This window comes from Balaenoptera acutorostrata, chromosome 5, assembly GCF_949987535.1.
Source record: "Balaenoptera acutorostrata chromosome 5, mBalAcu1.1, whole genome shotgun sequence".
In the NCBI taxonomy this organism is placed as follows: domain Eukaryota; kingdom Metazoa; phylum Chordata; class Mammalia; order Artiodactyla; family Balaenopteridae; genus Balaenoptera; species Balaenoptera acutorostrata.
The window spans coordinates 55,311,636-55,383,724 of record NC_080068.1 but is presented as its reverse complement, the minus strand read 5'-3'; the positions used below and the strand labels follow the sequence as shown (position 1 = coordinate 55,383,724).

Here is a 72,089-nt window from a genome sequence, read left to right as displayed (position 1 = left end):
AGCATAAAATAGATAAGTTCTACATAAATAAAATAATGCAAAGATAAACATTGAGAAGTTCTTTCAAGAATAAATATTTTGATAAAAACATTAATATTAAGCTAAGCATGCCAAATTTATTTTTTTATTCTAGACAATATTAAAAGGACCTTATTACTCTGGATGGTTTTCAAAAATCCAGTTTAGTGACTCAGCTTAAAAAATTTCTGCATCTCAGACTGTTCAGGATCCAATCTGTTTCAGGAAGATGTTAAGTCTTGGTAAGGTATTCTTGAGCAACAACTATGTTTGAAAACATGAATGCTATAATCACTATCAACGAAATATTCTATATTTTCAAACTACTTTATAGAAGAGCTTTAAACTCTATCATTTTTGTTACTAAGGTTAGGAAGACAAGAGTGTACAGTTAATGGAAACATCGCCAGGACACATGCAAAGAACTATGTTTTATGTGTCTGTTTGTTTTAACCCTGGTATCCAAATCTCTCCAACCCAGGCCAGTGTAAGAAAGGCAAAGCAGAAAAAGCAGTTCAATTTTGAACAGATCTAACCAGAAAAACTTTATGTAGAATAATTTCTCTAGAATCAGCATTGCTTATAGTTGATAATCCACACTTTAGCCTCAAAACTTTCCCTACCAACCTTCTCCACTGGCTGCTTCCTATCCAAATATATTATAACAGCATTAGTTCAAGACTGACGTACAGAACCCATACGTGTTCTCACCTCCAATACTGCTTACACAACCAATCCATCATCATAGTCTCGTCATACTTTTAAATGTATAGTTTAAGTTTGATGAGTTTGATTTACATATACACATGTGCATACATATACATATATATGTGTATACTTTGTAACCATCACCCCTATCAAGATGCAGAACATTTCCACCACTCCACCTTCCTTCTCTTTTCTGGTCAATCTAGTCTCCCCATTCTCATGCCAAGCTACCACTTTCAAAAATAAAATTTATATCACCATGTATTAATTTTGCTTGTTCTGGAACTTTATATAAATTAAATCATACACTATGTATTCTTTGTTTGTTTGTTTTGTTTTGTATGTTCAAATTGGTTTTTTTTTTAGTATAGTTTTTAGCACTTGTTATCATCGGTGGGTTTGTTTTTTTGGTTTGGTTTCTCTCTCCTTTCTTTTTTTTTAATTAAAAAAAATTTTTTTATTACTTTATACACTTTGTATTCTTTTGTGGCAGCTTCTTTCACTCAGTATAATGCTTTTGTGATTCATTCACATTACTGCTTAAATTGTATGTTACATTATATGAATATACTACAGTTTATTTATTCTCCTATTGAAGAACATTTGGGTTGGGTTGTCCTTATTTACCATTAGGAATAACGATGCTATGAACATTCTTGGACAAGTCCTTTTGTAAACATATGTTTTCATTTCTCTTGAGTAAATACCACAAAGTGGATATAAATCATAGGGTAAGTTTATTATAAGTAACTGCTAAGTAGTTTCCAGTGTGGCTGTAACATTTTATACTCTGGTCAGCAATGTGTCACAATTCTAGTTCCTGCACCTTCTGGCCAACATTTAGAATTGTATTTTTAAATCATTTCCATGTGTTCCTCTTCTATCAAACATCCCTTCAAAATTAACCTTCACAAAGTTTGACCTCCAACCTCTCTTCTCTCTCTCAGAAACCACTGCATGAACATTTCTATTGTTGTGACTTTCATAAACATATATAATTTATCCCTGACTCCTAAATCTGTTCCTCAACCTAATATATTAAATAGTTCAGTCTATATCTACTCTATTACATATTTTGTAGCTTTAATTTGCATTTGCCTGATGACTAATAATATGTTGTTTTCCTATGCTTACTGACAATTAGTATATCTTTATTTTTGAATCAATTTTTCAATCATATTCTTATGATTGATTTGTAAGAGCTTTTTATGTATTCTGGATCACATACTTGGCCCAATAAATGTTATTGTGAATACTTTTTCCAGTCTGTAGCTTGTCTTTTCATTCATTTCTTAGCATGGTTTTTGAGGATTGGAATTTTTTTTTTTTTTTTTTTGGCGCAGTTAAATTTGTCAGTTTTTTGAAGGTTAGTGTCTCGTGTCCTAATAAAGAAGTCTTCACCTACCCCAAAGTAATGACTATATTCTCCTATGTTTTCTTACAGAATTTTTAATGGTTTAGCTTTTACATTTAAATCTGTAGCCATTGATTTTTGTATAGAGTGTGAAGATAGGGGTCAAGGATAATTCTTTCCATAAAGATACCTAATCATTCCAGGATAATTTGTTTAAAAGGTTATACTTTCCTTACTGACTTGCCTTTGTATCTTTATTGAAAATCAATGGACTTTATGTATCTGCATCTATTTTTGACAATTTTATTCCATTTAACTGCTTTTCTGTCTTTGCATCAATACTAAACAGTCTTGATTACTATAACTTTATGTCTTTCGCATTTCCAAATAAATTTTAGAGGTGGATTGTCAATTTCTACCCTGCTAAGTTTTAATGGATAGTGTTGAATCTCAAGATCAAACAGGAAATACTTGGCATCTTAACCATATTGAGTATTCCAGTTCATGAACATGGCATATACTTATTCAGGCAATAATAAGAAAGAATTTTTTGGCTTTACAATGCTTATATAAAAAGAGAAGAAATGTTTAGAATCAATGATCTAAGCCAGGGGTTGGCAAATTACAGGCTGAGGGTCAAATCTGGCCCATGTCTGTTTTTTTGTAAATAAAGTGTTATTAGAAAACAGCCATATCCGTTCTTTGACATATTATCTATGGCTGCTTTCACCCTACAATGTATGAGTTGGGTAGTTGCAAGAGACTGTATGGATCACAAAGCCAAAAATATTTACTATCTGGCCCTTTCAAAAAAAAAAAGGCCAGATAGTAAATTTATATTTTATATAAATTTTTATATTTATCTCTGAAACATTCTGTGGTTCTCAGTGCAGAGGTCTTGCAATATTTGTTAATTATTTTTCTAAATATTTTTATGTTTTTAAATTTTATTTTCTATTTTTAGAAATAGAAATGTATTTCATATAGAAATGCAGTTGGGGGCTTCCCTGGTGGCGCAGTGGTTGAGAATCTGCCTGCTAATGCAGGGGACACGGGTTCGAGCCCTGGTCTGGGAAGATCCCACATGCCACGGAGCAGCTGGGCCCGTGAGCCACAATTGCTGAGCCTGCGCGTCTGGAGCCTGTGCCCCGCGACGGGAGGGGCCGCGATAGAGAAAGGCCCGCGCACCGCGATGAAGAGCGGTTCCCGCACCGCGATGAAGAGTGGCCCCCGCTTGCCGCAACTGGAGAAAGCCCTCGCACGAACCGAAGACCCAACACAGCCAAAAATAAATAAATAAATAAATAAATAAATAAGAAAATCCTTAAAAAAAAAAAAAAAAAAAAGAAATGCAGTTGATTTTTTTTTTTATACAGCAGGTTCTTATTAGTCATCCATTTTATACACATCAGTGTACACATGTCAATTCCAATCTCCCAATTCATCACACCACCACCCCCACCCACCGCTGCTTTCCCCCCTTGGTGTCCATACATTTCTTCTCTACATCTGTGTCTCAATTTCTGCCCTGCAAACTGGTTCATCTGTACCATTTTTCTAGGTTCCACATATATGTGTTAATATGCTATATTTGTTTTTCTCTTTCTGACTTACTTCACTCTGTATGAGAGTCTCTAGATTCATCCACGTCTCAACAAATGACCTAATTTCGTTCCTTTTTATGGCTGAGTAGTATTCCATTGTATATATGTACCACATCTTCTTTATCCATTCATCTGTCGATGGGCATTTAGGTTGCTTCCATGACCTGGCTATTGTAAATAGTCCTGCAATGAACATTGGGGTGCATGTGTCTTTTTGAATTATGGTTTTCTCTGGGTATATGCCCAGTAGTGGGATTTCTGGGTCATTTGGTAATTCTATTTTTAGTTTTTTAAGGAACCTCCATATTGTTCTCCATAGTGGCTGTATCAATTTACATTCCCACCAACAGTGCAAGAGGGTTCCCTTTTCTCCACACCCTCTCCAGCATTTGTTGTTTGTACATTTTCTGATGATGCCCATTCTAACTGGTGTGAGGTGATACCTCATTGTAGTTTTGGTTTGCATTTCTCTAATAATTAGTGATGTTGAGCAGCTTTTCATGTGCTTCTTGGCCATCTGTATGTCTTCTTTGGAGAAATGTCTATTTAGGTCTTCTGCCCATTTTTTGAATGGGTTGTTTGTTTTTTTAATATTGAGCATCATGAGCTGCTTATATAGTTTGGAGATTAATCCTTTGTCTGTTGATTTGTTTGCAAATATTTTTTCCCATTCTGAGGGTTGTCTTTTCATCTTGTTTGTAGTTTCCTTCACTTTGCAAAAGCTTTTAAGTTTCATTAGGTCCTATTTGTTTATTTTTGTTTTTATTTCCATTGCTCTAGGAGGTGGATCAAAAAAGATCTTGCTGTGATTTATGTCAAAGAGTATTCTTCCTATGTTTTCCTCTAAGAGTTGCAGTTGATTTTTGTACATTGAGCTTGTATGCAGTGATCTTGCTAAATACATTTATCAGTTTCCACAGTTGCTTTGTAGGTTCCATATTATTTTCCACCAAAAATTTTAAAAAAACAGGTTTTCTGGAAATAAAAATAATTTCACTTGTTTGTATTACTCTGTATGTTTTTAATTCTTCTTCTCACTTTGTTAGACTGACTAGGGTATCCAGTGTAATGGTGATTAGAAAGAATAAAAGTGGATATACTTGCATTGTTCCTGGTATTAGGAGGAAAGCATTCATTATTTCACAATTAAGTATGATGTCAGCTGTACATTTCCCATAAATTACCTTTAAGGATTGTGGAAATTCCCTTTTGGTGAGAATTCATAGTTTGGTGAGAATTTTTATTATGAATGAGTGTTGACATTTGTTAAATGATTTCTCTGCATTTACTGAAATAAAAATATGAATTTTCCCTTTGGTTTGGTTAATGTAGTAAATTACATTGTTTCACTTTTCAATGTTCAATCAACCTTTCACTCCTGGGGAAAAAATGCTAATTTGTTATAATGTGGTATCTTTTAAAAATATTGCTGTATTTTATTCACTAATATTCCATGAATGATTTTTGCATCTGTGTTTGTGAACACTATTAGTCGACAATTTTCTTTTCTTATAATGTCCCTGACAGTTTTATATTGGGGTTTGGTTTCATAAAATGAGTTGGGAAATGTTCTATTTATCTATATTTTAAGAGAGTTTGTGTATTACTGGTATTATTTCTTCTTTAAATGTTTGACAGACCTCACTGGTGAAACCATTTGAAACTAGAGCATTCTTTGGGGGAATACTTTTCATTATAATTCAATTATTTTATTAAATAATATAGGATTGCCTCAATGCTTAATTTCTTATGGGGTTTTAGCAAGTATGTCTTTCAAACAACTTGTCTATTTCTCTAAGTTGTCAAATTAATAGGCATATAGATGTTAATCAGGCAACTTTATTTTCCTTTGAATGTCTGTCAAATCTGTAGTTATGGTCTCTTTCCGTAATCTCTACTTCCTCTCCTTTTTTAATTATCGATCTAGTTAGGAGTTCATCAGTCTGTATTAAATGAAAAAAAAAAAAAGTTTTGACTTCATTGAATTTTTTGTTTGCTCAGTTTTTATTTTAATTGATTTTTGTTTCTTCTTATTTTCTTTATTCTATTTGCTTCTTAAGACAAACGCTTGTAACAGGTGTTAGTGAACTTTTTTTTGAAAGGGCCAGATAGTAAATATTTTTGGCTTTGTGGTCCAAACAGTCTGTTGCAACTACCCAACTCATACATTGTAGGGTGAAAGCAGCCATAGATAATATGTCAAAGAATGGATATGGCTGTCTTCCAATAAAACTTTATTTACAAAAAAACAGACATGGGCCAGATTTGACCCTCAGCCTGTAATTTGCCAACCCCTGGCTTAGATCATTGATTCTAAACATTTCTTCTCTTTTTATATAAGCATTGTAAAGCCAAAAAATTATTTCTTATTACTGCCCTCCTTTTTAACTCATGAGTTAGAAAGAAATATGTTGATAAACCTCTAAATGTTTGGGGATTTTCAACATATGTTATTGTTAATGATTTGTAATTAAACCCATTTAAATCATATTCTGTATCATATGAGAACATATTTTATACCATTTTATTCCTTTGAAAGTTATTGATCCTAGTCAATGGCTCAGACTTTGGTCTGTCTTGGTGACTATTTCCTGTGCACTTTAAAAACAATGTATATTCTGAAGTTGCTGGTCCCCATGTTCTAGAAATATTGATTAGATCAACTTGATTAATTGTTTCATTCAAATTTCCCCTATTTTGTCAGTTAAAAATAAAAGTGAAAATCTGAAACTGAAATTGTTGATTCATTTATTGTGCCTGCTTCTGTCAATTTTTGCTTCATATATTTTGAAGCTCTGATTTTATGCACACATCTGGGACTAATATATTCTTGAGGAACTGGTCTTTTAATCATTATGACATGACCCTAACTTATCTCCAATAATATAATTCGTTTTGAACCTTATTTTGTCTAATATTAATGGTGACATGCAAGCTTCTTCTGATTAGTGTTTACATAATATATCTTTACCATCCTTTTCTTTCAGTTTGTCTTTATATTTAAAGTGTGTGTCTTATAAACAGCATATAGTTGGTTCTTGTTTTTTTATCCAGCCTCAACATTTGTCTTTTAATTGAAATGTTTAGTCTATATAAATTTGGTGTAATTATTGGTATGATTGGGTTTAAGTACACCCATTTGCTTTTTGTTCTCTATTTGTTACCTGTGTTTTTGTTTCCCTGTTTCTTTTTTGAGTTAAACATGTATTATTATTTTTCCTATCTATCTATCTATCATCTATCTATCTATCTATCTATCTATCTCCTTTATAGGCTACTTAGTTAATAGATATGTATCATTTAGTGTTTCTATGAAAATTATACTTACTACATATCCTTAACTTATCATGGTCCATCTGGAATTAATATCCTACCTCTTTACAGGTAACAAAATTATTTTACAATAATATAATACCATTTACATCTCTATTGTCCTTTTGCTAATGTTTTCACATATTTCACTTCACGTCCATCAATTTTTAAAGATTTTAGAAAAAAGAAAAAATATGCTTACATTTACTGACATATTTACCAACTTTAGTGTTATTCCTTACTTCTATAGGTATGAATTTTTATTGGTATAATTTCACTTTAACCTTAAGAACTTTCTTTAAAGTTTACTTAGTTTGTGTCTGATGACTGTTAATTTCCTCCACTTTTATTTCTCTTAAAATTCTTTTATTAAGCCCACATTTTTATAGATTATCTTTTCTGAATGTAGAATTCTAAACTTACAGATTTATTTCATTTTACATTTTGAAGATGTCGTTACATTATCTTCTGGCCTACACTGGTTCAGATAAAAAGTCAACCATCAGTCATACTGATGTTTTCCCATATGAAATTGCCTTTTTTCTTGAGCTGCTTTTGAGACTTTCTCTATATCTTTGGTATTAGCTGGTTGACTATAATAGGCAAAAGTGTGGTTATCTTTATATTAATCCAACTTGCTGTGCACTGACTTTCCTGGATTTGGCATTGGTTTTTGACCAGATCTGGAAAAAATTTTCTCAGTTCCATTTTGACTCTTTTTCTGTTCCATTTTCTCTCTTCTCTCATTCTAGAACTTCAATAATGTGTACGTTAGATTACTTGATATTATCCCTCAGATCACTGAGCCTTTGTTTTTGTTTTTGTTTTTTTCTGAGTGGTTCAGTTTTGAAAATTTCTATTGACCTTCTTCGACTTCACTGCTCTTTTCATCTATTATATCCAATCTGCTTCTACTATTAATCTCTTCCAATGAATTTTTCATTTCAGGATTTTAAAATTTAAGTTCTGGGATTTTCTTTTGATTTTTCAACAATTTTCTTATCTTTTCAGAAAATTTCTAACATTTCACTCAATATATTAATCATATTTCTATAAATCCTTCAACATGTTTAATCCTATTTACTTTAAAGTTCTTATCTGTTGATTTCAATAGATTGTGGGTCTGTTTCTATTGACTGATTTTACTTTTGAGTATGGGTAACATTTCCTTGTATGATGGCTAGTTTTATCTGTCAGCTTGACTTGCAGCAGATTATCTAGATTAAATATTGTTTCTGAGTGTATCTGTGAAACTTTTTCTGAACGAGATTAGCATTCAACTCAGTGGACTCAGTAGAGTAGATTGCCCTGTCCAAAATGGGTGGGCAGCATCCAATCTGCTGACACCCTGAATAGAACAAAAGGCAGAAGAAGGATACTTTGTGGCTAGTCTAAATCTTCTCTTACCCAAATAAAAATGTATTATCTTTTTTAATATATAGTTGTTTAAAGTATATAAAACTAAAAGACTATCTTTTTTATATATTGTAGCCTTTCGTCCAAACAGGTTGGAATGTAACCCCTTTTGATATAAAAACAAATTTTAAAATAACAGATTATATAACTATTTTAAATCTCTACAGCTTCCTTATGATTCACTAAGTAGATTTTTCCCGAATTCATTTCCTATTACTTGTGGTTAGGAACTGACTAATTCTGTATTCCAGTTACACGGTTTATTAGATTTATGATCTTAGATATTTAACTTCTAAGCCCCCTTTTCCTCCTCTGCAAAATAAGAATAATTGCATAGCTTATCCCATAAGGCTATGGTAAATATATACAATGTATTTCATGTAAAGCATTTGTCAGCTTCTAGCACATAATCTTTTTGACAATGGTAATAGTGAATAATGTAAAGCTAACAGAATATTTTCTAATTATGTGGATCCTTTAGGATTTAGTATAATTAAAATCTTTATTAAATACAGAAAACTTTTTATATTTTGATAATTCAAGAATAAAAATAAGGGGGGGAAACTTGAAATTCTGGACCATGAACATGGAAAAGATCAGATATGTATCTGAAGGAGACCCACAGTTCAAGACTTTTGATTGTAACACACTGCCATATAGAAAACATCATTTTTATTTAAATTGTTAAAGCTATGAGGCAAATGGGAAACAAGTGTTGCCATTGTTATTTTAATGCTGAATAAATGTGTGGTTATAAAAGATTAAGAGACTTGTCCAAGTTAAGTGGAGGAGCATGATTCAGATCCTGGATGCAAGACTTTGTAGGCCACTTTCTTAACCTCTACATGAGAAGCACCATTGGCAGAAAATGTCTACTCAAGAGGAACCACAGGAAGTGTCTACAGAGCTCTGTGTAACACAGACAGGGTAGCAGTACTGTAAACCATGTTTTATATCAAAATATTTAGGTTCTGCTTAAACGGTTTAGAAAAAAATGTAATAGTTCATAGAAGGAAGTCATTGATTTTTTAAGGTTTCTTATTTAACCATTACTAGGTTGAATTTGAGAAAAGAAATTATTTATTTTACAGAGGGAAAAGGAAATTTTTAGAATGGGCTACATAAGCTGTTTGTAATACAGGTCAAATACAGCAATGTGGGCTTTGTAAGCCGTTTATTACATATATCAAATATGAGGATTTCCATCATTTGATCCACATAAAAATAACAAATTACTAATAGAACTTGGTATAAAATGCAAATTATCCTGGTAAAATTATGTCTCATGAATATAGCGCGAAGTAAATAAACAGAGATTTTCAGCAGTCAGCCTTTGGGCTTCAAGCTATGATGTAATTGATAAAGAACACCAGGAAATAGCCAAAGCAATTTCTGAAAAACCTAACTTGTTCTCTCAGTAAGTATTTATTAAGCACATACTGGGTGCTAGTGTAAGCCAGGCCCATTCCAGGGAACAGCACGGTGGACATGGGGCTGTCCGGCCATGACTGTGCCACTTGCCGGTGCTGACTCCAGGCATGAGAACTCTAGGACCACTTTCCTTTTTAACAGCTGGGGATCAGGTGTGTCATAAAGACTGGGGAATTGACAACCACTCAATTCTACAACATTGACCGTAGATTCTGATTCTATTGCAGAAATCCGCAGTCACTAAAGTCACTTTTAGTTAGATGTATAACATTTACAGAGGCTTTGAAGAGAATTCAGATTTGTCTGCATCCATTCTCTTAGAGGGAAGACATCCCAGACTTTTTAAAATAAAATTCCTCCTGAGCACTGATATGTACGCAAGCCTATTAATAGTTAGTTCATTTCTCATGGTTTTCAAGTCACAAAAAAAGAGAGATAATGCCTAAAGAAAATATATGTACTAAATTTCTACAAACTATTTCTAATATATATCAAATTTGTATATATTACAAGATGTGGAAAATAAGATGTGGAACAAGATATTTTTGCTCTCTTATTGAAGTAATAGTGAGTTAATCCACTGCTAAGCCTTCCCATAGTGTGGCTTACAATGTGCATTTCCTTACCACTAATTCTAATCCTTTGATGAGAATACACCTATGGGATTTTTTATTTTATTAATTGTTAAACTTGTTCTAGCAGGAATATTCATTTCTGTTTAACATCCAGTCTGAGAGTATTATAACTGAAAGGGTACAGAGAGGTCATCTAACCAATTCCATTGGCTACACAAAAATCCCCTCTGCTACATCTCAGCTTGTGGTCACTCAGTGTTTCCTTGAATATCTGCAGAGATAGGTGGTTTTAACTTTAAAATTTTTTCTTATAGGTTATTTTTAATATCTTGATATATTAATGTTTCACTTCTGCCCTCTGAGTTCCCCACAATGAACCTAAAGTCTCTTTCCTACGATAGACTGTTCGGCTTCTGAAGACCACTCAATGGACAAACATTCAGGTTGCTTTTCCTTGGGTTATCCTTGCCCTTTGAAGGACAGCCAGGTGCTGAAGACTTTGCAGAGGAGATTCTTGTATCTATAATTTTTGTTCTGTTAGGCAAGGGTGATTTCTGTTTATTAGATTCTAGGCATTTGAGTTCAGATTAACACAAGAAAGGAACAGCAGCTTCGACTACCTGAATTCAGCCAGCGTTACAGCTTGTTAATACGTGGTGGGTTGCTGTGTGGAGAGTAGTTAGAGCACCAACCAGAAAGAATAAAATTCCCTCCTGATACTGCTTGACTTCAAAATTCCCTACTTATTTTCAGATTTAACTAACGTATCAAGCCCCTATCTGGTTCTGATTACTACGTAAGGTGCTTCCATATACCTTGATATTAGCCAAAAAACCTAATCATCCGAGGAACCCTAGGATGTGTGGCAGGAGTCTGATTTACTCAAAGCTTCAGCTCTGATGCTGAAGAGCCATCAGTTATGAAGTCAGACTGCATGGTGAGTGCTTTTATACATTTCATTTCACTTAATTCCCAATTCCAGAGATAATTGTCTTTATCTTCACTTTAAAGATAAGAAAACTGAGACTCAGAGAGTATGACTTTCCCACTCATAGCCAACAAGGAAGATTTTAAAATATAAACACCAGTCTCAAATCTAGAGCTCTTCCTACCTCATGCAGCTTGGGGGTATCCATGGCTGACATCTTCATTATTCCTGCCGCATAGTAGTAGCTAGAATTTCAAGAACAGGATAACCATGGCTTTATGCAACTTGCTAGCTTAAGCAGGACTACTTGTGGGCCTACACAAATGGAAATCAAAGATTAGGAAAGCAAAAATTGCTCATTAGAAAGGCAAACACTTCATTATCTTGCTTATATGTGAAAGCTAAACAACAACAACAACAAAAACTCACAGAAACAGGACTATCAGGGGTTGGGGAGGAGAGGAAATGGGTAATGGTGGTCAAAGGGTACTAACTTTCAGTCGTAAGATGAATAAGTTCTGGGGATCTAACGTACACCATGGTGACTACAGTTAACAATACTCTCTTGTATACTTGAAAATTGGTGAGAGAGTTATATCTTAAATGTTCTCACAACACAAACACACAAAGTTAACCATGTGAGGTGATGCATGTGTTAACTAACCATATTATGGTAATCATTTAATAACATATACATATATCAAACCATTACATTGTACACCTTAAACTTACCCAATGTCACATATCAAATATGTCTCAACAAAGCTGGAAAAAATCATATGTATTTAAAAATATTTATGAATGAAATTATTATTTTTTAAAACACTTTTTCAGTTGTGTGTGTGAGTGTGTATACTCAGTTATGACATATCATGCATTTTTTTCCTATGAGTTGCATTTTAAAAGGTTTAAAAGCCACTTTGGAAGAATATGATGAAGATGGGTTGGAGAGAGGAGAATATTGGAGACAGAGAATCTAATTAAGAGGCTATATTAACAATCCAAAAGAGAATGAAGGACTAAAATAAGGAAATGGCAATAGAATGGAAGAGACTGAGTCTTGGAATACACAAAAAGGAAAAACTTAATTACCTTTATGCCAAAGGGAAGGAACAAGGAAAGGAAAGGATAGAGTGAATCTTAGATTTCTGGCATGGATGAATGATTGACTAATGACCATCAGCTGAGGAATTAAATAAAAGTGAGGAGAGATTTGGAGGGAAAAATAATAGGTTCAGTTTGAATTATACCCATCAGACATCTAAATGGAATATGCAGTTAGATAAAGACTTCAAGCTAAAGACATAGGTTAGGGAGTCAGAAGTAGATTACATTATGCAGAGCACATATAGACTAAATAAATAAGTGGTCATGTACAATGAATTGAGGAAAAAGAATCAGCAAAGTCTTAAGGGTGCTATCAAAAAAGCTGAAAAGGAACAAGAGAAGTGGTTTTAAGAAACCCAGGGAGAGGAAACTAGTTTTCTGAGAGGGAATATTCGTCACTATTAAATACCAAAAAAATGTCCATAACGTGAGGTCAGAAAAGCATTTATTATTTTCACAATTAAGAGGCAGTTGGCAGCTTTGGTCAGAACAATTTCAGATAAGTATAAGAAATGGAAACACAGTCGTAAGATAAGGAAGTGAATAGTATGTTATACACACATGCATACAAATACATACATACACTTGCATGTGCACACACACACGCACACACACACAACCTGTTATCCTAGTCCTGGGGAAACTGACTCTAACCCCAGCTTGGTTAAAATGAAAAATGATATCCAACAACATACTAGTTTTAATAAATTAGGTTTCTAACCACAGCAGTTTTCTTTAAATCAGTGAGATGAGATTGAACGTTCAATTATAGGTAAAGAAAGTTTAATGTTTCTCTGGTTTTGCACTGATTTCTCTAACAGTGACAGTACAAAGCACTAGTTAAGAGTGTGGGTTTTAGAACCAAATTGCTGGTATTCAATACCATCTCTGCCAGAGTACTAGTTATGATACCTTAGACCAGTTATTACTGCTCAGTCTCTTTATCTGTAAAATGGGGATGATGTTGATAATAGTACTTTGCTTTTGGAGTTGGTTGTTTTGAGGATTAAATGTTATAATACATACAAAGTGCTTAGATTTGTGCTTGAGCACTTAAAGTCCTCAAGAAATGTTAGCTGTTACTATTTTTCTGAATTCTCTTGAGAACTAATTCTAGAAAGAATAAAAGGAAAAGAAGGGACATTGATGCATTGCTACAATTTAGTTCATATAAAACTCTGCTGAAATAGAAATTGAATGCAAGGATGCAATATTTTTGAGGGCTCTTAAATAAATGTGATAAAAAGCCTAAGTTTTATGCATACACATTTAAAGTGATTCTTGAATTTTTTGAGGGCTCTAGTTTTTAGTCCTACGTTTGATGGTTATACACCTTCTGTTGTGTTAAGTGCACCTTTAATTGAAAAACAGAGTATTGTGTTTCATAAGGTAACCGAGATGCTTTGATGCTTCCAAATATGGTCCATGAAACTCTAACCCTGCTCAATAAAATCAAAGAGCTGAAAGCAGAATCATGCAAAAGGTTTCAAACGCATACTTAACATTTTTAAGATTATTTCTTTTCTTAAAATTACAACACTACCAAAAAACTTCCCAATAGATTATAACCAATACCAATAGGATGCTGAGAAAATAATTTTTTAATCATAGAAATTAAAGAAAAAAATTTAAATAAGAGCACAGAGCAACATTACGTGAAGTGACAAGCTTTGAATACACAAATCATACAAATTTGAAAAGAAACCACAAATAGTTGCATTTGGTAGTCACTCAGCCAAAGTTTCAATGAAATGGTAAATGTCAATTATTCCCCAATTTCAACACATTGTGATAGTTGATGATTCAACAAATAACTGATCCCAGGGAGAGGCCCTCAAACCACAGACTTCTTCATTCTATTCACTTCTGAGTATATAAAATAGCTGTGATATTCCAGGGCCAGTCACTTTCCATTTCTTATAACAGCATCCAAGAGAAGGAACTGACTGGGAAGTTTGAGGTAAGAGAGATCTTAAGTATCATTCATCTTAATATATCAAGATAAATTATATACCTTTATATAATATATATTATCTAGATAGATAGAGATATATACATGTATCCAGGAAACTGTCAAAATTAAAATTATTGAGACTGTCATGTAAAGGTTGCTTGAATTTGTAAACTTTAAGTAATTAAACAATCATTTGGGGTATACATATTTGATTTTTCTTAAAATCACCACCCAGCTATAGTAAGTGCATATTTTAGAAGGACCATAAATAAATCTTTGCAGGGCTGGAGTGCTGGTGGCACACTGAGACATAACAAGAGTCTCAGGCTCATCAATTTTAATTTTATGGGTCTAAGTCAGCAAATAAAGGGAACATGCACTACCAGATATTCTCTAAAGTATGAACAGGTGCCAATTTATTTGTAGCCTCCTGTTTTATCTTTAAAATTCGCTGTAGTTACATTCCATTCTATAATATATCATGTTGACTTTAACATAAAAATTACTTGGGTTTTCCTATAAATCCTTGAATGAAACTGATGCTCCAGGAAGATGCATCTAATTTATTCAGAGACATAGTATGTATTCCCCAGCATATGGCAATATACTGCTATGGGTACCACAGCTTGAGAAGTAGAAAAATAAAAGGCGGTAGTTGGCAATTATGCTAGGTCCTGACTACAGGATATGGTCTGGAAGAGTCTGTGATATGGTTTATTTACCTCTTTGCTTAAGGTGGTTTTGAATAATCCTTGAAATCAGTTTGTAGTCTCCCTATTGTATATATTCAGCTTGAATTCTATCCTCTCCAAAACTATTTCCTTGATTTTGTCTCTGTTTTATTCTATATGTTCTCAGTATTTTGTAATTTCTAGGTATAGTATTTATCACAACTTGCCTTACATTATAAAAGTATCTGTCTTTCCTTACTAGCTGCCAGAGGGCAGAAATTATGTCCCTGACAAGCACTTAGCACAATGCTTTGCACTTAGAAGTTATACTATGTGTGTGTATGTGTGTTTGTGAGAAGTATGTGTGAGTGTGTGTGTAAAACTTTTACTTTTACCTATACTGCCCATCTTCCTATAGAATTCTGAACTTGACTGGAATTTTAAATTCCTGTCTTGTCACAATAGTAACATCATCTGGTATTTTTTTAAACCCATTTTGAATTTTGATTAATATGACAAAAAGTAAAGACAAAGTTCAAAACTTGAGTATATTTTTTCTTTTACACTTTATTTTTCTGTCTCATAGATATTTAGAAAACATCAAGAGGTGGTGAAATCCTCCTAGAATCTCCATTAATCACCTCAAAGCCACCCTCAAATAATAATAATGATATGGGCAATTGGCATTTTCCTCAATGTAAAATTAATAATCTTTGTAATGTATTGACCTATAACAGTGTGCTTAGTAAAGTCCATGAAAGCAGGGACTTTCTCAACTGCCATCTATACCCAATACCTAGAATAGTGTTTGACAATCAGTCATCAAGAAATACTTTATGAATAAATAACTGAATAAATATGAGGGCAACATGAAGAAAAGTCCCCTAGCCAACCCCACTTTCCAATCTGATTGCCTTTCCCAGACCCCTCCTATGTTCTCTAGTGTTGCCTGCATCTACACCATGACAAAGAAGAGAACTAACAACTAATGATACCATCCCATAGGGAAAATTGCCCATTCGTGTTTGAAGTCAAATATTATACACATGTGTATTGTATTCATGACAAAATATTTTTAAATGCAAGTTTCTATGTTTTATTGTCTACTTCTCTATTATATAATATGATCATTAGTTAAATATTTAATTTAGCTCAGATTTCTCAAACATTTATTAGCAATTATAACTGACATACTATAACAATGTGTATCAAAAGATAAGGAGTCTACAATAGAAATTAAAGTAGAACAAAATGCTTTGGAAATGTCCTTTACCAAATGTCAAAAATAGATCCCTTCAAACAGCATGGAATTTTGGGGGGCTGCCTGGAAACCAATGCAAATAATCGGTCACCTAAATTAATTTCATGGTCATTATTATATGGAATGTTGTTTTGAACTTATTGAGATCACTAAGTAACTGCTTATCCCCACACTAATAGTCTCTGTATAAACCATGGCCATATTTTTTTCCAGAAGCTACTCTTATTACCATGTACAGAGAAGTATTATTCTTAAATAATCTGTGAATATTTGTTTTTAAAAGAATTGATGCAACATCAAAATTGCAAAATACATTTGATTCTACCTAAAAAATCATGTTCTCCAAATAAGTTGATGCCCTAAGATTGTTAAGTAACTGGTCCAAGGTCAAAGAGCTATTAGGAACATAATTTGTACTACAACTAGATCTTCTGAATTTGTGTTAGCATTTGGTCTTTCTATTACTCATAGAATACTTCTGAATACAATGAAAGTTCTCCTTCTACTCACAGCCATCTTGGCAGTAACCATTGGTTTCCCGGTGAGTAGTTCTACATTCCAGAGTATTTACTGGGGTTTTTTTTTGGGGGGGGTGTCTTTTTTGGTTCATGTTGATTCACGAATCCTAGAAAGTTTTTCTATTTTAAGCATGTCTAATATTTGGCTTGTTAACATTGTATTCTATACAATTTATAAATCATATACTGTTCAGTGTGTAGATTAATTCCACATAGCCTTGGTGCAGTGGTGAATTTGAGTCATTTAGAATAAATATTAACACTTTGCAGAAAAATAATTTCTACAATATTTTCTGGAAGCTCAAATCCTAGATTTTAAAAAAAAAAAGGATACTATGAAACAATATTAGGTAGTGGATAGTCAAATTCTTTCTTTCGTGCATACATATATGTTTTTCAGTTTGTGTGTTTTATTAGCATGAGATGAATTAACTTCACTATTTGATCTTTAGGTCTCTCAAGACAAGGAAAGAGAAGAACGAAGTGTAAGTTACACTTTCTCTTTTTAACATGTAAGATTTCCATGTGAAATATCCATAACTGTGGTTAAAGATATTCCTTTATCCAAGCTTCTCAAACTCTAGAGAAATCCTTAAAGAGTTTGGGTATTAGACTCAACAGAGGTTAAGCCTTCAGGGATTTGACCCATGCTTGTTAGAAAGAGAATTATCTTAGCATCTTAAAAAGTGGGACCAAATTGAAACTTGAATCACTTTATGATGAATTGGATTATAATATTTTTTACTAAAATTATCTAGCCTAATAAAGGTGCATAATCACTCATGCCTCCACTCTGCTTTAACTCTACAAAACCCAGTCCAGAGAAGATAATAATAACAATAATAATAATAACAAAAACTTGAGAATTAGGAAATATGGGCCTGCTTGGTGACCCCACCAGTGGCAATTCACTAAAGGCTTATTTTGGTCTAAACAGTTAATTTAAAAATGTTTAAGAAAATAAAATTTGAAACGAGAATGTCTTGTTTAGGAACTTGTTTATACTCAGATAAATCTTATTATCTGAAAAGAAGCATGATTTTGAGGCTAAAACTATAGAGTATTAAGGATACAGAAATTGATAGGAATATGGATGGAAGGTAGAGAGGGAAAGAGGGAAGGAAGAAAAGAAATAGGAGAGATTATGTCTAAAGTCTTTGGGTAAAGACCTTGTATAAATGCAAAGAGAGAAATCTGATGTCTCCTCATCAAAACCCTCCTCTTGACTTTATATTTACAGAAGCAATTATCAGGAAAATTTGGCTATGAGTAGAAAGGTAAAAGAACATTGTTATCTCTAAGTAATTTCCTAAAATTTTCTAAAATTATGCAAATTAATCAAATCCCTCTTCATAGTTTACACAGAAATGGTAAATGATTTCACAGATTCTATAACATCTACTTAAAAGTTAAGACCTACATGTTCATTTAATTTCTTTCTCTCAACAGGTCAGTGGGAGTGATGAACTACCTTCACAGTTTTTTTTGCCCCCTTACCAGTATCCATTTCACCCATATCCACCATTCCTATATCCATGGTGGGCCTATTTTTATCCTCCTATTCCAGTACCTGCATCTGTCTCTACAACTACCCCTCTTAATGAGCATTAAACAAGAAAGAGAAGTCCCAGTGCAATTTAAGATGAAATAGGTGGTAAGTATACAGAGTACAAAGGATGTGTTTTTTTTTGTTTGTTTTTGTTTTTGTTTTTTGGGTTTTTGGCCTGCAGGATCCTAGTTACCACCCTGCGCTGGGAGCACAGAGTCTTAACCACTGGACTGCTAGGGAAGTCCCCAGCATGTGCTTTTTAACTTTGTTGTCTGTGGATCGGAATACATCATTCCATGAAAAAAATGTTGCAGGGTTTTCACTTAGCCCCATTAAGTTACAGTTTATTTCAATCTTTTTCTCTGGTAGAAACTGTTAGGGTCTCTACTCAGAGGTACAAATGTGTGTACTTCCATGATCCAATCAACACAGCAGTTTAAATCCCTCACTTGCCTTGATGTAATAGAAATAAACTCTTTCTTATTAAAACATTTTTGCAAAATATTTTTAACATTTCTACTATCATCAACAATGGTGCTTATGTATATGTATAGCTGATTCACTTTGTTATAAAGCAGAAACTAACACACCATTGTAAAGCAGTTATACTCCAATAAAGATGTTAAAAAAATAAAATAAAATAAAATAAAAACAATGGTGCATTTAAGGACTGAATCAGAGCACTAAAGAAGACAAAACTTTAACCAAAGTAAAGAACATAATCGATGAACTTGTGGATCTAGGGTCTAAGGTAGACTTCAACCTATTTCTTAGAAAATCATCCATTTTTCTAATTAGTATTAAAACCCCAAACTTAACTTCTAATTATCACATTGAAATAAAATCCTAAAGGCTGAATGCTCCATCTAAAATAGAGGTCCCTATCATCTCATCATCTCAAAAACAAATGGATAGTATGTCAATTACCAATGAATTGAGGAAATGTAGAATATACTAAAGACTATATTAGGACCCAGAGGACAAAAACTTTCATCTAATACCAGCCACGAAAAGCCTATGCTTTCTTTCCTGCATCTACTCAGTCTTCTAGAGCAGAGAGTTTCCCAGTCCTTGAACTAGATATACTTTTCAGGCAATATTTATAATTAAAAACAAAAAGCTTACATGTTCACAAGCAAATGACCCATTGAGGTTAATAACTTTATGCCTGTGATTTATTTCAGGTCACTGTAAAATTGAATGTGAGCCACTTCTTTGAAGAATCAATATTCCTGTTAAGCAAAGAAAAATAAATGTGATTGAAGTAGCATTCAGTGTTTTCTGGTTAATATCTTTCGCCGTCCTCTTTAGTAAACATGAAAGAGAAGATCTGGGTTTCCCATTTTCTAAATTTGCATTGCCAGTAGGAATACAATATAAATTTTAACAGATTTTAATATATACTTCCTGATGACTAACTATTCTAGGGTAAGTACTGGAATGGAAGTAACCAAAATCCACCAGCCCTGGAATTACCTTGACTGAAAGTCTATTCAGTAACTTATGCTGTGTAGTTCCACTGCTTGTATCAATGAGACTAGAAGATGACTTAATTTAATTCAAAAACATGTTTGAGTAATTGAGTCTGAATTACTCAATTACTCATTTGAGTCTGAAATTTATATGCTGTAGCATATTATGCTTGATGTGTTGGTAAAGGATATCAAAAACAACCAAGTACAGTCTCTAACTTCAAAAAAAAAAAGGATAATGGATGGGATCCTAAAAAAAGCATTTATATCATGCTTATAGGTTAGAGCTCTTTTTCAAATCATTCTATCACCAAATCTCCACATAATCTCAGTTCAGTAATCACATTTTATATGTGGGGAAATTGAAGATCATGAAAGTCCTATGTCCTACATGGTCATAGACCTAGTATGTGGCAGAAAAGAAGTAAAACCCAGTATCCAAGTCTTATGCTTTTGTTTCAGCAGTATATCTAGTAAAATAAATTCTGTGTCCAGGACTCCACAATGACAGTACCAAAGACTAGTTAAGTCCATTTCTTTTCACTTTGTTTCAGGAAGAAAAATTAAATTCATGCTAATAAGGGTAAGTGACCCCAGCCCCTCCTGTGCTAATCTAGCTGCCAAACTGCCACTAGAGTTAGCTTTAAAAAACATACAATGACTTATATTTCTGTTTTGCTCAAATGCCTGTAAGGTTTCTTATTGCCTACAATAAGAAGTCTATCTTCCCCCACATGGCATTCAAGGCCTCTACATACTAACCTCCAGCTTCTTTACAAATCCCCCAGGCCACCACCCCAGCCTCCGTTGCATCCTCTACTGTCACACCAGGCCACTGCCATTCCCCACCAGTGGATGTCACACTCAACTGTGACTTTGTTTATTATGCTCTGTCTTCATGGAATGTCCATTCCTCTGTGTCACTGTTGAAACCCAATTTATCTCTCAAGGTCCAAATCCAATATTATGACCTGCCTGAAAACTTTCTCCTGTCTCTCCAAACAGAATGAATCACTTACCATTTTGACCCCTCTCCCACTGCATTTTTTCCACTTTTTTATGAATCTTATACTTTACCCTCTAATAAAATAAATCATTTCCACTTCTTTTCCTTCTTGAAGAGATTGTAAATTCCTGGAGTATCACAATAATATAACTATTCCCCAGTACTTAGCATAGTAGAGAGTACTCAGTGAATGTTTGATAAATGGAATATATTAATAAAAGTTTCAAAATTCCTAATTTTCAAAAAAAGAGATTTTTCATATCTTTGACTTATATCACCATCTAAGTTAGCAAAAGATTCCTTCTTGTGAGAGGAAAATAAACTTCTTAAAATCAATATTTAAATGGTAATAGTTCTCTCTTAATTACAACATTAGCACAACGAATTGGGTAACATTGTGCCTACACATACTTTGCTATAGAGATTTTTAGGGCCCATAAAATGTCAAATCATGAATAAAAATATCTGTCACAAGAAAATGCAAGCATCACACACACACACACACACACACACACACACACACACACAAACTATGTCTTAAAGCATTTAACATTTCATCAACTATGGGAAAACCAAGCTCAGAGGCTTTCAGTTTTTCAAATACATTTTCTCTTCCATACAAAGTAAGTGCACATAGCAAAGGTTTGTGACCTTTATTGAGGAACAATTTGTCCTAATTATCAGTTCCCATAAATCCCATGATGAACACTCTAGAAACAAACCCCTGAAGGAAAAAAAGGTAGCAGGTGGCAAGGAAAAGAAACTTTCCTTCAGTATAAGACAGAAGTCATCCAACAAGATTCTACTTGCACAATAAGCCTTTCATTGTGTCACAATGGCAGCCTTTGTCCCACAGGTAAATTATCAGGAAATCAGAAGAATTCTCATTGAGCAAAGATTACAAGTCTCTACCCCAAGTTTAAATCATCACTGAGACCCTTAGCATCAGTGCGAGAAATTCTGCTATGACCCATAAGCTGGCTACAGATCAAGGTCAGCCTAATGAGCCTCTTGGCATGGCTTGAGCAGGGATTAAAGTCAGTGATCCCAGTTAAAACTATGTGAGTGACAGAGGACCAAACAGTCCTCAGTATAATTGGGTAAATTAATTTTATAGGAATTGTTTCCAAACCTTACAGCTGACAGATTGTATGCCATTGAATGACTGATGAAAGGCAGTCATGGGAAAGAAAGATGGAGGGACATAAAGAAGGTAGGAATTCAGAGCCCTGAAGAGGGGCCAAAGGAAAACCTTGGCTGCTCTGAAGGTTAGGAGGGCCAGCTCTACAAATAATTCACTATCTTCCCTCCTTTTTTTAAGTCTTTGATATATTCCTTAACTCTTGGGATAGAATTTTTACTTTATTCAGCTCAAATTACATTACTATAACCTTCTGGGAAAAAAACATTGTCATCTACTTTTATCTACTAGGTTTGTGATGCAAATATATTCTATTAAAATGAATCAGTTATTCTCCCAGTGGATTTGGGCAACATCATTCCTGGTCCTGACATTTTTGATTATTGTACTTGGTGGGATAATTTCCCAGTAAACCTGTCAATCAAACCCCCATTCTCTTTTGTAATCCAATGTTGGTTAACGGAGATAGGATCCACTAAAGCACTGTTTACCGAAGTGTGTTTCCTGAAGCATTAATCTCACTAGATGGCCCCACAAATAAATATTTATCCTCAAAATATCTCTTGCAAATTTATGGTATACATACACACGGTAACATTCTTGAAAATGCCAGTTTAAAAAATCATTTTGCTTAACTACATTTTCCAAACTATATTGACCATAGAATGATCCTCATCTCATCTAAAACAGTTGGCAAATTCAGTGTGTCCCTGAATACACTATGCCATTTTAAAATGTAATCAGCTATAGAGACACTTGGTACCACATTCATGTGGAGTTAACATACTAATTATTGAAAGAGGCTTCCCTGCAAAAGTAAACAAAGAGCTAAATTCAACTCCACTATCCTGTTACTTCCTTGGGGAGAGGACTCACATGTCCCCCATCTAATCTTTCAAATTTCATTCATTCACTAAAAAACTAAATATTTTTTTTACATCAATTGTTGTGCTAAATGCTAGGGATTTGTACAAAGGATTTTTTTTCACCTTTAACGATCTTACAGGCTAGTGAGGGGAAAATAAACATGTACACAATTTCAATACATGTAATAAGTGCTCCAATAAGGTATTCATAGAGTTTTGTTTGTTTGTTCACTTGTTTTAAGCAAAGGGAAAATTAGTTCTGCCTACAAAAATTAGGAAAGGTCCCACTGGTGACTTTGAGCTGAACCTTAATGGATAAATAGGTTATTGACAATTAGATAAGCATACATCAGATTCTCAACAGACGCTTAACAGATGGACAAATTCAATACTCAAATTGGTATTTTTAACAACATTTAGCTTCAACAAGCAAAGTAAAAAAGGGAAAAATTAGGAATAAAATTATTTAGAAGCTATTTCTAACAAATATACAAATGAGTATATAAAGTTCTCTTAATCTTAGAAATAAACTCTGGAGGGGCTTCAAGATGGTGGAAGAGTAAGACATGGAGATCACCTTCCCCCCCACAAATACATCAGAAATACATCTACATGTGGAACAACTCCTACAGAACACCTACTGAACGCTGGAAGAAGAACTCAGACCTCCCAAAAGGAACAGGTGCCCTCAGATGACCTACATGCAGAGGCGGGGCCAAATCCAAAGCTGAACCCCAGGAGCTGTGCGAACAAAGAAGAGAAAGGGAAATCTCTCCCAGCAACCTCAGGAGCAGTGGATTAAATCTCCACAATCAACTTGATGTATGCTGCATCTGTGGAATAACTGAATAGACAACAAATCATCCCAAATTGAGGTGGCGGACTTTGGGAGCAACGATACATATATTTTTTTTCCCTTTTTCTCTTCTTGTGAGAGTGTATGTGTATGCTTCTGTGTGTGATTTTTTCTGTATAGCTTGGCTTTTACCATTTGTCCTGGGTTCTCTCTATCCATTTTGTTTGTTTGTTTTTTAGTATAGTATAGTATTTAGCACTTGTTATCATTGGTGGATTTGTTTTTTGGTTTGGTTACTATCTTCTTTCTTTCTTTTTTTTTATTACTTTAAACAAACTTTTATATTGTTAATAATTATTTTTTATTTTAATAAGTTTATTTTATTTTTTTCTTTCTTTCTTTCTTTCTTTTTTTCTCCCTTTTATTCTGACCCGTGTGCATGACAGGGTCTTGGTGCTCCAGCTGGGGGTCAGGCCTCTGCCTATTAGGAGGGAGAGCTGAGTTCAGGACATTGGACCACAAGAGACCTCACAACTCCATGTAATATCAAACGGCGAAAACCTCCCAGAGATCTCCATCTCAACGCCAAGACCCAGCTCCATTCAACGACCAGCAAGTTACAGTGGTGAACACCCTTTGCCAAACAACTAGCAAGACAGGAACACAACCCCATCCATTAGCAGAGAGGCTGCCTAAAATCATAATAAGGTCACAGACACCCCAAAACACACCACCAGATGCGGACCTGCCCACCAGAAAGACAAGATCCAGCCTCATCCAACAGAACACAGGCACTAGTCCCTTCCACCAGGAAGCCTACACAACCCTCTAAACCAATCTTAGCCACTAGGGGCAGACACCAAAACAACAGGAACTACAAACCTACAGCCTGTGAAAAGCAGACCCCAAAACACAGTAAGTTCAGCAAAATGAGAAGACAAAGAAACACACAGCAGATGAAGGAGCAAGGCAAAAACCCACCAGACCAAAATAACAAAGAGGAAATAGGCAGTCTACCTGAAAAAGAATTCAGAGTAATGATAGTAAAGATGATTCAAAATCTTGGAAATGGAATGCAGAAAATATATAAAACGTTTAACAAGGACCTAGAAGAACTAAAGAGCAAACAGAAAATGATGAACAACACAATAAATGAAATTAAAAATTCTCTAGAAGGAATCAATAGCAGTATAACTGAGGCAGAAGAACGGATAAGTGACCTGGAAGATAAAAGAGTGGAAATAACTACTGCAGAGCAGAATAAAGAAAAAAGAATGAAAAGAATTGAGGACAGTCTCAGAGACCTCTGAGACAATATTAAACGCACCAACATTTGAATTATAGGAGTCCCAGAAGAAGAAGAGAAAAAGAAAGGGACTGAGAAAATATGTGAAGAGATTATAGTTGAAAATTTCCCTAAAATGGGAAAGGAAATAGTTAATCAAGTCCAGGAAGCACAGAGAGTCCCATAAAGGATAAATCCAAGGAGAAACATACCAAGACACACATTAATCAAACTATCAGAATTTAATACGAAGAAAAAATTTTAAAAGCAACAAGGGAAATACAACAAATAACATACAAGGGAATCCCCATAAGGTTAACAGCTGATCTTTCAGCAGAAACTCTGCAAGCCAGAAAGGAGTGGCAGGACATATTTAAAGTGATGAAAGGAAAAAACCTACAACCAAGATTACTCTACCCAGCAAGGATCTCATTCAGATTCGATGGAGAAATTAAAACCTTTACAGACAAGCAAAAGCTAAGAAAATTGAGCACCACCAAACCAACTTTACAACAAATGCTAAAGGAACTTCTCTAGGCAGGAAACACAAGAGAAGGAAAAGACCTACAATAACAAAACCAAAACAATTAAGAAAATGGTAATAGGAACATACATATTGATAATTACCTTAAATGTAAATGGATTAAATGCTCCAAACAAAAGACATAGACTGGCTGAATGGATACAAAAACAAGACCCGTATATATGCTGTCTACAAGAGACCCACTTCAGACCCAGGGACACATACAGACTGAAAGTGAGGGGATGAAAAAACAAATTCCAGGCAAATGGAAATCAAAAGAAAGCTGGAGTAGCAATTCTCATATCAGACAAAATAGACTTTAAAACAAAGACTATTACAAGAGACAAAGAAGAACACTATATAATGATCAAGGGATCAATCTGAGGAGAAGACATAACAATTGTAAATATTTATGCACCCAAAATTGGAGTACCTCAATACATAAGGCAAATTCTAACAGCCACAAAAGGGGAAATCGACAGTAACACAATCATAGTAGGGGACTTTAACACCCCACTTTCACCAATGGACATATCATCCAAAGTGAAAATAAGTAAGAAAAGACAAGCTTTAATAGATACACTAAACAAGCTGGACTTAATTGGTATTTATAGAATATTCTATCCAAAAACAACAGAATACACTTTCTTCTCAAGTGCTCATGGAACATTCTCCAGGATAAATCATATCCTGGGTCATAAATCAAGCCTTGGTAAATTTAAGAAAATTGAAATCGCATCAAGTATCTTTTCTGACCTCAACGCTATGAGACTAGATATCAATTACAGGAAAAAATCTGTAAAAAATAAAAACACATGGAGGCTAAACAATATACTACTTAATAACCAAGAGATCACTGAAGAAATCAAAGAGGAAATCAAAAAATTCCTACAAAAAAATGACAAAGGAAACACGATGACCGAAAACCTATGGGATGCAGCAAAAGCAGTTCTAAGAGGGAAGTTTATAGCAATACCATCCTAACTTAAGAAACAAGAAACATCTCAAATAAACAACCTAACTTTACACCTACAGCAATTAGAGAAAGAAGGGAAAAAACCCCCAAAGTTAGCAGAAGGAAAGAAATCATAAAGATCAGATCAGAAATAAATGAAAAAGAAATGAAGGAAACGATGGCAAAGATCAATAAAACTAAAAGCTGGTTCCTTGAGAAGATAAACAAAATTGATAAACCATTAGCCAGACTCATCAAGAAAAAAAGGGAGAAGACTCAAATCAATAGAATTAGAAACAAAAATGGAGTAATAACAACTGACACTGCAGAAATACACAGGATCATGAGAGATTACTACAAGCAACTATATGCCAGTAAAATGGACAACCTGGAAGAAGTGGACAAAATCTTAGAAATGCACAACTTTCCAAGACTGAACCAGGAAGACATAGAAAATATAAACAGACCAAACACAAGCACTGAAATTGAAACTGTGATTTAAAATCTTCCAACAAACAAAAGCCCAGAACCAGATGGCTTCACAGGCAAATTCTATCAAACATTTAGAGAAGAGCTCACACCTATCCTTCTCAAACTCTTCCAAAATATAGCAGTGGGAGGAACACTCCCACACTCATTCTACGAGGCCACCATCACTCTGATACCAAAATCATACAAAGATGTCACAAAGAAAGAAAACTACAGGCCAATATCACTGATGAACATAGGTGCAAAAATCCTCAACAAAATACTAGCAAACAGAATACAACAGCACATTAAAATGATCATACACCATGATCAAGTGGGATTTATCCCAGGAATGCAAGGATTCTTAAATATATGCAAATCAATCAATATGATACAAAACATTAACAAATTGAAGAATAAAAACCATATGATCATCTCAATAGTTGCAGAAAAAGCTTTTGACAAAATTCAACACCCATTTATGATAAAAACTTTCTACAAAGTAGGCATAGAGGGAACTTACCTCAACATAATAAAGGCCATATGTGACAAGCCCACAGCTAACATCATCCCCAATGGTGAAAAACTGAAACCATTTCCACTAAGATCAGGAACAAGACAAGGTTGCCCACTCTCACCACTATTATTCAACAAAGTTTTGGAAGTTTTAACCACAGCAATCAGAGAAGAAAAAGAAATAAAAGGAATCCAAATTGGAAAAGAAGTAAAACTGTCACTGTTTGCAGATAACATGATACTATACATAGAGAATCCTAAAGATGCTACCAGGAAACTCCTAGAGCTAATCAATGAATTTGCTAAAGTAGCAGGATATGAAATTAATGCACAGAAATCTCTTGCATTCCTATACACTAATGATGAAATATCTGAAAGAGAAATTAAGGAAACACTCCCATTTACCATTGCAACAAAAAGAATAAAATACCTAGGAATAAACCTACCTAAGGAAACAAAACACCTGTATGCAGAAAACTACAGTACACTGATGAAAGAAATTAAAGATGATACAAACAGATGGAGAGATATACCATGTTCTTGGATTGGAATAATCAACATTGTGAAAATGACTATACTACCCAAAGCAATCTACAGATTCAGTGCAATCCCTGTCAAACTACGACTGGCATTTTTCACAGAACTAGAACAAAAAATTTCACAATTTGTATGGAAACACAAAAGACCCCAAATAGCCAAAGTAATCTTGAGAAAGAAAAACGGAGCTAGAGGAATCAGGCTCCCGGTCTTCTGACTATACTACAAAGCTACAGTAAACAAGACGGTATGGTAATGGCACAAAACAGAAATACAGATCAATGGAAAAGGATAGAAAGCCCAGCGATAAACCCATGCACATATGGTCACCTTATGTTTGATAAAGGAGGCAAGAATATACAGTGGAGAAAAGACAGCCTCTTCAATAAGTGGTGCTGGGAAAACTGGACAGCTACATGTAAAAGAATGAAATTAGAACACTCCCTAACACCATACACAAAAATAAACTCAAAATGGATTTAAGACCTAAATGTAAGGCCAGACACCATCAAACTCTTAGAGGAAAACATAGGCAGAACACTCTATGACATAAATCACAGCAAGATCCCTTTTGACCCACCTCCTAGAGAAATGGAAATAAAAACAAAAATAAACAAATGGGACCTAATGAAACTTAAAAGCTTTTGCACAGCAAAGGAAAGCATAAACAGGACGAAAAGACAACCCTCAGAATGGGAGAAAATATTTGCAAATGAAGCAACTGACAAAGGATTTATCTCCAAAGCTTACAAGCAGCTCATGCAGCTCATTATCAAAAAAACAAACAACCCAATGCAAAAATGGGCGGAAGAACTAAATAGAGATTTCTCCAAAGAAGATATACAGATTGCCAACAAACACATGAAAGAATGCTCAACATCATTAATCATTAGAGAAATGCAAATCAAAACTACAATGAGATATCTCAAACCATTCAGAATGGCCATCATCAAAAAAACTACAAAGAATAAATGCTGGAGAGGGTGTGGAGAAAAGGGAACCCTCTTGCACTGTTGGTGGCAATGTAAATTGATACAGCCACTATGGAGAACTGTATGTAGGTTCCTTAAAAAACTAAAAATAGAACTACTATACGACCCAGTAATCCCACTACTGGGCATATACCCTGAGAGAAGCATAATTCAAAAAGAGTCATGTATCACAGTGTTCATTGCAGCACTATTTCCAAAAGCCAGGACATGGAAGCCACCTAAGTGTCCATCGACAGATGAATGGATAAAGAAGATGTGGCAAATATATACAATGGAATATTACTCAGCCATAAAAAGAAACGAAATTGAGTTATTTGTAGTGAGGTGGATGGACCTAGAGTTTGTCATACAGAGTGAAGTAAGTCAGAAAGAGAAAATCAAATACCGTATGCTAACACGTATATATGGAATCTAAAAAGAAAAAGAAAACAATGGTTCTGAAGAACGTAGGGGCGGGACAGGAAAAATGACCCAGACGTAGAGAATGGACTTGAGGACACGGGGAGGGGGAAATGTCAACTGGGACGAAGTGAGAGAGTGGCATGGACTTATATGTACTCCCAAATGTAAAATAGATAGCTAGTGGGAAGCAGCCGCAGAGCACAGGGAGATCAACTCGGTGCTTTGTGGCCACCTAAGTGGGATAGGGAGGATGGGAGGGAGACGCAAGAGGGAGGAGATATGGGGATATATGCATATGTATAGCTGATTCACTTTGTTATAAAGCAGAAACTAACACACCATTGTAAAGCAATTATACTCCAATAAACATGTTATAAAAAAAAAAAAAGAAACTCTGACCTGAGAAAGAAAAGGAAAGGTAATAAATATCTTAGTAATATTCTTGTTTAGTATATAACATTTCTGTTATACAAATATAGAAAACAAATATCACCTGATGTGTTATTTTTGTATACAATTAGCTAAGATATCTGAAAGGTAGTATTTTCCCAGATTTCTATGTCAGTTTATTAATACCCAGGCAGAGTTGAAACTTCCTGCCAAAGTTGCGTCAAATCACGGTAGCTGAAGGCAGTTAACAGCAACAAAACAAGGTGGAAAGTGAGGCATTGACAACTGAAGTGCCCTTCCCTCCCATAGCTTAAGAAAGCCTCCAGTTTCCCTCAACAATCCAAGACTTTGGTACTGGAATGAAAAAATCCAGAGGGCCACACTGAAATCCAGCTGCAGTCACTCCAAATGAGAGTCCAGCTTGAGCCCAGCTTCCCCAGCAGTCGGGGGAAGTCAGTTCTAATGCTCTCACAGAAAAATTAATCCCAGAAAAATCCATCACTTAACCGCATATACTAGCTCTTCAGTGAAATAAATTAGAATTCCAGGGGAAACAGATAATATGCTTGTCCACTTTACAAGTTCTTCATGACCAGGTTCTGACTTCATCAAGAAGAAAGTAGTGATTTCCAAACTTCCATCTGAACAAAAAATTATTTAGACTCTTACTAACTGTGCAGATTTCCAGGGACACTTCTCCACTTAAAAATTCTGACTCAGTAGTGTGAAGTGAGGCCAGAATTTGCAACTTAAACAAATAGTGTATATAATTAATCATTTCTGCAACAAATATTTGAGTGTCTCATATGTGCCCGACAAAGGTCTATGCACTGGGAAAGCTATCTCCTAGTGGAAGAAGACAGAGAATAGTAAACAAACATATACAAATTTTTAAAATCATTTCTTTTTGTGATAAGTTATGAAGAAAATTATAAAGTAAAATAATAGAGTGATGAAGAAAAGGAAATGACTACTCAGAAAAAGTGCCAAGGAAAGCATCTCTGAGAAGAAGATATTCAAGCTGAAACCTGAATAATATATGGGAGACAGTAGTGAGAAAAACTGGGGTAAGAACATTTCTGAGACTATGAACACAAGTGAAAAGTTCCTGATTTTCCCAGAAATCCCAGAGTTTGGTATTTTCTAGGAACAGAAAGGTTGTTGAAGCTGGCATGTACTGAGAGAAAGATTGGTAGAAGATAAGATAAGAGGAATAAAGAGAGACTAGTAGCCTCTGATAAAAGGTTTGGAACTTATTCTAAGTGCTATAGGAAGCCATTGAAAGATTTTAAGCAGGAGAATAATCATATTAGATATATGTCCAAAAATAACAATTTTATGGCTATGTAAAGAATGATTGTAAGATGACAAGAGTGAAAGTAGTGAGATCAGACAGGGAACTGTTGGGATAGTCAGGTGTGCAAAGTCAGTAGCTGGGCCTCACTAGGTAAGACTAGAAAGTGGTGACAGATTCAGCATATATTATTAAGACAGGGCTTATCATTCTTCTATGGATCGTAAGGGAGGTGGGACAAAAGACGACACATAGGATTTTCTCTTGAGCCACTGGGTTATCATAGCACCATTTATTAAAAAGGAAAAGACTAGTGGAGGACTTATTTGAGACAGGGATATGTTTGCAGATCAAATATTAGGTTTTGTTCATGGTAAATTTGGGGTGTCTAATTCAAATACAAACAGAGGTGTTACAAAACTCTTAGATACTTAAATCTGTAGTTCAATGAAGTCAACTGCATGTAGATGATATTTAAGGCTATAGGAATGGAGTAGGTCAACTAGAATGATATTAAAGATAGAGACTAGGGGGAAAGGTAGAGGAGTGGTGAACTCAGGAAGAAACTTTGAAAGTTCTCCCAACTTTAAAGTTTGAAGAAAATAAAAGGAACCAAGAGAGAAAGTAAGAGCAGGCAGTGATTAGAGAGGAAAAAAACAGAAAAAGAAATCTTGAAAGTCAGAAAGACCAATCACCGTTCCAAAGGCTGCTGAGATTGACTAAGCAGAGGATCTAAATGTTAGCAATGGATTTGGCCACATGGAGGTCAGAGTTGACCTATCTGTTTTGAATGGCCAAAAAGGAATAAAAGACCTATGGGAGTAAATGTAGGACAGAATTACTGAGAGCCCTAAGACCACATTGGCTAATTAACACTTTACAGAAATGAAAAGTTTTCTTGATTACCCCTTGTATTTTGTAATCTGTGTCTTTAAATGGGACCCAGAAACCCTGGAAAGTCACTAAAGCATGAATTTATGTGTGCATTAATGCTAATGTCAGAATGACACTCCATTCTGGGCTCCAGATGACATCCAATGTCTCCTCACAGTCTTCCTACCAATGTCCAGCTGAAAACATGTTCTCTTTAGATGTTCCCTGCAAGTAGAGACCATGACTATCTACTCTATTCCCAAAGTGCCTTATTTTTTAATAAGAACTGTATATGTCTGTGCATTTTTTATTTAACTGAATGATCTACAGGAGAGCAAAATTGTGATATTCCACTTTGTTAGTGTTAAAACAATTTTAAGAGCATTTTATGCTATTTTCCCATGATTTTTACACAACAGCAATGGTTTCTGAAGCACACAAATTTCTACACTAAAATGTTACTTTTCTGATGTCTTAAGAATTAATAATATAGAAAGTTATGTTAGTTATTTACTTTGTGACTACTATCACAAACATTGTTGTACTTCAAGCACATGGTATTGAGATCAGCCTGGTACTAATGAAGTTGCTAAAAAATAAAATAAGACAGAAAAAATAATAACGAAACCACATGCAAGTTAATACCACCAAAAGAAGAGAAAATGGAAATAAAGTACATAACAGATGTAAGAAACACTAACAGAATAAGAGGAAGCTGCTATGGGTAAAAGAATGCATACGAGTCGATAATCATCTTTCCACTTATCACAAAATGTTTATTTCATAGTGCTGGAAATATGAACTTCTTAAAAATGCAATAGCTCCAGTGTGTCAGAGTTATATAAATGGACACTGCTTACCAGGATCTAAACACAAGGAAGCTGTAGCTTGACTGAGAAGCCCTGCTGGTGCTCCTCCCATATTCCAGGGATGTTTCAGGAGTCCGTCATGGCGCCTCAGATGAATACTTGACTAGATCAAGGCTGGTGAATCAGTTCTAGATCACAAACACAATAAGTTTGAAGACTGTTCAGCATCATCCTGACACCCTGGGAGATTTCATTTTGTAGGAGGTCTGATTCTTCTTTTAAGAGCTTTTCTTTGGAAAACACTAGGGTATCTGAATAGCTCCAGAATAGAATTCACCTAGTTTGTCTACAACGATCACTCAAAACTCTTTAGCTCTCTTAGATTGCCTGAGGTGGATATATATGATATGGGGAATGTTCAGTGTCACTAGTATTCAAGTAAATGTTAGACTATCAGCTCCACAAGGGCAACAATCTTTGCCTGCTTTGGCTACTAATTTATCCTTAATGCCTGGAACAGTACCTGAAATAATTTGTGCTAAAAGAATAATATTTAGTTTTGCAAAGTTCCCAAGGGGCCCAGAAGAAATGTAGAAATGTTTTTCTTTTAGTAGGGAGAAGGATTCCTAGCATTCCCAGGTGAAATATATTATCCTGACAATGTCATTGAAGGTACTCTGAGTCTCTGGTACTTGTGAATTAAATAAATAAACTCTCAACTGAAAATCAGTATCATTTTATGGCTCTACGTCAATGGCAAAGAAATTACCATGTGGAACAGAACACTTTCATAATTTGAGGACTGACCAGAACATAATCTTCCAACCATCACTTGACCCAGATGACCAAAGGAAAATGATGTAACTGAACAGTCCAAATAGATTGGCTGGTCTTACTACTTTAGCAGCATGTTTTAGCAGTTTTGAAACTCTGCCATCTTTCTCTGAACTGCAGAAATCAACTATTTTGAAAAATAGAAAATCTCAACTTACTCTGAATAAGCATTCAGGGCTGTGAACATCATTCCTAACCTTCTCAGACATGAAATACTTCTAAGAAAAAGAGGAATACAACACAATGCTGTTATTATTTCTTGTTTGTATTCTGGCAGTCCTACATTGATTCCTGTAAATACCTCAATCTGGCCAGGACTTCACAGCTAAAGTGAAGTCATAGTTAATGTTTTTTCCAGAGAAATGTAAGCAAAAGAAAATATTCTTCCCTGAATTATCTAGGCAAATTATTTGGTTAGCTGTATTTTACCAAAATATTCCCCATATTGGTGGTTTTATGATATACATTTTGTAAGTCAGAATGAGCTGTCTTTGAAACAGAACAATTATTCTGAATTCAATAATTTAATTTTATACATCCAGAATGGTTCACCTATATATTATTGAAATTTAAGAATCTAAGTGCAACTTTGATTCATAAGAGGTTAATCAATCAACAGGTGCTTATTGCATGCTTATACCATGAACTTACTGAAGAATAAAACGCAAATGGATCCCTACTTTATATCGATTAAACTATTTCATATTTGGAAATAACTTGTAAGAAGTTGTTCTTGAGTATATAAGAGATGGTCAGTTTTCTAGTTTTTAAGTATTGATGGTTGTAATTCTGGAAGAATACGACCAACCACAGCCCATAATATATATAGGGTCAATTGATATCCAGGGTCTTAAATTAAAAAGAAACATTTGAAATGTAAAAGTGCTGTGGTTAGCTATTTTTCATTTTAATAATAGCTTTAAATTCAAATAGGTATAGTTAGTTGATTAAGAATGCAGTTAATATTTTTAGAACTTCTCCATATCTTTTCATAAAACATAAAAATTCATTCTTTAAAAAGTGTGAATAATCTCTTTTCAAACCTTATGGATGACAACTCTATTTCCCCCTCTGCATTTCATTAACCGAGATAGACGCAAAGATGGTCCTGCTATTGTCAAATCTTTCCTTTCTGTCATCTTCCTATTGGGTGCAATGTAGAAGGAAGATAAATCGCATGACGCAAGGCACTAACACCCTTTAATTAGTCTCCAGTTATTTACCTTGGGTCTTCCCTACAGTTGAGAGGCCAACTCAACCTACTGCCAAGCAAGACCTGACGGGCACAAGGAAAGGTAATCATATTAAAACGTCCAGAGAGAATGATTCTTTTTCACAGTAGTTAATAATAACGCCACCAATGTTATTTTAGAGGCACATTTTCTTCCTTTTAACTTTATTGTTAAGCTTGAATATGCCTTGGCATCATTTTGATATTAGTTTCTAACCTAAACCTTAGATTCTGTATAATGTTATCATCAAATTTATTTTTAACTTCACTTTGGGTTAAAGTCAAGGTTTGATACTGGATAAACTACTGAAGACAATGTAAATTCTAAAAAAAAGGTTCATTGTTCAAGACAATGAACCTACTCCTACAGACAAATGTGGAGGGCTAACTTAGGAAGATGAAAGTGCACAATAATCCAGATTGATCCCTTAATTAATTTCAAAATTTTATTTATATCTAAAGGTTATAATTTTATTTGTTATAATATAGTTTTTTAAAAAAAAACATGACTTACATATCCTAATGAAAGCTGAATAGTTCTTCTGTTTCACAAATTTTTCTTTCTTACCAAGTGATGAAGGCAACTTCAAGTACTCATTGGTTTAAGTAACCGACAAGTAAAGTATGGTTTTCTCTCTCTGATTTCTGTTTACAATAAAAAGGGAGGAACTACTATCATTTTACAGATTGTTTTTCTGTATGTTTGTGTTATAATTTTGCATGAATTGTAAAGAAGTCTGTGATTCACCATGGAAATATTATTGTTCAGTCTACAGTCTTAAAAGTTAAACAGTGATTATTGTACAATATTGTTTCTATATTCACTATACTGTATTATAATCATCAAGCTTGCTAAGGGACTAGATCTTAATTATTCCAACCACAAAAAAGAAATGATAATTATGTGACATGACAGAGGTGTTAATTATCACTATAATGGCAATCATATTACAATTATACAAATACATCAAATCTACATGTTGTACACCTTAAATTTACACAATGTTATATGTCAAATCTATTTCAATTAAGAAAAAGTTAACTGGCAAGTGAAGAATTAATAAGGAACTCCATCCTTCTCAGTGAAACTTGAGAGGAAACAACCTATGCTGTAGGTTGTTCAAATTTGATCACACATGAGTTCTTTTCCATCCAATGATATCCCATCAGAGGTTCTGAAGTCAGTTTAGTAGACAGCTTTTCTAATCATTCTTGGCTGAAAATCAAAGGTGAATGGAGTCTGGTGTGTGCTCTCTTTACCAAGCCTGAACTTTAACTCTGTGACCCTCTTTTGTAAAACTCAGTTTGTAGGTTTCAAGTCTATACAAGTATAGCAATAACAATAGCTGCAACAAGACGTAGTTAGTATTTACTTCATAAATACAATATGCATTTAAATATTAAAATTTTGAAGTGTTATATGTATCTTTTTAAAAAGGCAATTTATTTTTTTAAAAAATCAAATAAATATGCGTAACTACCCTATACTCCTTTACAAAGGTAAGGCTAATTTATTTCTTCAAATATTTCAGCCAGAGACCTGTAATTGCCATATCTCATATTTTTTCATTAAAATGATCAAGTTAATCACATCATTTATGATTACTGGAGAAGCAGATTATGAAAAATGCAGTTTCAGTATACCCCCCATCTCCTCCATTTTACATGTTCCTGTTAGATTAATTGTGGAATTATAGAATTTCAGAAATTTCAGTTCTAACTTTTGTTTATAGGTAACAGTAGTAAGGCCCAGATAAAGGAAATTACTTGGCCAAAATTACACAAGTAGAGATAGAGCCTGAGATAGAACTCAGTTCTCCAAAGGAATGTGTAGTCACCTCAGTCTCTAATCTGAAACCACTCAATTGCTTTCCGTTGTTTAGAAAGGCATGTCTAATTCTCCAACCTGGCATTTAAGACCTCTGCTTTTTCTTCCCTCAACTTTCTTTCCAATTTTGTATTTCCCTTCTCTCCATTCAAATGTCCATGGATAGTCCCAAGGCTTTCTCCTCTACTTGAAGTTTCTCTCTATTAATCTCTGCATGGGCAAGTCCCACCTATAATGCTATCTCCTACAGAAATAATTTGTTGATTTCTTAACTGAAAACTTCTATCTGTAGAAAACCACTTTTGTGACATTTTCTACTTTCTTTCCTCTAACAGTGATTTGTGTGTGTTGCAACTCTCTTCCTAAAATTGATGTTACTTGGCAAGACCAATTCACCTTGATAATCTCAACACTTGACACAGTGCTTTGTTCCTAGTAGGTTCTTGGTGCATGTGAAATGAATATATGATTAACCTTATAATGGTACTTTCAGTAATATAACCAAAAATTAAATACATTCATTTTATACTGTTTGGTTTTTCTAAAGCTTTTAATAAAATAGATATAGATTTTCCACATTGGTTAAATCTACCCCGAAATCTGACTTTTTTTCCCCCCTTAAACCAAAGAGGACATTGTTCCAAATCACTCTTAAATTATTAGCAACAGATCCTTTTAATGTAATGTTTTTAATTTTTATTTTTAGGTGCAATGATGAAGAGTTTTTTCCTAGTTGTGACTATCCTGGCATTAACCCTGCCTTTTTTGGTGAGTTAATTTCATCTGATCAATTTGTATCAAAACTTTTTAAAAATTTTATTTAAGGTCTCTAATTATGTAAATTTCTAAATACAGTTATATTTTATGGAACAAAACAGCTGCATACTAACTATATTTTCCTAACAGTAATTTATTTTTACATTTATTTCTCATAAAATTAAAGTCATGTTCTTCTGAATATACTTCTGGTTTCCAGGAATCAAGAAGTCATACTTTATCATGTATAGAAAACCTTTAAAATTTTCATATGATAGAGAAAATACATTTTGGGGGAAAAAACAGTACTGAAAATATTTTTAAATTATAATGTGCTCTAAAAATTCACAAAAAATAAATACAGAAATCATAGACCAGGATCAGAAATGTTTTTAATTAAATTCCTATCTTGTGCAGACTCCAATCTCTTAAGGGACTAAATTCTTAAAAGATTAGGAGCTGGGCTTCCCTGGTGGTGCAGTGGTTGGGAGTCCGCCTGCCAATGCAGCGGAGACGGGTTCGTGCTCCGGTCCGGGAAGATCCCACCTGCCGCGGAGCGGCTAGGCCCGTGAGCCACACCTACTGAGCCTGCGTGTCTGGAGCTTGTGCTCCGCAGTGGGAGGGGCCACGACAGTGAGAGGCCCGCGCACCGCGATGAAGAGTGGCCCCCGCTTGCCGCAACTGGAGAGAGCCCTCGCACAGAAACGAAGACCCAACACAGCCAAAAATAAATAAATAAATAAATTTATTAAAAAAAATAAATAAATTAGGAGCTCGTTTAAGCTTTTTTACCAATTTCAAATAACTTGACATGTACTTTTAACATTCAAACATACTGTAACTTCTGTTATAATCTTCCCATTATGTCAATTGAGACTCCTTCTCAGGGCTTATATCCATAAACAACTCTGATTTTCAGGCATTTTCTTGAATTACATGCTGTGTATTAAGGCTGTTGGAACAAGAAAAATGTTTGGAATTTTTTTTTCTTTTAATTTTTTCGACTTGTTTTCCTTATTGTTTTGGCTATTGCTCTGTTTTATTTTCATGTTCATTTGGGGATCCCAGGCACTTATTTGCCAATAGCTAGTACAGGAAGGCAAATGTCTCATGTTTTATGACCTTCTCTTAGATTGTAAAATATGGGAGGGCGCTAGTCCTTGTTTCATAATTCATTTATTATTAAATTTAGATTTGCTTTTAAGTTAATATCTCTTAAATAACTCTATTAGGTAAATTCTTGGAGTCAAACTTTTTAAATATTTGAATTACTATGACTTTCACATTTATTTTCTTTCATTTATTCTCTGAAATTTGATTTTATTGTCGCCACCTGCATATTTAGAACTTGGGTTTTCTCTTTGAGTGAAAAGGATTAAAGTTTAAATCAGAAAGTGATCCACAACTGCCTGACCTATAGCAACCTCTTCTTGAGCTACTTGAGCCTGCTCTAGCCCCCAAATACTCCTTCTGGTTTTCACAAAGCTACAAGCCCCACAGACATGAACAAATAATTCAAAAAAAGAATGAAAGTTTATAGATTTTACCATCCAATCTTATGAGCAATCAAAATTATACAAATTAAAACAGCAATGTGATAGCATCTTTTATGTGCTAAATTTATTCCTTCTCTCCAAAATAAAAATAGTTAAGATACAATTTATTACTAGCAATTATGAGATGAACTGCACAATCTTATAGCCTACTGGTGGCATTATAAGTTGGCCTAAATTTTCTGTACAGCAGTTTAATAATTTCTATCGAAGAATTTCCCCCCCAAAATCACATTTTTGAAAACCTGTCTTAAGAAATCAATTAAAACTATTTAAAAGGCCACTGATATCCAGATGTTATTCATCTCTCTATTTATAATAAAATATTTTTTGGAAAAAGCTTTAATGGTTAACAATAAAGAACAAACATTTCATGACATAATATTTTGATTATTTATATTTCAACTATGAATATGTAAGCATGAAAACTATGATATAATGGAAAAATGATATGAGAGATCATACTCCTTTTAAAAGAAGTAAGATACAAGACACTAAAATGAACATATACCAGGAATACATAATACATATAGATTGGTATTATATTTAAATATCTAGATTATCAGGATTTTTGAGTATAGGCAAACTTTCAATATTTATATAACTTTCTAAATTTTAAACTAGTGATTTAATAAATTTAGAGAAAAATAAGTCTCTGTCTCTTATTACACACCAGTATTTTTTTTTCTAATCTCTGATTTTCTATACCTACAACTTCCAAAAGGTTTGTAGTCTTTTATATCCAAGTGATATGTGTGAAAAGTCTTAAACTAGAACTGTCATTTTAAAAACATTTACCATTATGAACTCACTCAAAAGTTTATAAAACTTCTGTGAGTTTTAAAGCTTCATAAAATTGCTAACTCCTGATTTCCTATGAATGTTGTAATCCAGAATTAAGAAAAACACTATAAATACACAAAAATTGATTTTTTTAAATGGTGTTATTTATACAACACTTATATACTGACGTTTTGCTAGATATTTTTAATCAAGAAAACCTCATAAATCATCTTAGTAGGAGAACAAAACCAGAAAAATATGCTCAATGCTCCTCTTATTTTTAACAACGTATATTCAATACAAACTGAATATAGGTTGTTCATGTTCTTCATTTAAGCAAATATCATGCATTATATTTGTTGGGGTCAAATGATCATATTCTTTTCAACATTGAATTTTTCTCCCTAAACAGTGATTTTTAAAGACAACTTAACCATGGAACTCATTATTACTACTTTAGTTAGTATATTTCTGTCACTTCTTGAGTGGTTCACAGACTATGGTTAGATAACCATGGAAAGTGCTTTATAATATTTTACAATACTAAAATAAAAACAAAAAATATGTTTTGTCTTTGATATAAAAGATATTTTTAAAACCACAAAAAAATCTAGATTGTGTCTTGCTTGTTTTTAACTTCTTATTTCTTATTCTTTCTCTGAATCTCACCAGAGTGCAGAGGGGCAAAACCAGGAACAATCAACAGTAAGTTTAAATGTTTCCAGTAGAGATATGAACTCCAAAGTATAATATTATGCAAAGTTTAATGATATTAAAATGCCTCTGTCTAAACGCTAAGTAAATATTTAAACTCCATGAAATAATCTAATAATCCTTGTAAAAAAATCACTTCAACAACCAATCATATGAATCAACCTCAATGTTTATCTGAAAATCTCAGTATCATTTTGTAGGCCAAGTCATGTCTTTTGATTTTCATGTGTATTTAGCAACATGAGAAAACCCTCTCAGAATTTAGTAGTGGGTAAAAATGAAAACAAAAGCAAAGTTTAATATTTCTCCTGCCTACTTTTAAAGACTTGGGGAAAGATCCCTCTCTGACCCTTCTTTGAATACCTCTCATACACTTGTATTTACTTCTACCTTTTGTTTCCCCAATCTGTTTGAATGAATAGGTCTCCTTTCATGAGAAGGGATTGCTTTGCAGTGTAATTTTGTTGATTTGTTTCTATTTATATGGAAAGATCTAACGATGTATTTTTATAACTGCACATAATTAATAGAACTGAAGCAAATAAAAATAGAAAATTTCCTAACTGATCTTTAATGGATAAAACTAGGCTGAAAAAAATCCAAAGTATAAATCCAGAAATCCACATCACATTATTTTACTATTCTGATATAATTAGTTTAGAAAAAAATGTGCCCTCAGCCTAATCCCTAGGTAAATAAAATAAAAAACAATTACAAACATGTGGTGAGAATGTATATATACACGTATAAGGAAAAATATATACATAGTTTTTTCTGTGTGTAGTATGTTTGTATACTATATGCCAAAGCACTCTATGAGACTGGTCTAGCTGTGGTACTTATAATGCACAGCATTTACTGAGCACTTTTTGTGTATGCCAAGCTCTGGTCAATGTGATTTACATTATGGATTAGCTCATCTAATTTTTTTGAAACTAATATTATTTTTAACATTTGTTGAAAATCAAGAAGGGGAAGGGAAGTGTACAAATCCATATCACGTAAAATAATATGGTTGCTGGGTTCACTATGTCCAATGTTGTACTTACTTAACATCAAATACTGTAACATTGTATTTCAAAAAATTCTGATTTAAGACATCTTTTCATTCTAGCCTACAATAATACTATTCTGCATAATTTATTCTTTTTGCAGCGCTGTGAGAATGGTGAAAGATTGTTCAATGAAAAAACAGTAAAATATATTCCAATTCATTATGTGCTGAGTAGGTATCCTAGTTATGGACTCAATTACTACCAGCACAGACTAGCTGCACTAATTAATAACCAATTTATGCCTTACCCATATTATGCAAAGCCAGTTGCAGTTAGGCCACATGCCCAAATTCCTCAATGGCAATTCCTGCCAAATATCCACCCACCTACTGCGGCACATCACCCACACCCACGTCCATCATTTATTGCCATTCCACCAAAGAAAACTCAGGATAAAACAGTCATCCCTATCATCAATACCATTGCTACTGCTGAGCCTACACTTATACCTACCACTGAACCAATAGTGAACACTGTAGTTACTCCAGAAGCTTCCTCAGAATTCATCACGAGTACACCTGAGACCACCACAGTCCAAGTTACTTCACCTGTGGTCTAAAAACTCTAAGGAAACATCAAAGAAGACAACACAGGTAAATGAGAAAAAGACAAAATGAATAATAGACAAGATTCATGGATTTATCACAACAATCACAAAATCTAAAATAGTATAGATGGATAAATTAAATCTGTTACGGGAGCAGGCAAAATGGGCTAATTATAACTTTAATTTGGTGTTACCTTAGCATTGATACACTAGATTTTTTTCCAACAAGAAATGAAAAATAATTGTATTTTACAAAATGAAGAAAAATTGGGAACTTTTTTATCAAACTTTTTTCAACAACTGTAACACTCCTAGAATCTATTTGTTTTATTTTATTCCTATTCACAGACAAAGACAGTGGAGTAAAAGACAATGTTAAACTCATGATTTTTCTTATCTCAAAAATACAACTTCTTAGAACAATTTACATAGGATATGAGTTTAAATACATTTTAATTGTATAACAGTGTTCTTGCATTCAACAGTGTTCTTGCACTCTAATTTTGGTATGAATAGAGTGAAAGGAAATGATAGGCTTCCCATGCAGCTTTTTGATTTAAAATACAACTCAGTGTGACATAGTGGTAACAGCATTAAATCAGAGAAGGCTGCTTCTTCCATTGTGTGATCTTAGGCAAGTCATTACTCTCAATGAACTTTCATTTTCTCATAATTTTGGTTGCTATGAGATTCAAGTGAGAAAGCATATTGTGAATGAGTTGTAAAAAGTGATCAATCCATGAAATGTAATGCTTTAGAAAAGATAAAGTAAAATTAGTAAATACTAAAATTTATTTTCAACTAACATCTCAAGTCCTTACTAAGTTATCAAAACTACATAACTATCTCAGTTTATTCCTGTAGCAGCCATGTGGAATGGATTATATTACCATCCTGAATTCACAAATGAAGAAAAAAAAAAATAAGCCTATAGATGCAAGTTACTACAGCTAGAAAGTTCAAAACTGGGAACCAAATCAAACCTGCTTGATTTCAGATAGTAAGGCTTAATTAGTATGTCACCTATCTCCATATGGGCTAATTTGCAAAAAAAAAAAACAAACAAAAAAAAAACAAACTATAATTTCCCAAGATCAGCATATGTAAATTTTATTATTGAGTTATGTTTAATAGGACCTCTGGTAAAAAAAAAAAAAAAAAAAAAAAAACTTAAGTTAATAAATCTTTGACTCATTAAAATTTTGAAAACAAAAGGAGAAAATTAATGGAGACAACATGAAAACAAGTAATTGAGTATGCAATTGTCCATTCTATTGATCTAAAATACATTATTACATGATTGTTTTTAACAGGATAATCATTCTCTCAGTAGTTACATTTGTTCAAAACTCATGAACCTAGATTTCTAAGTTAAAACCACTGTATAATATCACTTATAAAAAAGAATGTATAGGACTGTGTCTTTCTATAAATATCAGGTGAAGACAATTATTTCAGTTCGCTATATGTTGAATTTAAATGTTTAAATTTAGATATTTAATTTGATAGACTCCTTGATACAGACATTAGGCAAATTATGGAAGCTAAATAAAAGTCTACATATCGTGAGAACTGTTAGCACATTATGAACTAAATTCCTAAACTGTCATTTTTATAGGTCTTTCTGAAACCAAATGACTACTTCACACTCTCCTTTAGCCAGCTGTCTGCCTTCAGTGAAGACAAAATATGATTTTCACAGATTCGGCTCCTTTCTCTTCTCCCCTTACATTTTACATCCATGCCACATTTAATTTTTTGATTCCTGCATAATAAAGCCAATTGAATGCAATGGATCTCTTAATTTGAAATAGTCTGTGAATACACCTCAGGGATATTTGAAACTTTGAAATTCCAAGATAAATTTAGTGTGAGTTTGAGTACACACATTTAATTGGAGGCAAAGTTCATAATTTCGTCTGATTTTCAAAGTGGTCCATGGTTTAACACTGATTAAGAACATCTTCTGCAGGATGACACTGGAACATCTAAATTTATGGCTAAGTCATTGGGACCAGAGAAGAACTAAGCTATAGTGTTCAACTCCAGAAGACCACAAAGTGACTCTTGGGAGCCATGAGACCTCTAGAGTTAGCATTAAATTTAGGTGTCCAAATGTAATGCTAATTTTAGTCTAGATCATTCCCAAGAGCAAATTCCAGATACAGACAGGTTACAGATGACCACAACTACAAACACAGATAGATATATGGCAAAATAAACAGGAGTTGACTCTTGACCTGCATGAACCAGTTTCCTCCAGACTTGAAGCTATAGTCTCACACCTGTCAAACTCACATTCATACAAACACACACACACACACACACACACACACACACCAGGAAGCTTAAGGAATTGAGGTCTTCCAGTCTACAAAAATTGGTGAATACTCAAAGTCCAAAAATATGACAGTTTTTCCCTTAATGAAATATTGCAAGGAAAATGAGTGGGTCATGTATGTGCTTGCTCCATATTTAACATATCATGCCAGGAAAAATACAAATCACTCAACCCGTACAAAGGGCTTACTGTCACTCTTTTGCCGAAACCCTCAATAGATGTTCTATTGTTAGGAGTGGTTTACAAAACTTTATCTTCTCTCTCACTCAAATGCTAGAGTCTGGAAGAGAGGCCTGGTCAGGAACATGGCATGGCTGGGCTTCATTTGCTATGACCATTAATAATATTACTAATTTCTAGAAAAATGAAGTTAAAGGATGGAAGAAATAGAATTTATTTCATTAATTAATAAAACATTTATCTCAAAGTACTATAAGAATTATTATGGGATACAAAACAACAATAATAATAATAAGCAATCAACAGTTATATATTATAGACCATAGGCCAATTTTCTCTTTGCTCATATATATTTAATCTTTTAATATGTACTCATGGGCTACATATTACTATTGTTGTTACTATTATTATTATGAAAGAAAATTGAAGTAATTTTCCCCAAGTGGAACTGGAATTGAACCCAGATAATTTTGCTTTAAAATCCATGTTTTAATCTTGTGAACACTACTATAAAAGCATTTCCACACTGGGTGGTGAAATAAAATATGAAACAAAATACCTTGAAACAGGAAAAATATTCTCAAGTATTAATATTGGCTCATATTAATGCAATAATATGTCTAACTAAAATAACATTAATAAAAAGAGTTGTTAAAAGTAGGATTTTAAATAAAACACTTACCTCCCTGATATGACATTATCTGATCTTTTGTAACAATTGGATTAACCAGTTAGAGTACACTATGTAAGTAATATGGCATAGTAAATCCCTCAACTACTATTTACATGTTAAGAAAATACATTGGTGAGTTGGTTATTTTGGATTTGGATAAATTACTTTCAGATACAAGGGTCCATTCACATGAAGGTAGTTTATATGAGAAATTATATCTTTAGCACAGAAAAGAAATGGGATCTGGAGATTTACACATAGTCATTCATTTTTCAATTATTTGCCAAATGCCCACTATGTGAATACAGCATGTTTCCTCTCCACCTCTAGGACCTCACAGACTAATGAGATTAGAAAAACATCTTATTATTCAGTCTTGTAGCACAACCTTATCTGAAAGTTCTCAGGTCTTCCACAAATGCAGTGATAAGTTATATAATAAACATTTATTTAGCACTTTAAAATGTATAAAGAGCTTTCACACATATAAACCTCTTAATCTTCACCAATAACCTCTTAAAATAATTTCTTATTAATCTTCATTTTGTATATGTGAACACAACTTTAAAGTAGTTAAACATAAGACAGTGAAAATTTATAGGCCTTAGATTTAGATAGAACTGAATTAAAGTTTTAGCTCAAAATTGCTTAACTGTGTGACCCTGGGTAACAAATAAAGTGGAAAACAACATTTTTTGATTTATTGATATACGTGTTAGGCTCTGTATCAAGTATTTTACAGGTTTTACTTTATTTCACATAGTACTCCCTTAGAGAGGCACTATTATTATGTTCATATATTAACAAGGAAACCGAGGCTCAGAGAGATTAATTTGCCCAAGAACAAAAAGCCACTACATATATATACTACCAAATGTAAAATAGATAGCTAGTGGGAAGCAGCCACATAGCACAGGGAGATCAGCTTGGTGCTTTGTGACCACCTAGAGGGGTGGGATAGGGAGGGTGGGAGGGAGACACAAGAAGGAGAGGGAGGAGATATGGGGATGTATGTATATGTATAGCTGATTCACTTTGTTATAAAGCAGAAACTAACACACCATTGTAAAGCAATTATACTCCAATAAAGATGTTAAAAATAAATAAATAAAATAAAATGAAAAAAAAATTAAAAAATAAAATTAAATTTAAAAAAGCCACTAAATGGTAGAGTTTTGTTTTGAACTCTAGCAATTCAGTACACCCGCCTTTGTTATCTTACTACTTGGACAAACAACTTTTAGCCTAAGACATTCATTATAGTACCCTACTTTCACTGGACAGTCAATAAATTTTTATTCCCTTATCCATAAAGAACATTCACTGTCTGCAAGACAAGGCCAATTTTCATGATCTTACTAATACTATCTTCCTACTTCATCTCTCCCCATTAGATCCTCATACCATTCACCCCAGTGACTCAGAAACTCCCCAGATTACCATAGCTGTATTAATATCAACACCAGCACTTTTCTGAAGCTGCTCAAACCCTTTGGGTAATTCCTATCACGTAATCAAAATTTGACTCCTTGGCTTAGATATCACATCTTTAAGAAAAACTTTCCTTAACTTCCAAGATCAAGTGCTCGACTCATGTGCTACCACAGCTTCCTTCCCCCTACCTGTTCCTTTCCCATTTGTTATACCTCCCTGTCCACCTCTCCTGCTGGGATGTAAGCCCTATGAGCCCAGGAACTATTATCTCTCACCACTGTCTCTCCAAGGTAAGGCCCAATACAAGAGCTAAATAAATGTTTGCTAAACAAATGAGTAAGCAAAGGAATAAAAGGGTTGTTAATGATTGAAACTGAAATACCCATTTAATAGGATTAAATAATCTAGATTTTCCTTACCAAAATCCAGGGGAAAAAAATGTTTACCTTAGCAGTTTATTATTGATCATAAACCAAATTACCAAAGGCCAATTTAAAACTCAAGAAAATTACTGCAAATCATAATACCAATCACAGCAATATAAAGGTATAAAGATAGAATGCTTTTTATAACTTAATCTCAGTTTTCAAGGAAGGAAAGCTGAATGCCAACAGAGCGATAACCAAATTGCTGTATCAATATTGTGTTATCTTAACTCTACCACACTATTTAGAAAAAGGAAATGATAGCCGTTCCTCTTCCTAATCTTCCTAATGTGATAAATGGAGTAATGGCCAGATGCCTATACTATTAGAATAAAGGCTATAAACGTAATAATCGAGTCAGATGAACAAAAACGGGTCTGAAAGATCGAGTGTATTCTTTTTTCTTTTTTTAAACATGTTTATTGGAGTATAATTGCGTTACAATGCTGTGTTAGTTTCTGCTTTGCAACAAAGTGAATCAGCTATGCATATACATATATCCCCATATCTCCTCCCTCTTGCATCTCCCTCCCATCCTCCCTATCCCACCTAGGTGCTCACAAAGCACCGAGTTGATCTCCCTGTGCTCCGTGGCTGCTTCCCACTAGCTATCTATTTTACATTTGGTAGTACATATAAGTACATGCCACTCTCTCACTTCGTCCTAGTTTACCTTTCCCCCTCCCTGTGTCCTCAAGTCCATTCTCTACGTCTGGGTCTTTTTTCCTGTCCTGCCCCTATGTTCTTCAGAACCATTTTTTTCTTTTCTTTTTTAGATTCCATATATATGTGTTAGCATACGGTATTTGTTTTTCTATTTTTGACTTACCACACTCTGAATGACACACTCTAGGTCCATCCACCTCACTACAAATAACTCAGTTTTGTTTTTTTTATGGCTGAGTAATATTCCATTGTATATATGTGCCACATCTTCTTTATACATTCATCTGTCGATGGACACTTACGTTGCTTCCATGTCTTGGCTATTGTAAATAGAGCTACAATGAACATTGTGGTACATGATTCTTTTTGAATTATGGTTTCCTCAGGGTATATGCCCAGTAGTGGAACTGCTGGATCATATGGTAGTTCTATTTTTAGTTTTTTAAGGAACCTTCATACTGTTCTCCATAGTGCTTGTACCAATTTACATTCCCACCAACAGTGCAAGAGGGTTCCCTTTTCTCCACACTCTCTCCAGCATTTATTCTTTGTAGATTTTTGGATGATGGCCATTCTGACCAGTGTGAGATGATATCTCACTGTAGTTTTGATTTGCATTTCTCTAATAATTAATGATGTTGAGCATTCTTTCATGTGTTTGTTGGCAATCTGTATATCTTCTTTGGAGAAATGTCTATTTAGGTCTTCTGCCCATTTTTGGATTGGGTTGTTTGTTTTTTTAATATTGAGCTCCATGTGCTGCTTGTACATTTTGGAGATTAATCCTCTGTCAGGGGCTTCCCTGGTGGCGCAGTGGTTGGGAGTCTGCCTGCTAATGCAGGGGACGCGGGTTCGAGCCCTGGTCTGGGAAGATCCCACATGCCGCAGAGCGGCTGGGCCCGTGAGCCACAATTACTGAGCCTGCGCGTCTGGAGCTGTGCTCCGCAACAGGAGGGGCCGCGATGGTGAGAGGCCCGCGCACCGTGATGAGGAGTGGCCCCCGCTTGCCACAACTAGAGAAGGCCCTAGCACAGAAACGAAGACCCAACATAGCAATCAATCAATCAATCAATTAATCAATAAAAAAAAAAAAAAAAAAAAAATCCTCTGTCAGTTGCTTCATTTGCAAATATTTTCTCACATTCTGAGGGTTGTCTTTTCATCTTGTTTGTAGTTTCCTTTGCTGTGCAAAAGCTTTTAAGTTTCATTAGGTCCCGTTTGTTTATTTTTGTTTTTATTTCCATTATTCTAGGAGATGGATCAAAAAGATCTTGCTGTGATTTATGTCAAAGAGTGTTCTTCCTATGTTTTCCTCTAAGAGTTTTATAGTGTTCGGTCTTACATTTAGATCTTTAATCCATATTGAGTTTATTTTTGTGTATGGTGTTAGGGAGTGTTCTAATTTCATTCTTTTACATGTAGCTGTCCAGTTTTCCCAGCACCACTTATTGAAGAGACTGTCTTTTCTCCATTGTATATCCTTACCTCCTTTGTCATAGATTAGTTGACCATAGGTGCCTGGGTTTATCTCTGGGCTTTCTATCCTGTTCCATTGATCTATATTTCTGTTTTTGTGCCAGTACCATATTGTCTTGATTACTGTAGCTTTGTAGTATAGTTTGAAGTCAAGGAGTCTGATTCCTCCAGCTCGGTTTTTTTTTCCCTCAAGACTGCTTTGGCTATTCGGGGTCTTTTGTGTCTCCATACAAATTTTAAGATTTTTTGTTCTAGTTCTGTAAAAAATGCCATTGGTAACTTGATAGGGATTGCATTGAACCTGTAGATTGCTTTGGGTAGTATAGTCATTTTCAGAATATTGATTCTTCCAATCCAAGAACATGGTATATCTCTCCATCTGTTGGTATCATCTTTAATTTTGTTCATCGGTGTCTTATAGTTTTCTGCATACAGGTCTTTTGTCTCCTTAGGTAGGTTTATTCCTAGGTATGTTATTCTTTTTGTTGCAGTGGTAAATGGAAGTGTTTCCTTAATTTCTCTTTCAGATTTTTCATCATTAGTGTAAAGAAATGGAAGAGATTTCTGTGCATTAATTTTGTATCCTGCAACTTTACCAAATCCATTGATTAGCTCTTGTAGTTTTCTGGTGGCATCTTTAAGATTCTCTATGTATAGTATCATGTCATCTGCAAACAGTGACAGTTTTACTTCTTCTTTTCCAATTTGTATTCCTTTTATTTCTTTTTCTTCCCTGATTGCCGTGGCTAGGACTTCCAAAACTATGTTGAATAATAGAGGTGAGAGTGGACATCCTTGTCTTGCTCCTGATCTTAGAGGAAATGCTTTCAGGTTTTCACCATTGAGAATGATGTTTGCTGTGGGTTTGTCATATATGGCCTTTATTATGTTGAAGTACGTTCCCTCTATGCACACTTTCTGGATAGTTTTTATCATAAATGGGTGTTGAATTTTGTCAAAATCTTTTTCAGCATCTGTTGAGATGATCGTATGGTTTTTCTTCAATTTTTCTTCTTCAATGTGATATGGTGTATCACATTGATTGATTTGCATATATTGAAGAATCCTTGCATCTCTGGGATAAATCCCACTTGATCACAGTGTATGATCCTTTTAATGTGTCGTTGGATTCTGTTTGCTAGTATTTTGCTGAGGATTTTTGCATCTATATTCATCAGTGATATTGGTCTCTAATTTTCTTTTTTTGTAGTATCTTTGTCTGGTTTTGGTATTAGGGTGATGGTGGCCTCATAGAATGAGTTTGGGAGTGTTTCTTCCTCTGCAATTTTTTGGAAGAGTTTGAGAAGGATGGGTGTTAGCTCTTCTCTAAATGTTTGATAGAATTCACCTGTGAAACCATCTGGTACTGGAATTTTGTTTGTTGGAAGATTTTTAATCACAGTTTCAATTTCATTACTTGTGATTGGTCTGTTCATTTTTCTATTTCTTCCTGGTTCAGTCTTGGAAGGTTAAACCTTTCTAAGAATTTGTCCATTTCTTCCAGGTTGTCCATTTTATATGGCATAGAGTTGCTTGTAGTAGTCTCTTAGGATGCTCTGTATTTCTGTGGTGTCTGTTGTAACTTCTCCTTTTTCATTTCTAATTATATTGATTTGAGTCCTCTCCCTCTTTTTCTTCATGAGTCTGGCTAATGGTTTATCAATTTTGTTTACCTTCTCAAAGAACTAGCTTTTAATTTTATTGATCTTTGCAATTGTTTTCTTTGTTTCTATTTCTGCTCTGATCTTTATGATGTCTTTTCCTTCTGCTAACTTTGGCTTTTGTTTGTTCTTCTTTCTCTAATTCCTTTAGGTGTAAGGTTAGATTGTTTATTTGAGATGTTTGTTGTTTCTTGAGGTATGATTATATTGCTATAAACTTCCCTCTTAGAACTGCTTTTGCTGCATCCCATAGGTTTTGGATCGTCGTGTTTTCATTGTCATTTATCTCTAGGTATTTTTTGATTTCCTCTTTGATTTCTTCAGTGATCTCTCGGTTATTTAGTAATATTGTTTAGCCTCCATGTGTTTGTAGTTTACATTTTTTTACTTGTAGTTGATTTCTAATCTCATAGCACTGTGGTCAGAAAAGATGCTTGATATGATTTCAATTTTCTTAAGTTTACTGAGGCTTGATTTGTGACCCAAGATGTGATCTATCCTGGAGAATGTTCAGTGTGCACTTGAGAAGAAAGTGTAATCTGCTGTTTTTGGATGGAATGTCCTATAAATATCAATTAAATCTCTCTGGTCTATTGTGTCATTTAAAGCTTGTGTTTCCTTATTAATTTTCTGTTTGGATGATCTGTCCATTGGTAAGCAACTTTTGAAACACGTAAAATTCAGTAAAATCTATTCATTAAATATAACTGCAAATAGGCCTTTGCAATAAGTAAAAAGTGAGACTTACAGTGCTGGTATGGTTTTTTAATAATGTTCTATCAATTACAACAGTAAATATGTTAGCCAGGAGCTGCTTGGAGGTCTTGTTCAAATAAATGAGAAATTATTTTATGAAATTGGTAAACTAAAGAGGTCATTTAAACCATGTTGAGCTCATCAATTATTTTTAACTGTCAGCAACAGTGTTCTTTGAAACCACATTGTGAAGCTAATGATCACAAAAGAAATCATATTTTCCAAAGGAAAAATTAGACGGGAGTTCATATTTTTTAGCACCAATAAATTCATATGACCAAAACCAAAGCCAGAATAAATGTTATATAACTCTAAAAAATGTTAAAAGATTGTCAAAGAATAACTTTGAGACATTTAGTTATTTGCATGCAAGTGAGGGACACTGTTTTCAATGAACAAAGGAAAAATGAGAATTGTGATAAGAAGAAAAGAGAGGGAAAAAAGATGCTGTCTGGAAATTGTAAGTTATATTTTACATTTTGGCAGTAAATCAGCAACTCACAGAGGCGTCAGCCTAGACAGGCACCACTTGAGTAGTTTCGCTAGGGTCATCAAAAATTGCTTATATGTTATTTGGAAACTGAGAATGGGATGGTTCTTTTGTGTAAAATCTTCCAATGACCCTCCATTAACACTTTCAGCTTATTTAGACAAGTTTGTGCCTTATCATTTATCAGAATAGTTTGAAACTATAATTATGCATTAAATTTAAAAAAGTAAAATAAGATTATTAAGCACATTGATTATACAAAGAGTCCATTGCAGAACAGAGATTTATAAAGCACATAAAATATAAAATTATTGAATCGATATTTGACCCCATGTTAATTTTGTTGTAAATTATTAAATGTTATGTAATTATTAATATGGTTAGCCTTATTAGAATTTAAAAGAGGATCTTTAAGATAAATTTGAAGCCTCAGGTCCAATTTAAAAAAAAATTTGCCCAGTGATATCTGATCTACTAAATTGATTTTCTCTCTAGAAAATCTAGAAATCTAAAATAAATCAAATCTTTTAAAATAATCCCAGGAACTTTACTGTGGGTAGTACTCCAAGTTCAAAATCATTCTTGTCAAACATAAAGATTAGAGCATCTAAATATGTAGTTACAGAAAGAATATCAATTGGGAAAGGTTTAAGGAAAGGCTCATGGATTTGATTTTTTTTTTCATATCCCCAAAACATAATTGTTAACTGGAGAAGGAAAAGAGAGTCAATGACACTCCTTTTTTAATTGAAGTTGAGACAGTGGATGAAGAAAAATAAGCTAGGAGAGTATTTCTTTTGTTCAATATTTGAATATGAACCTCATGACATTTTGATGGAACTGGACTCTGTGTCACTAGCCATCCACTAATCACATGAAGTCTTGATTCAAAGGATTTAAGAAGGGAAATTTGGAATGTAAATAACTAATAGTGTGAAGGGGATGCTGCAGTAAATTATTTCACATATAAGAATGCTTATATAGTACTTGCAAAATATTTTCTTACAAAGGTAAAATAATTTTGTTCACTTGGCTATTTTGTTTAAATGATTTATTTAGAGCACTACTTTTTTCACACTTAATACAAAATTAAAGTATCCCATCCTCTGTTCAAATTCCCACATTCTGTATATAATTAGAGCCTGAAAGTTTTATACATATTATGATCTTTTAATTCTAAGTTGGACAGCTTTCTATATTTTAACATTTCTGAAACTAAAATGTTTTACAATTAATGATTTATGTTAGTAATTCTTTCCACTTATAATCTGTCATTTAGTCAATGGTTCCTCATATAATAATTGACGTTCTAAAATTAAAGAAAATGGTATTTTCTTGATTCTCACAATAACCTGTTATTTTTGCCACAATATAAATGGGGAAATTCAAAGCACCAAACTTGCCAAACTCACAAGCCTAGAAAGTGGCTGATGTGGGTTTGAATTCAGGTCTCTCTGATTCCAAAACCTGCAAACTTTCCATTATGTCCAATTGCCTCTTTTATGTGACATGAAAGAACTTTTCCTGATATATTCCTACTAATGATAACAGTCATAATAGTAATAAATAAATTTAGAGTTTATTATACACCATGAAATATTCTAAATGCTTTACATATATTAATTCTTTTAATCATCAGAAAGAATTTATGAATAGAATGTTTCATTAGTATTATGAAGAGAATACTACTGTAATGCACATAGGTAGGCTGAGACACTAAGGTCCTTTTTAGATGTTGCTTTGTTTTTATAATAAAAACATTAATTCCTTATTTATTTAATCTTATTCTATTTTTTGTTGTTTTTTAGCTATAGTAATGAATAGGAAAACCTCTGTGCAAATATGATTTGATCTTAGCACCAAGGTAAGCTTATTACTTGTGCTTGATGTTACTGAATTTCAATTGAATTTTAATGGAATTTTTTTCTTTTAACTTGACAAGGGTCAAGAAATACCTGATCAGCCACCATGGCCTGTATCTTCCAACCATCCACCTAACTTGAACCTCTCATTATGGATTGGACCTATCTGCGTTGTGCCATATTGACCTCCATCTCAGCTATACAAATCTGCCTCATCCCGACCACAAACATTTGACAAGATCTATTCAAATGACAACAAATATAACAGCAAATATTCCCCTTCCTTAGCTGTTTACATCAATTCAAATTCTACCACACTGATCACAATCTCTAAATTCTCCAAGACTACTAAACCAAGCTCATCCTTGCTCAACTCAATTTAGGGAAATTCAGCGACCTCAATTTCAAACAAGAATAGCCCCAGCAGATCTAACAAGAACTAAATCTTCTCAGCATGATTTGTTTCAACTTTGTGTTTCTATAGACCAACTATGTGTCTTAGAAACCTACCATGTTGGAATTCTTACTTACAAAATATTCTTAAACCATTTTCAACTGCTTATTCTAAGCCATCTCCTGCTGTTACCATGCCTATCCAAAATCCAACTCCTAATACCATTAGTGAGTATAACATTGCTATTATCACTACAACCACTCCCACACCACCAACCCTATGACCACCACAGAGCTCACTATAACTAATGTTCTAACATTGGCAAGAGTACTGTAATTCCTATCTGGTTTGAAGATATTTTGTTTTTTTATGCCTAGGACTATGTTAATGTGTGTGTGTGTGTGTGTTTATGTGTTTGTGTGTGTATTGAGGGGAAGGGAATAAAAATTACAAAGCATGATCTCTTCCATCAAAAAGTTAAAACTCTAGGAGGTCAAAGGTACAAATTTCCAGTTATAAAATGAATAAGTGTTGAGGATGTAATATACAGCATGGTGATCATAGTTAATAATACCACACTACATATTTGAGAGTAGCTAGGAGAGTAGATCTTGAAAGTTCTCATCACAAGAAAAAAAAATTATAAGCATGTATGGTGACAGATGCTAGCTGGACTTATCTTGGTGATCATTTTGCAACATATACAAATATTGAATCATTACATCGTACATCTGAAACTAATACAATGTGATTATTATTTCTAAATTAATATTACCAAAACTAATGTTACGTCAATTTTACCTCGATAAAAAAAATTAAACCTCTAGTTAGAGCTAAAAACCAATAAACATTAAAAAAAGTTTTAAAATTTTGTAAAGACTTGTAGAAGAAGGCTTCCTAGGACTGGAATTTAGTTATAGATGGTGATTTAAAATATATGTTCTAAGTAAAGAGAACAACATGAGTGAATAACCCAAAACAAGAATAAGTAAGAGACATAAGACCTAATGTCCTAGAGTTATTTCATGTATAGGACTAAACACAAAGCCTCAGTATACTAAGCAACAAATGCTTACTATCATCATTATTTTATTACATGGCAGGTTAAACAAAAATACTGTCAAATAAGTAGGCCCAGGTCATATTAGGAAGGCTCTAGAGCCCTAGGCCAAGGTTTTAGAAATTAAGTATAGAAAGTATGGAACCATTTTATTTGGTTGTTTTAAAAAGGAGCAACATCTATTTTGGCAAAGTGCTGGTCTTCTCAGACTTTATTTCCTATTTACTCATTCCTACATGAAAGTAGATTACACTTTTTATCTTTAAATGACCACCTTATCCTGATATTCCTAGGTTGCCATTTATTTCTTCATCCGAATTTTCACTGTGTGAGAGCCAAGCATAATATCCTTTTTTTAAAAATCAGCAAATAAATGATCAGAGAATGCCTGTCACATTCTCAAAAAAATGATTCATTCATTAAAGAGAGGGAAAGAGAAATAAGCCACTTCATCCAAATAGTTTCAATGAATGATTTTGAAATATGGTATATATTACATACCCTCAAGATTCTAAGAGCATCATTATGACACCTGATTATGTTAGGGCACTCTGTGTACATTAGGTGCTGCTTGAAAGCCCTAAATCAGAAAATCATCCTGCTGGGATGATGCTTCATGATAAGGTGGTGCTTCCCTTGAATACCACTTAATTTTTGTTACTCTAATTGGATCCTTCAAAATACTCCTTAATCCATTGTAATAAAATCTCTAACCTAATTATTACCATAAAAACTATTAGCATTTATTCAGTAGTTAGCTATGTTCCAGGAAACGTGCTAAGCACTTTCTACTAATTTATTCATTTAATACTTACAACAATTCTATCATAATGCAGAAAATGAATCAAGGAAAGATGAAGAATTGCTAGGAATTAAATCCAGGCAGGCTTACATCAAAACCTAAGCACTTTACTACTGCAATGTTTCTAAATAAGCCTTTCTACATTAAAACTGAAATTTCTCATGACTCCATTTTTTCAAGAAAAATATATTGGAAATGTTAATAATATCTTATTGAAAAGATAATAGAAAATACAGTAAATATGCACCACGACTTCAAGAAACTTCAGAGTTTATCCTTGAATATTTTTCAGCTACTTGTTTTATGTCAAAATAAGAGTAGTAAATTTCATAAAAAGAACATATAAAGTACAGTGGGGTTTCAGATGAGGGAAAGAGTACTTCAAGTTGGGCATATAGGAAGGCTTTCAAGAGGTGAGGCTATTTGATCTGGGCCTTAAAGGACATGAAGATCATTTAGATCCTTAGATTAGAAGGCTAAGGACATTCTAGACAGAGCGAAGAGCATCATAGAAGCAAAAGACCTTTAAGGGAAACAGGATGTAGTTTACATAATCAAGAGTATATGGTTCATGGTGAAAGTAGTACAGAGGAAAATAAGGTTAGAAAGAAAGGTGGGGTTCATTTCACATAGAATTTTGAATGAAACTTTTTTACAAGTATAATAACTGGTACTTGTGCTTCTGCCACTCACAACCTGCTAATTGCTGTCATTTCTCTAAGCACAGATACTACTGTCACTACTACTTCCCAGAATCTACCGAGTATCACCACCTCAAGTCCCCCTGCTGTTCCTACTCCCCAACAAGCCCCTAAACCTATCATTTCCACAAGGACCAAATCATCACCAATACACACCCAAAGTTACCCACCACATCTCCTTCTGGTACATGGGTCACTGTAACATCTGCATCAGCCAACAAAATTGAGACTAAGTTTAGCACAAACGGATCTACAGGCAAAATGGGCACTGGAAAAACGTTGAACCTAAGACTTCTCTGAATAATGAGAAGCCTAGCAAACCTGGAGCTTCCCTGAAACTTAATAAGTTCAGCACTAACGGTGATGATGATCATTTGGATTTTGATGTTGATCTCAAAGCTGAAACCATTTTTGAAAAAGGAACAATTGCTACTTCTCCAAATGGTGACAATCCCAATAATGATTATAGTTTGATGTAATATATGCAGTGAATAATGCTGCAATCACAATTCGGAAAAAGGTTTGCAAGAGTATGTGCCAAGGACCAAGCTAGAGAACTAAATGTGTAGCACTATAGCAATTAAGAAATAAACTTCCATTTTAAGCTCTCTATTGACTTAATGCCACAAAATAATAAAAATAAAATAATAAATAATAAAATAATTTACTATAATTTTCTATTGCTGTATAGAGTGATGCTTTCAACCTCATTTTAAAAAAGAGCTACTTGATAGACGAATCACTTGAGGAGATGCTACAAAAGACTTCAAGCATATGTTAATTTACAGTAACTAATAAAATCTACATCATCCCCCAACTTCATCTGCGAACATACTTTTCTATTTGGGGGGCATTATTTCAAAGTTCTGTTGTTCTCCAAATCTCTATTAATAGAATATACGAACAGAAGACTGCTGTTGCTCCTTCTCCTACTGCTACTAATATTAATAATAATAATAGCTAACACCTCTGTAGTACTTACTATGGGCTAGACACTGTTGTAAATATTTTGTAAATATTTCTAAATATATATAGATCCATTCAATTTTTTAGAAGAAAAAATAGATAAATATTTATTAAATCTTGGGATGCAGAAGGACTTTCTTTTTTGTTAATTAATTTTTATTGGAGTATAGTTGCTTTACAATGTTGTGTTAGTTTCTACCATACAGCAAAATGAATCAGCCATACATATACATATATCCCATCTCTTTTGGACTTCCTTCCCATGCAGGTCACCACAGCACATTAAGTAGAGTTCTCTGTGCTATACAGTATGTTCTCATTAGTTATCTATTTTGTACATAGTATCAATAGTGTATAAGTGTCAATCCCAGTCTCCCAATTCCTCCCACCCCACCCCTGCTTTCCCCCTTGTTATCCATACATTTGTTCTCTACATCTGTGTCTCTATTTCTGTTTTGCAAATAGGTAGATCCATTTAATTCTTACAATAATCCTGTGGAATAAGAATTATCATTATCCCTATTTTACAGAGAAAACTGAGGCATGGATAAAGTAAGCCACTTATCCAAGATCAAACTTCTAGTAAGCAAGGCAGCTATGAATTGAACTCGTCTGTTATAGTCTGTATGTCTGACCACTGTTCTTACAACCAGCCACTCAACCTAAATATCCAACTAGGAATATTCATAATCTGGTGGCAATGAGGCTTTCAATACTGTTTCCATTTTTATAAGGATATGTTCTGTAAACAAGATTCTTTTAACTGAGTGTAATTTTATTATAAACTATCTTACTGGGAAAAGGGCAAATAATTAGTTGAGCTTTCCATGTTTCTTTTATATAGCTCAGAGAATAAAAATTAAAATTTCAGAATAAAAATATTGAACAATAAAAATAGTAGTTAGTGTAGCCACTATGGAAAACAGTATGGTGGTGCCTCAAGAAATTAAAAATAGAACTACCATACGATCCAGCAATTCCAAAGAAAACAAAAACACTAACTCAAAAAGATATCTGCACCCCCATGTTCATTGCAGCATTATTTACAATAGATAATATTTACAATGGCTACAACCTCAGTAGCCACTGATGGATGACTGAATAAGAAAATGTGGCATATACATACAATGGAATATTATTCAACCATAGGAAAGAATGAAATCTTGCTATCTGCAACAACATAGATGGATCTTGAGGGCATCAGGCTAAGAAAATAAGACAGAGAAAGACAAATACTGTATGATCTCACTTATATGTGGAATCTTAAAAAAAAAGAAAGAAAGAAAGAAAGAAAGCTCATAGATAAAGAGAACAAAAAGACTGGTGGTTGCCAGAACTAGGGGTGGGGAAGGGTGGGCAGGGATTAGCTAAAATGGGCAAGGTGTTCAAAAAGTACAAACTTCTAGTTTTAAAATAAGTGTAATGAGATTGTAATAAATCATGGTGACTATGTTTAGTTTTTCAGGAATGGAAACAAAGGAACCTGTATCAATATCAGGTTAAGAAATTTTACTAGTATCTCAATTTATAGACATACTAGAGTAATATATGCATATAAATATCCTATAACTTTTATCTAGAGATCTCAAAATATACACTGTTACAGGGGGGGAGAAATAGAAATATTTCTTAGAGTTTCAGTAACACCTGTCTTCAATTTGAATGCACTATAGTTTTAGGACCATGAAATTTTCCCCTGCATTTTGTCAACATACTTTCAAGTTTCTCAAGAATAATCATCACGCTTTAGCAAAACACTCTAAAAGCAAATTAATCTTTGAGTGAAGCAACTGTAAATAACTGGATTAAACTAAAATTATATTATATGTCATTTATATTTTAATTTTAAATATTACTAGAAGAGTGACCTAAGTTTATTCTAAAATTTTGGAAAATAGAAGAAAACCCAACAAAACACCATTATTCCTTCAACACAAAGGAGGAGGGGAAACAGTCTTCTAATCATAATGTATACACCTTTTATTGTTACAGTGCTATTTTCTCTACTTACATAAACAATGTATCATTAAACAGCGACATGCATAAAACTTTTTTTTTTTTAGGGGCTAATGCAGCCATTGACTTTTTTAACATCTTTATTGGAATATAATTGCTTTACAATGTTGTGTTAGTTTCTGCTGTATAACAAAGTGAATCAGCTATATGTATACATATATCCCCATGTCCCCTCTCTCTTGCATTTCCCTTCAACCCTCTTATCCCACCCCTCTAGATGGTCACAAAGCACTGAGCTGATCTCCCTGTGTGATGCAGCTGCTTCCCACTAACTGTCTATTTTACATTTGGTAGTGTATATATGTTAATGCTACTCTCTCACTTCGTCCCAGCTTACCCTTCTCCCTCCCCATGTCCTCAAGTCCATTCTCCATGTCTGCATCTTTATTCCTGTCCTACACCTAGGTTCATCAGAACCATTTTTTTTTTAGATTCCATATGTATGTGTTAACATACGGTATTTGTTTTTCTCTTTCTGACTTACTCCACTCTGTATGACAGACTCTAGGTCCATCCACCTCACTACAAATAACTCAATTTCATTTCTTTTTTTGGCTGAGTAATATTCCATTGTATATATGTGCCACATCTTCTTTATACATTCATCTGTCAATGGACACTTAACTTGCTTCCATATCCTGGCTATTGTAAATAGTGCTGCAATGAACATTGTGGTACATGCTTCTTTTTGAATTATGGTTTTCTCAGGGTATATGCCCAGTAGTGGGATTGCTGGGTCATATGGTAGTTCTATGTTTAGTTTTTTAAGGAACCTCCATCCTGTTCTCCATAGTGGCTGTATCAATTTACATTCCCACCGACACTGCAAGAGGGTTCCCTTTTCTCCACACCCTATCCAGCATTTATAGTTTGTAGATATTTTGATGATGGCCATTCTGACCCGTGTGAGGTGATACCTCATTGTAGTTTTGATTTGAATTTCTCTAATGATTAGTGATATTGAACATCCTTTCACGTGTTTGTTGGCAATCTGTATATATTCTTTGGAGAAATGCCTATTTAGATCTTCTGCCCATTTTTGGATTGGGTTGTTTGTTTTTTTGATATTGAGCTGCATGAGCTGCTTGTATATTTTGGAGATTAATCCTTTGTCAGTTGCTTCATTTGCAAATATTTTCTCCCATTCTGAGGATTGTCTTTTCATCTTGTTTATGGTTTCCTTTGCTGTGCAAAAGCTTTTAAGTTTCATTAGGTCCCATTTGTTTATTTTTGCTTTTATTTCCATTTCTCTAGGAGGTGGGTCAAAAAGGATCTTGCTGTGATTTATGTCAAAGAGTGTTCTTCCTATATTTTCCTCTGAGAGTTTTATAGTGTTTGGGCTTACATTTAGGTCTTTAATCTATTTTGAGTTTATTTTTGTGTATGGTGTTAGGAAGTGTTCTAATTTCATTCTTTTATATGTAGCTGTCCAGTTTTTATGTTATTATTAAATCATAGTTTATGTAACCATTTCTTGTTTTGGGAGCAGATATATTTTCTTCATTTTTTTTTTCTTTTACAGAAAATTCTGTGATACACATGCTGGGATCTACAATTATTTCTATGAAATAAATCCCTAGACATAGAACAACTGGAGGCAGAACATTACACACATGGACATTTGTCCAGAGATATTTTACAAAACATTTTCTATTCCAATTGCTTATTTTTGGAAAGTCATAAAAAGGTATAAGCAGTAAAATGGTGTGACCTAAAACCATCACATCCTTGCTATAACGCCTTCGTGTGGCAGAGATCAGGTAGATGACTGTTAAAATAGATGAGAGCCAGATATGATATGATAGTGGCATGGATGAGGGAGGTGAAAAGAGGTAGGATCCTGGATATTCTTTAAAGACTTTCTGATGGATGAGATGTAAGGGGTGAAAGAGAGAGTAGCAATGATTCCAAAATTTTTGGTCTGAAAAACTGAAACAGTAATGAAGGCTATAAAAGTATAGCAGCTGGTTGTACTGTAAGGAATATTAGGAGTTTCAATCTGAAAACATCAAATTTGAAATGTTTATTAGTGATCTAATTAGCAATAGCAAGTAAACAGTTGGATATTGAAGTTGAAGTATAGGAGAGAGGTCAGGATCAGCAAGATTTTAAGAGTAAATGCCATAGAGGTGGCACTTAAAGTGGAGGCCAGATGAGATCACCAAAGAAGTGATTGTAAATAGAAAAGAGAATAGGGTCAAACACCAAGACCTGGGGCACCTCAACATTGAGTGGCTTCTAAATAAAGTCATAAGTTATCATTTTACTTATTTTTATTAATAACAAAATTGAATATGTTCTCTTTGATTAAATTTCTGAATCTCCTTATGTTAACATTAGGAAAGATATTTTAAAATTTTAAACAAAATAAACATATAATGTTAATTTGAAATATCCCACCCACTCCCACAAACATTATTAGCCAAGCAGACTGCAGGTTAAGGAATGCATCAGCACAGAGGGAACTGCTAAAGCAAAGATCAAGATAGTTTTCTTAGAAAGTTGTTAAATAAAACAACTTATAGTTTCTGTTATCTGAGGAGAAGAATCTCCACCCAAAACCCTCTTGGTGATGTACCAATATCTGATTAACAAAACTGTAATTTTAAACTTCATGGAGGCATATATAGTTATTAGTGTTCTGAAGCAAATGGAAAACTTATATGTGAAAGAAAGTAAATCGTGTTATGAGTCAAATCAGTGTAACACTCTTAAGTGTATGTGGTCTTTCTGGTTTGAAATTGATGACCCCACATCTCATGAAAAGACAGCATTATGTATTGTTCTGCTATTGGCACTTTTATTATATTGTTGATTATCCAGCAGGCATTCAACTCAAGAGACTCTCTGAAGGAAAGGTGAATTAGAAGACATATTCCTCTCATAGTAGAGGAATTGCCCAATTGAAATATGTTGGATCTACTAGAAGTGGTTCTTTGAAAAAGAAAGCCATTCTTTTCCATTTGCTCTTTCATTATTATTATTATTATTATTATTATTATTATTATTAATTGATGTATTCTCAGTACCAACTACAGAGCCTAAAAAATATAGTTGTTCAATATTTTTGAATGAATGAATAAGTGGGATTTATTATAACAAATGCTGTAAATATGAGATTAAAAATTATAATCAATATTTTTACATACAAATCAAGTAAGGTAAGAAGCTGTTAAGTCAATTCAATATACTAATGGTTAGGTTTTAATTTGTTATAACCAGATCTACAAACAACTCTACACTGTATTTTATGCATTGATAAACTCTCTCATTTAAATCTAAGAAGATCTTACAATGTGTATTAGGAAAATATTGTCTTTTTTCTACAGGTGAGGTTAAATGATCTCCCTACAGACAAATTGTTAAGTGACAGCTAGGATTTAAACATAGATCTAATTCCAAGGACAACTCCATTTACCATACAAGAGCTATCATAATTATTTCAATGAATTTTCAAATACACTAATTCTCACACCTGCATTTCCTCAGCAACAGATGTTTTTACTACCTGCCCTGGCTTGTGATTTAATGGGTATTTACATGTGAAAAATGGTAAATAATTAAGAATAAAATAACAAATATCCAGGCAAAACAAACTTTATATAATTAAGAATACACCCAGAAAGTTCTAAAGTAATTTCAAATAAAATGGCTCTGATATTCACTTTCAAACAAGTTAATGAGAAAGATATTCCTTACATTTTTCTGATAAAATTATTTAAGAAAATATTTCCACACATTTTAAGCATTTGGAAGAATTTTGATTTACATTTTCTCCTTGAATACTTTCATGCATTGATTATTTCATTTCTACCATAAAGCCATGGGAGTAGATTATGCAAAAAATAGAGTTGATTAAAATTGTAAAATTGTAGGAATATAAGACAATTACTCTATAATTAATACTAAATTACTGGATAATAGTTTTATTTGATAAAATTTTTCATAAGAGAACGATAGCCTAGAAATCACAGGCTATTGGGATTTATTTATTTATTTATTGTGATCTATTTATTCTAAATCACAGAATAACCATTAATTATCACATTTTGTACTGAACAAATGTAAAGATTCTTATGGTCTTAAGAGAGACTATGCAAAGAGAAGATCCTCCTTTGCCAGAAATATCTATTTGTTTGGTTGATGTTGTTTCAACTTAACCTGGAGCAATCTCATCTACATGAAATGTTTTCCTCTACCCTCAACACTACCATCCCCCTACCCCAGAAAAGTAGAAGAAACTCTTCAGGTTCAAAAAGGAACAAGTCTTCACCAGGACCCAGGGAAATCACCCCTACCAAGGAATCCAGCTGAATAACCCTAGCCCCAGGACATTCCTGCTTCAGATCTCTTCGTTAATTTCTCTATCAATTCCTCAAGGGAGGAAAAGAGGCATGGAAAAGTTAAGATGTTAATTGAGGGCATAGTGGGTTTGAGCAGCTATGATTTTAAAAATGGACAGTTCATTAAAATGTTATATCCTTCAGCAATGACCTGGTAGAAAAAAAAAACAGGTAGAAATGAAGAAAAAGTAATAATTATTTTCTTCTTTCAACAGCCATAAGAATATCGCTACTTACTATCTCGGATTAGAAAAGAAAAATAAAACAAAGAGGAGGCTGAAAATAAGAATCAAGGGTAAGTAACAAAGGATTCAAAGGAAAGCCCGACAGAAAACATTGAGAACATTTGAGAAGTTCTCTAAGCAAGTTAGAAGGAATTAAATTTGTGAGAGAAATTAACAAGCCTGTGCTTCCCTCCTATTTCCGTATCCTCCCATCTTGAATGCTGTTTGGGTGGTGGTGTGTAATGAGATCTACATGAGGGTTTACATCTCAAACTTGTTGGCTCTCAGCTAACTGAGCCAATGATTCTGCCTTTAAAAAAACATGAGCAATAAACACTTTTCCCACTCAAACATCAAGTGCACAGTTGTTTCACAAACTGGACTATTCAGAAACTTAGATTATATAACCATATTGTTATATATTTGTTTTTCTGAGACTGGGCCTTTTCATTTTAAACACACGGTTTTTCCTTTAATATCTATTCAAAGGCTCATGAAATAATTTTCTTATGTTTTTCCAGCTTATTTATACATTATTCACTAGTTCATAAAATTTTGTGTAAGATGACACAGTTTTCACAGTTTCTATAGATTCAATTCCCCTTTGACCATGTGTGCAAGTTCACTTAAACAATTCCACTTTTCTAAGTTTTCTTCTCTTCTTTTTCCTTCATTCCTTAGAGAATTATTTTTACAACATTTGGGCCTCACACAAGGCTTTAACTTACAATAAAAATAAATTCACATTTTTATACTATTGTTTTCTATTAATGAACATGGTAGAGCCCTCTGTTTTATTAGGTCATTTTTAATTCTGCTTAATATAATTGTGATAGGCAGAATAATGTCCCCCCAAAGATGTCTGTGCCCTAATCCCTGGAAGCTGTGAATATGTTATTCTCTATGGCAAAAGGGACTTTGCATATGTGATTAAAATTCAGGACCTTAAAATGTTGAGATTATCATAGATTATCCAGGTGAGCCTGATTTAACCACATAAATTCTTAAAAGTAGAAGAGAAAGGCAGAAGACTGAGTCAGAGAGAGATGACACCAAAAGGACTGTATGGCTTTGAAGATGGAGGGACGGGGCCGTGAGCCAAGTAATGTAGTAATCTCTAAAAGCTAGCCAACAACTCTCAGTTTACAGTCAAATGAAAATGGGTCCCTCAGCCCTACAACCACAAGGAACTGAATTCTGTCAACAACCCAAATGAGCTGGAAACAGATTTTTCCCTAGAGCCTTCAAAAAAGAAGGCAGCCAACTGACACCTTTGTATTAGTCTGGTGAGACCCACCAGATTTTTTTAAGTGTAACATAACAAATTTGTATTTTTAAGCCACTAAATTTATGATAATTTGTTATGGCAGAATGAAAAGCTAATACAATAAAGTTTTATAGTTTTCAGAGTCAAGCTTGAACATATTTCATTATATTTAATAAGTATTTTGTTTTTTTATATTAGAGTGACAACTATTTTTAAATATTATATCCTCTTTGTTGCAGATATATAGAAATACAATTGATTTTGTACATTAACTTTTTATATAGTGACATTGCTATATTTACTTAGTTAATTCTGATCATTTTCCTGTACATTTGTCTGAATTTTTCACCTGCACAAACAAGTTGTCTGCAAGTGGTGTGGGTTATGTTACTTTCTCTCCAGTCTTTTTTATTGTTTTTTGATTCTTTACTGCTCTGGCAAGGACCTCCTGTATCATACTGTGTAGAAATAGTGATGGGACATCTATTGCTATGCAACAATAGATAAATAATATAGATTTTGGTAACTGAGAGTGAGGTGTTGCTACAGCAAATACCTAAAAATGTGATAGTAGCTTTGGAACTGGGCCATGAACAGAGGCTGGAAGGATATTAAGGAACATGTTAGAAAAAATCCTAAATTACTTTAACAGACTCTTAGTAGAAATAAACACTTAAAGGACACTGCTGGTGATGAGACAGAAGGAAGTGAGGAGCAAATTACTGGAAAATAGAGCTATCTTTGGCTCCTGAAGTTATTGGGAAATCAGAAAATGTGCCTAGTGAACTGGATGCTCTGGTTAAGATTTCCCCAAAAATTGCTGAAGGTATGCCTGTTTTTCTCTCACTGCTTAGAATAACATGCAAGAGAACAGAACTAAATTATAAAGTGATGGATAGATTGTTAAAAGGATTTAATTGTTTTGCCCCTCCAGACAGCAAGATAAGCTAAACTGATGAAACGGCTTCCAAACAAAGTTCAAATCCAAGGCACTGTCAAAAAATATGGTCTAGGGCTTCCCTGGTGGAGCACTGGTTGAGAATCTGCCTGCCAGTGCAGGGGACATGGGTTCGAGCCCTGGTCTGGGAGGATCCCACATGCCGCGGAGCAACTGGGCCCGTGAGCCACAACTGCTGAGCCTGCGCGTCTGGATCCTGTGCTCCTCAACAAGAGAGGCCACAATAGTGAGAGGCCCGCGCACCGCGATGAAGAGTGGCCCTCGCTCGCTGCAACTAGAGGAAGCCCTTGCACAGAAACGAAGACCCAACACAGCCAAAAATAAATAAATAAAATTAAAAAAAAAAAATATGGTCTAGATTAAAAGCCAAGGGTATAACTTTTTGTTAAGACCTCAGAAAGCACAAAAGTACTGCAAAGTACTATTCAGTCACACAGAGAGCCCTGTAAAAGATTAAGTGTATGCCTCACAGATCTTCTCAATCAAATAGTAAGGTCTCTAGAAAGATTAAGGGTGCTGTCCCTTGGTCATCTCAGCAAGAAATCCAAGAAGGTTGGGGGTAATCTTAAAGAGATTTGAGTGAAGAGTGAATCTCAATGAGATTCACAAGAGACTCATAAAGCTTTTGAGAGAATTATGTCAGCAAACACCACCAGCTTGAACTGAACTCCCATTCTGTCCTCAAAGCAATTGTTCAGGTGTAAATGGAGAATGGATTGGAGCAACTGCCTTAAACAGCAATTACTGTTAGCAGTTAAATTTTAACTTATTAGTCCCAGTGAGATGGGTGGATAAGAAACCCAGTTTATAAGGCCTAGGAGAGGATAGAGAGATCTTCCTAGATAACTGTGAAATTTTAGTTAACTATCCCTCCTCTTAAGTACTGTAAAAAGTAGCATCTCTAGAAAATGGCACTCCTTATAAAGATTATTACTCTTTACAAAATTTGCCTGGGTCTATTTTAGGGAACAACAAGACTACATTTTTCCAGTGATCTCCAAAGCCTAGTTTGTTGTTGGGCTCCTCTTACTTTAAAATCTGCAGTGTTCTCCTGTCTGTCCAAGCTATAGATTGGCTGATTGCTGGATGTTCTGAGTAGCAATTTCTTGTCTGGGTTCTCCAGACTAGTGGTGGGAGCAAGGGCACTGGTTCCCCTCAACCACAAAGGGCCCACAGGCATTTTAGTTCTTGGTAAACTTATCTTTATTCAAATAAAAGTAGGAAAATAATTATTCTGTGTCATGGAATTGAATGTACATCAAAATGACCTGGAAATTGCAAAGCCCATATCTGGCTTAATCACTGTGCCTAATCTCTTTTTGTCCTCCAGATCCACTGTCCAGGTTTTCCCATCTGTTCTCTGCCCCAGGAGGCTCACCTGTGTGAAGCGTCTCACTGTGTTCCTTGCCTTCATATTTCATGTTGATTCAGCTAACTAGTGAGCACTAGTATGGAATGAAAGGAGAAACTCACTCCCTGATTATCTCACCAGTTTCAGGATGAAATACCATTGGATGAATCGTTGAATACCTAGGTATAAAGGGCAGGGTAAGAAAAGTCTACTAGTTGAAAAAACATATTAATATAGAACCAATGGAAGTTATATTTCTCTTGACAGACAGCTCAGGAGGTCTTAAAGAGATCCATATATACTATTCTCATCATTGGCCACATTATAAGGTCATAGAGATTTTGGCAAAATAATGAATTTTTAAATTTTACTACAAGTAAATTTTACCTTAAGTAAATTTACTTCAATACTGTTGAATTAAAAGCACAAATATTTCCAAAAATATATGACTAGAAATACAGTGTTCAGTACTGCAGAAAATTATTGAGAGTTAAATTATACATTTTTGAATTTTGATTTATTTATTTATTCAACAAACATTTACTAGCATAACTTACAAACTATTGGGGGAAATTAAGTTTGATCAATTCTTGAACAGACCATAATTTTGAGTTTAATCATGGTGATAATGTTGAGTTGAATGATGATGTCTGAGCAAAGAAAACAGAAGAGAATTACAAATGCAAATGATAAAAAAAAAATTTTACGTGGAAATTAACTGAAATAAAATTATATTTTTCTATAATTTGTATATGCACATATATATCAGAATGAAGATATGTCTACTTAACACATTTCATTATTCCTCAAATGACACTATAACTACAAATTCTCACCTATTTCTGAATTGCTAACCCACTGCTTGGAGTTAACCTAAGACTACCATTTCTACTTATACAACCACTCTTATCCTTCCTTCAAAAATATATGATGTATTTACTTTCCTTTCAGATCTTCTACCAAGCAATCATTTTACATTGCCTTGCCTTTCTAAATATTACATTTTAGGACAGATGCCCAAGTTGGTATGAAACTCCCTTCTCTAATTATTGGATAAGAAAGACACACATCAGCAATTATTCTCCCACTTTTTTCAAAACAACCTGATAGAAATATGTCTAAGGTCATGTTAATACCCAATAATTTGATAGGAATATGTCCAGGTATTTATGATTTTATTTAATCTTGACTAGTGTTTAAATGTTAAATGATTAGTAATCTCTTTCCTCTATATCAATAATGTGTTAATAACTGTGTAATGCATCTTACTGATAATCACAAAGAGCTTGGTCTACTTTTCTAAAACTTCCTAAATATCCTTCAGTTCTCACTGGAGACAGCATGAATAATTTGTACATAAACATAGAGTTTATAATGTTATATAATAAAAATTTCTATATAAGGACTTTCCTTACAAAATTAGATATAAACTCAAATATAGGGAATAGGCAGACCAAAGTCATTAGCCTCCAAAGTCCTTTCTACTATATTCCAATATTCAGTAAAAGTGAAAACCATAAATGGAACACCTAAAATAATACTGATCTTATAAAGAAGAGTGTTTTGATTAGTGTTCCAAAGTAACGACAAACGTAAAAGAGAAAGGCGGCAAACCCTATTATGAGTCAAATCAGTGTATATATATTTTTATTAAATTTAAAGCGATTATTTCAAGTCTTGGAAAAGACAATATTGTGTATTGTTATTGCACAACCTTTATTATGATATTGATTATCACTCAGGCTCCCAGTCATTCAAGTACAGCCAAACCCTGACTTCTGATCTTCATGAGGTTTTTGGACAAAAAGGTGAATGGAGAAAGTTTGTCCAAAAGAAATGGCTAAGTGGAGTCACACTTGCTCTGTTAACTGGATATCAGTGGAACAAAGCCACTTTTTTCTATTTGTGTTATAACTCTTTCCAATAAATCCTTAGCTCTTTAAGACAGGAACTGGGTCCGTCCTTCTCTTATTGCATCCAGTAAGAGTGACTGTCCAATAAATATATGTTGAATGAATAATTAAATCAAAATTGTCATTTCATACTCAGTAATGATGAGATTTAAAGTTATATTAAATATATCTATAGTTAATGTTATGAAAAAATTTCAATTCACAAATAAGTTAAATTGTAAAAAATATTGTCACATAGTGCTATAGAGTTCACAAAGTAAATGAATAGTCTAATTTAATTCTAACATCCACTGATTAAGATAAATAAAACAGGGATGATTCTCATCTTATAGATGAGAAAATGGCATTTACAAATAAGTTTACCAAGGTCAAGTAGTAATAAAATGACAGAGCTAGGAGTTAAATCTAGGCCTGAAATGAAAAGACCTGTAAATATAATCTCTAACTGAATGAACATTTCATCCTTAAGTATGTATTATTGTACTAGCTTTCTAACAATTACTTTAACTCAAAGAGCAATATTTAATATCATGGGAATGGTATTGCCAAGCTACTGAAGTGATGATTATAATCATTCAACCCATGACACGTGCTTTTGATCTGAAGGTAATTATTATGTACATAGATTCTTAGAGTACAACACTCTGCTGATTAAAAGAACAATCAAGTGATAGTCTTGGACATAACTTTGGGGATTCAGTATTTGTTCCAATGAAAAATAAAAGAATGTCAGCTATGGCATATTATTAAGATGAGCCAGAGGATAGGGAAAATTGAGGAAGCCTGATGGAAAAAGAAATGCCAAGAAGTTTGACTTTGTCTTTCTATCTAATTAGACCCATATGCCACAATCATTATTGAATTTTAGTGTTATACGATATGAAGGTAGCATGCAGGGTAAAAAAAAAAGTTGTAATTACCATTAAGCAAAATTCTAGGTGTCTTAAAATGAGAAGAGAAAGCAAGCCAATTAAGTGCAAACTGAGTGTCTATACTGTTTGATAAAAGTACTGTTAACATCATGCCTTGCATAGCATACACTGGAGGTCAATAACAACTTAATTTCGGAATTTTTATGGTGGTTTTAGAATATATATCAATGAATCACCTCAGCAGGTGACATAATAGGAGTAATGTACTTTGATGGATTCCAGGCACATAGACAATTAGCTAACAGCCATAACAGCCAGTGTTTGAGTTTACTAAAGGAAGTGGATGTCTGAGAGATCAACATATTATCGATATAAATCATACAGAAAAGAAAAAAAAGACTGTAATAGGCATGATATTATTTTTAGTTTTTTCTTCCACATTATAAACATATTTTTCAGACACTCAAAATCAAACACTGTGGGGGGGACCTTCAAGATGGCAGAGAATTAAGACGTGGAGCTCACCTTCCTCCACACAAATACATCAAAAATACATCTACATGTGGAATAACTCCTACAGAACACCCACTAAACACTGGCAGAAGACCTCAGACTTCCCAAAAGACAAGAAAATCCCCACGTACCTGGCCGTGTGGCTGACAGGGTCTGGGTGCTCCAGCCTGGTGTCAGGCCTGAGCCTCTGAGGTGGGAGAGCCGAGTTCAGGACATTAGAACACCAGAGACCTCCTGGTCCCAAGTAATAACATCAAGACTTCTCCCAGAGATCCCCATCTCAAAGATAAGACAGAGCTCCACCCAACGGCCAGCAAACTTCAGTGCTGATGCTCCATGCCAAACAACTAGCAAGACAGGAACACAACCCCACCCATTAGCAGAGAGGCTGCCTAAAATCACACTAAGTTCACAGAAACCCCAAAACACACCACCAGACGTGGTCCTGCCCACCAGAAAGAAAAGATCCAGCCCCACCCACCAGAACACAGGCACTAGTCCCTTTTACCAGGAAGCCTACACATGCCACTGAACCAACCTGACCCACTGGGGGCAGACACCAAGAACAACGGGTACTACAAACCTACAGCCTGCAAAAAGGAGACCCCAAACACAGTAAGTTAAACAAAATGAGAAGACAGAGAAATATGCAACAGATGATTAAGCAAGGTAAAAACCAACCAGACCAAACAAACGAAGAGGAAATAGGCAGT

General features: G+C 34.0%; 1 protein-coding gene and 1 long non-coding RNA gene across 2 annotated transcripts; both read left to right on the top strand.

Annotated features, from left to right (window-relative positions):
• Positions 1 to 14,372: 14,372 nt before the first annotated feature.
• On the top strand, positions 14,373 to 19,676 carry LOC130708199 (uncharacterized). The gene is made up of 5 exons (XR_009008288.1): positions 14,373 to 14,413; positions 16,811 to 16,880; positions 17,310 to 17,342; positions 18,307 to 18,511; positions 19,591 to 19,676. It is a non-coding gene; the product is annotated as an uncharacterized LOC130708199 (long non-coding RNA).
• A 17,650-nt stretch (positions 19,677 to 37,326) lies between these two features.
• Positions 37,327 to 42,044, top strand: CSN3 (casein kappa). Its single transcript, XM_007193562.2, has 3 exons — positions 37,327 to 37,392; positions 40,389 to 40,421; positions 41,586 to 42,044. Exons 1-3 carry the CDS (start codon positions 37,336 to 37,338, stop codon positions 42,042 to 42,044), a joined length of 549 nt encoding a protein of 182 aa, XP_007193624.2. The 5' UTR covers positions 37,327 to 37,335.
• The last annotated feature ends 30,045 nt before the right edge of the window (positions 42,045 to 72,089 follow it).

Excerpts from the sequence above, each read along its gene's own strand:
- CSN3 (XM_007193562.2), top strand. The coding sequence starts at position 37,336 with ATGATGAAGAGTTTTTTCCTAGTTGTGACTATCCTGGCATTAACCCTG. Across the intron at positions 37,393-40,388 it reads CATTAACCCTGCCTTTTTTG|AGTGCAGAGGGGCAAAACCA; the intron begins GTGAGTTAATTT and ends GAATCTCACCAG. Across the intron at positions 40,422-41,585 it reads AAAACCAGGAACAATCAACA|CGCTGTGAGAATGGTGAAAG; the intron begins GTAAGTTTAAAT and ends TTCTTTTTGCAG.